The sequence below is a fragment of the Acanthisitta chloris genome, unplaced genomic scaffold (assembly GCF_000695815.1).
Source record: "Acanthisitta chloris isolate BGI_N310 unplaced genomic scaffold, ASM69581v1 scaffold17269, whole genome shotgun sequence".
NCBI classification, from domain to species: domain Eukaryota; kingdom Metazoa; phylum Chordata; class Aves; order Passeriformes; family Acanthisittidae; genus Acanthisitta; species Acanthisitta chloris.
The window spans coordinates 90,721-161,834 of NW_008692140.1; the positions used below are offsets into that span (position 1 = coordinate 90,721).

Consider the following 71,114-nt stretch of genomic DNA (forward strand, 5'->3'; position numbering starts at 1 on the left):
TCCTCTCTCCTCCTTGTGTGTACTCCATTAATGTATAGAGGTTTATAGAATAAATAGCAACACAGATGCAAAATTCATAGAGAGCAGTTGAAAGTCTTTTCAATGGTTCCATACCACTTACACTTTACATTCTCAGTACATTTGTGTGTTTTCCTTTCCCCTATCACGTCACCTTACGACAGTCTCCATTTAAGATGAAGGAAAGTGAAAGCAGCATTTTTATATTCTACTCTTTCCTGGTTTGCATTGTACCTTCCATTCTTTTCTTCTCTCCACCCACCCAAAAATGAATAGGTTAGAGTATCCTGAAAGACAGATGAAAGTTTAATGTAGCTTTGAAAATCAACATTTCTCTTTACAAGAGAAAATGTTTAGCTCTCAGAAGAATTTTACCCCTTAATCCCGTGAATTACTAGTATCTCCAATTCAGAATAGTATTTTCAATTAACAGAAGCTTAACATTCATTCAACCCCTTGCAAGAAGCCAGGCACAAAACAAGTAAGTGACAATGAGGACTAGATTTCAACTTCTGAAGCTTAACTAAATGTATTATGTTTTCTATTTATATTCATTAGAGCAAAGATCTAATGGCACTACCTTTGCCAATACTCTCCTTTGAAGGGTCAGAAGACAAAAGAAATCTTTCACTTCAAAGTGAAAAAAGACAAAATAACAGAATTTTGCACTTGAAAGTTTCATCGCTCTACATGGAAATTTATGTGGACACTTAGCTATGTATTTATTTTATACATAAGTACATGTATGTATATATACCTATATGTATACACAATACATACACATCATCTGAAGTTGAGCTTGAAGTAGACAGTGCCAATTTTCTTTCAAGGAGGCTTTTGGAGTTGTTTTGTGGTTTCTTTTCCTGTCTCATTACTGTGGAGTTTGCTGTGCTAGGCAGTGGCTATTTCATTTAGACAGAGCCTGGCTGAGCTGCTCAGGGTTGGGTCCTGTTGGATATGGCTCTCAAATTGTACAAAGCACAGTCAGAAGCAGCCTAGGCAGAGTGATCAAAAACTAAGCTGGAGTGCACTGGGAAGCCTCAGCTGGGGCTGCTTTATCTGGCTGCTGAAATAGAAGAGAACAAAGTTCTACCAGTTCATTAAAAGCAGCTTTGTAAGATCTGCAGTTTTTCAAGTATTTCCAAAGCAGCCAAGACGAAGATACCACATAAGATGGAGAGCTGCGTAAGAAAGGTTCAAGAAGCAAACTTCTTCCCAGTTGTGAGGAAGACATTACTGCTCTGTGCTGTCATTGAAAAAAAAATGTAAAATAAGAGAAATAAAATCCACCAGACCACCTCTTTATATTAAAGACAGGTAAATGATTAAAAAAAAGAATATATGTAATCATAAATTTTTACACTATGAGACTGTACTTCGTGTCTTCATACACAACAGACATTTTCTATGTATTCCTACAATCCAATTCTACAATGTTGTGAAAAGAAAGTGCAAACAAAGATTCAGTAATTAAGGTTTTAGTTGCACTTCCAGCAGGACTTATGAAGAATTTTTTAGTTTAGTCCTGTTAGTTCAGGTGTCCATACCAGTAAGCTACAAAAACCAAGGAAGCTTCCAACTATAGATTCACAATCCAAAAGTATTTTCCTGAAAAGTAATACCAGTGTGATCTTTGAATTCCTGACATTTCTACTATTCTCTCCCCCCCAAATTCTTCATTGCTCCAATTATACCCTACAGTAGAATATTGATCAAAGCAGGCATCCCTTCATGCCACAATCCCCTCTTTTCTTATATAGAAAAGCATCTACTGATAGGACACACAGATTTCCCCAAGTCTACAGTAGGCAAATTATGAATGTGCTATATCATGAGCACAGCACTAAAACAGACATTCACAGTGCAAGACCCTGAAAAAAAAAAAAAAAGAGGAAACAGCTAATGTTTCAGCAGAGTTCAGGCTACATTTCAAGTGAGGGAACTATTTGTTTAATTTCCAAGCCCTTCTGTTCAAATGAACATTTGACTTCTCCCAGACAGGGAATACAGTAAGAAGTAAAAGACTTTTTTTTCATAAACAGCTAAGAAACTGAGCTGCCTGCCTAGTTTATATTATTCTTTGCAGAAAAGTCATCCTCTAATGTGCATACTAATTTTCCCTTGTGAAAAGGAGCAGCAATAATAACCAACAAGTTGAACGTTAGCATATTTGCGACCTAACTGTCAAATCAAAATGTGTGAATTACAGTGCTGCTTTCTCCATTGATGTTCAAAATTTAACATATGCCAGCTTACACAGTGCTTGGAGATGGAGAACATCTTTCAAGATATGGAAAACATACGCCCCCTTCTCCCTCTGGAACAAAAGAAGAAAATTAATGTTTGGTTGTAATGCAACAAAAAAAATAAAATCAATCACAGCTCTTTGATAATAGGTTTGTTTGAGCTCCCCTGGAAAATAGGACACTTGAGAATTCTTAACTACAGTAGCTAGAAATCCAAAATAGCCTTTGCAGTTGCAGCACATTAGTGCTAAGAAAGGCTGATTTATTTCCATACAAATCTGGTTCCACAGGAATACTGAAAGGTCTGGCAGGAGCCAAAAATAAAAGATGATTATCAGAACCAAAAGACATCACCCTTACCTACAGATGTGTATGCAAGGTAAGCAGCATGGGGAAAATATTCTTCCTGATTTTGGCAAAGGAAGAATCTAGAGAAAGGACTGAATGAGTATGTGCTATTGAGGACCTCAGACTTGATTTCAATAGCTCTAGATAAAACATGGGAACCATGAGCAGCAAATTCTCTGCTATACACTCTAGAACAAGGCATGGGAAAGTATATGGTCTTTATCAGTGATTAGAGAAAATGCCAGCTGGAGTTTGTGCTTTTGTGCAGCTCTCCTTCACAGACCTCCTGCTGGACCTTTATTTTAAAATTACAGAATCTCAAGATAATTCTCAAATTATTACCATTCAGTGTTACTAATGAGCCTGTGAACAGCAGGAGTCTCTTCAGACACGTGGAGGAACCACATTTGTTTATTTCTTTAGCTTGTTCTAATGCTGAAATCAATCTCAACTAGATTGATTCAAGAAGAGCAAAGTTCGCGCTTAGAAGATAAATAAGTATCAAAGCAGCTAATGATTACTTTGCACAACTGGCCACACTGTAAATGTCTTTATCACTGTATTTTCTACACACTCAATTCCAGTCCCAACCCTGTGCATGTTCAATTAGCAGCTCAACACCAAATAATTCTTAGAATTCAGACAAAACCTGTCCTTCAGAACTTAACTATTTCACTTCCTCTGTGAAACGCTGGGGGAAGAGGTGATAATTCTGAGTACACAAGTGGAGAGTAAGGATTGAAACAGAAAAGTAGTGCAGCATTCAGTTGAGAGGAAATTCAGCTAAAATTCACTTCTAATACAGATAAATTCAGTGAATAAAGAAGTATTTTCCACTGCATTTGGGGATACTTAGCACATCCTTACAAGGCACTCAAAATAACAGGGAGTATAAGAGACCTTTATGAAACTGCTCCAGAACCAATTTAACCAAGAACACTCTAAGCCTAGGAACAGCTAAATGCCCAAAGGACCATATAAGACATTATCTGTCCCATTTCAACCCTATTCCACATTCTCCATCTCACTGAGGGCAAGGAAGATGCTATAGAATTTCACAAGTGATGCCATTACGCAGTGGAATTGGAAAAACTATCAGTTTAAAAGCCTAGTTTTGGCAGGGTAAGGTGATGGACTTCGATTCAATAGTAATGAAAAGCAGTTCATCTAGGAAAAAAATACAACCAAAACAAACCCTGACTTCAGTGACTGCATACCAGCTTGCTAAAGCTGTTAATTAACCAAAGCTCAGTAATATCCTATGGGATTAGAATGCTCTGTGTTCCACTTGCTTGGGTGCCAAGTCTTGCAGTAAAATAAGACATTTCTTATAAGCTATGCTATAACAGCTCAATCAAAATTTGCAGGAGAATTTAACAGCAGATCCCCAACAGAATGGTATTTAGCTCTCTGCAGATGAAGAGCTGATTTAGGCTTTGCCAGCCTATATGCTTTTCTCATTGATAAACATTTGACACTGTTTAATCAAGAACATTAAGGACAAATTGAAGTGAAAACAGTGACCAACTCACACACGCTAAGTTATTGCTTCTGGAGTTGGCTGTATTAAAAATATGCTATTTTTATCCAGGAAAAAAATAATTTTTCTTTTATTCTAAGTTCTCTAAACATGATTCACATTGATCCCATGGTCCACACCTGTACTGTCACTCATTTACCTCACTGCAATCTTGTCACCTCCATATAGGTGGGATTTTTGGTTACAAGAGAAGCTACTTTTAAAAGCTCTGCTTGATGTACAGCCAGTGCTTCTTCTTTCTCAGAGCTGTTAAAAAGGAATATTAAATAACAACAAGGATGTTTGGTTTTTTGGTAGAGCACATGTTCTCAAACTAATCCTCATGCTCAAAATCACGAGGCTACACATTACTCCAGCAGTCACTTGGAAAGGCTTTTCAGCTTGTTCAAAAAGAAAAAAACAACAAACAACCAACCAACCAACCAACCAGGAAAACCCCCACAAAGCCAAAATCCCAAATCTTCAAAATTATAAGCAACTTAAACTCAGAAAGGCTCTTTCAAGCAAAAGCAATCAGACTTGGGATTTCCACACCTAACTGTAGCACCCTAGTTGCCAAACTAAACTGTCTCCACCATTCCCTTCTCAGGAATATTGCTGTCAAGCCTTAATAATAGTATGAAGAAAAGAGATGTTGGCCGGATCCTAAACAGAACTAAGAAAATTAATCTTAAGATAAAATAATAATAATTAAAAAGTAATCAAATTCTGTATATGTCAGGAACAAGTCTAAGATCAATTAATATTACATAACATTTTCACTAACACATTTTTACTTTTCAAAATGGAAGTCAGATTTATTCAACATTAAGTGTAACAACACATCAGAAATCAATAAAATCAATTTCCACTTATAAAATAAAGCAAAGTAACATGAATAAACACAGGAAAGTACTGTCTGAGACTCTCCAAGCAGGACATTTCTCATAAGACTCACAGAAAAGAAGGAAAAAAAATATTTTTTTTAATATGCAAACAGACTCAATTCCCAAAAACTCAGTTTTTTTCCAGTTGTAAAGCAATATATAGCTAATGGGAGGTAAACTAGAAAAGGGAATGAAATGCATCATGCTGTACAACACCAAAGAAATACTCCAAATGCATTTGTGTACAGCATTAACAACATGCAGCAGATGAGGTTAAAGCAAGTACAGTGTATATATCAGAGACAGAAACTAGTCAGTCTGAGGGCTTTGTTTCTTATTTTAGTTCAACTAATGAAAACAAACAGAAGCCAAGAGCAAACAGAGGAAGAGCAGAATCTGCATGGAGAACATCTCTTCCCAGAACAGTAAAGCATCTTCAGATTCAAACTGTGCACATATTTACTTGTCTTGGTCCTCTTCTTGCTATGTCATTGAAACATACCTAGGTCCAATGACAAACTTTATGCAAAGATTTACATTTTTTATAAAGCAGTAATTAAACAAAACAATGCACATCATTCAGATTCGGCTAATCTTTTAAGTCAGGCATTAATATGCTGAACACTCAACTACAACTCGATGTTATTTAAAATTAAAAACAAAACCAGGGCAAGACATCTCCCAAATAGCCTTGCTGAAGTCTAGGGTATTATGTTTGTTGCTTGGAGGAGAGCAATGTGAAAATACATGTGCTACCCAATTCATTTCATTAAGAATTATTTAAACAATACTTTTAGACAAACAGCTGGGATCTTTGCTGGTTCTATTCAGTTCACAGCCTGACAGATTTCTCTTGCCAGTCTCTCTTTTATAGCAATTTTTTCAAACAAACCCCCAAGATCTCCTACAGCTTTTGTCAGCTATTGAAAAGCGAGCAAGCATAGCGTACATGCAAGTTATTAGAATTAGAAAGCCAAATATAATTAACTACAAAGTTCCAAGCAGTAAGTACATCTACATTCCCCTGGGGAGACTCTGTCTTATTGGGAGATGGATTTGAAAGCTGATAAAGGCTACCTGGTTCACTTCAGAAGTTCTCTGCCTTCCACCTGAAGACTTACAGGAACCCATTCTACCACCTGACAAGCTAACAAGCTAGTACAAATATTCAAGATTTTAATTCATTTCTATAAGAATGGAGCGATGGCTGACAACTGAAGATTGAATTTTATCGAGTTGGACATACTGACCTTCACTTGAAATTAATTCAAGCCTGAAAATAATTGTGCAGTATCAACTTAAGATACAAATAAACAATGAAAGTATAATTTAAGAAGGATAACTTTACCACTCATACACAAAGTGCACCAGCCAATGCTCTACCTAGTTCAGCTGACATACAGCAGCTTTTACAATATGCAGCCATGATCTAGTCTTTGAAAAGTGACTACTTCCCATTTATCTATTAGTAATTTCCAACTGTAAAAAAATTAATTCTAATACTCTAAACCTCAACTATCAGTACCTGTTTATTTTTTTAAACAGTAGAGGGATCATAAAGAACTGAGTTGAATTAAAAGAAAAGGAATGTGAAGGAGAAAGTTTTACTTTGGATGTCTCTAGCACATGTTAAACCAAAATTGCCTTTAAGACATGTCATTGAAACAGTTATCTGAAACTGCTTTGAGGCCTGGCAATCACCTAAGTTAGTGCTATAACTACCAAATTTAATGCTGGGTCAAAAATAGAAGAGAAATATGAAGGTAATGCCCTGCAGAGTACATTTAAAGAAGAAAGGTTTTTTTCTCTTGAGTAAAGAGTTACTGAACTGAAAGCTTTGAGACTGAATGTACCTCTTATCTCCAGCAATCTAAGTTGTGAACATTCCTTAGTCTTCTAACTTAGGAGCAGATGAAATACCTCTGAACTCTTTTTCATCCTCTACAACAAGCAAGAAGAATTTCTGTCACCCTGCTCAAATGTGCTTTCCTTAATATCTAAACAGAGAACAACCTTCTCACTTTCATTTCAGTGAAGGATTAAGTACACTGAACACACACACATAATTGGGTAAACTTGAGATTCAAAGTCGCAGAGGAAAAAAAAAAGTAACACAAATCTACTTGATTTCTGAATGCCTGAAGTGGACTGATAAGTACTGCCATCTTGTTGGAGTAATGTCAGGTGCGAGAGCACCTGGGAATAATAATTTAAAGCTGAATATTGTTACCATTTATATGAATTGGTGCATTCTGTTTGTGCAACAGAGGATTAAGTGGAGTTTCAGATTAACATCAGTACTGAGCTGGAAGGGAAAGCTATCTGTTGAACATGTGGATGACACCTTTGAACTGGTACTGAAGCCTCAAAGAATGGTTACCTAAACATTTACATACTGTCAGGCAGTCCAACTGTACTGGCAAAAACCTTTTTTGGTTATTGGTTGAACCAACATCTGTGTTTAAGTCACTAGTAGAAAATTTTAGCAGCCCTTAGAATCAAACAACTGTAGTAGGCTTAACCATTAATCAATGAAGAGACAACTACCAGGATTAAAATGCCTACAAGCAGTTTGGAGCAGGCAGTGTTTGAAACATGAGATAGTAACACACCCCTTTAGTGACAGCAACTGGAACAGATTAGAAAAATGAGTTCACCCTACTTAACACAAGGTACAAGAAGATAAGCAAATAGACAAGAGGTTCAAGAACTAGTAATTCCTCTACTTGGCTTTAAAAAAAAATAAAACCAAGCCCAACAACGTGTATTTTATCTATATTCTTCTCCCCTGCTTGTAAGTCAAGGAAAATAAATGTTCCTTTGCACACACTATGAAAGTAAGGTAGCAATCCCTCTCCAGCAATGTATCTTGGAAATGGAATGACACTATTGTGAAGCTCCAAAAGCTGGTGGAAAGAGAAAGACTAATTAGCTCCTTTCTCTTCTGTGCAGGCCGTGTTCCCATATATTGGGAAGCAAAAGGGCAAAATCTTGAAATCCTTAACTTATCAATTTTAACTTTTTAGGCTTTCAATCGTAAATTCATGCCTAATTCTAGTTGGCATCCATAAATATCATCAGAAAACTCAGGTCAAGTATTCTTGGCTTCACCATCTTCAAAGCTTCCAAACAAGGAACTGTATTCTTACTATAACATTACTATGATGGAGAACTTTCCCTCTTCCAGCAAACTGCCCATCAGGAAGTGAGGGTAATCTGATACCTAGGTACTGGGGGTGGGGGAAAGAAAAGTTCACATGTGCCTGGAACTGTCAAACTGAACAATTTTCAATTCCATTACTGAGCAGTGGAAAAAAAAATTTCCCCCAAAACAAAAGAAAAACCAACTCTTTTAATATCAAAGTCCACTGTAAGTTGGTCAAAAGCATTCCCCATGACAACCAGAAATTCCTTTCCTTAATTTTTTTTAATGTTTTTAGTAAACAAGTATCATATAGCATATAGTAACAATTGTGGAAAGGTTTGGGTTTGTCCAGTTTTGGAAGAACTGGGGTTCTTCTTCTTGTTTATATAGAACCACAACCTGACATGTCTCTGTTTTACAGGTGAAAGACTTAAATGGCAACCTCTTCAGGGAGAAGGCTTGTAAGCAATTTCCACAAAGGGGCTGACAATGTCCTGACAAAAACCTCTAACAAAATATTTATAAAGCAAAGTTCCTCATCTTCTAATACTGGAGAATTTAAAACAGGACATGGATTTTAGCTATAAAAGCTAAAAAAAATAATCACCAAAAATACCAGCCTCTAATGACACTAGATGATTGCCTTGAATGACTGATGTGTCTTACAAAAACCCTAGTGGTTGGAATGCTGGCTGGACTCACTGACTGTCAGAGAGTTCAGTTACACTGTTAAGCAAACAGAGTCAGAACAGAGGACCTTTTGAAGACCATTGTCTCACTTTTGAGATATTGGCATATACCAGGTACTTCAACATTAAGATTGGATTTGATGTTTGCCAGTGAAGATCTACCTTGGAGTCACTGTTCTCCACATACCTTAATAACAGGACACTAACCATCTGAAGACAGGAATTTCTGCAGTAACCACAGTAGAAGCAATGGAAGCCACTTTTATAGACTGTAGACAAATTTAGGCAGCAAGATATGCAACTGGTCTATTAAAACAATAAAAAAAAAACCTAACTGTATCAACTTAAAATTACAGTTTGTGCTCCAACATACAATACTCACCACTTCTGACTGTATTAATTTAAGCTTTTAGTTCTCTAATACTTATTAGGCAGCAGCTATAAAGTTACAGGACAGCTGGTGATAAACTGAGTGTTGAGAGCAGTCTATGCTCCAAAGGTTTGCCATTTTGTAGCCAAAAATCTATCACTATGATAGTCTCATCTGATGTGTTTGTACAACGCCATAAAATATTTTTTCCCCAAAAGATAGTTAAATTATTTAATTTTAAAAATATATTTAACACAAACTCACAGCCAAGAGTTCAACACCTCCTCTATTTCATGACTACAGAAAACTGAATTAGTCTGTTTTGGCTTCTCAGTATTTGAGTTTGCCTGACTTTGACGTCAGGATTAAGAAGTGCTGCCCTCCCACTCCTCAGTACCAGATACATGTAAATATTTACTCTCCAGTATCAAAGGGCCACTTTATCTTTTTTGGTAATGACAGAGTTACTCAAACCTTACACTTCAAGATCTACTATCCAGCCCCAGATCTTAATTTAAATTCAGTTATTGCTATAGCCTTCTCAAGTGCATCAAAAGCAACATTTTTCTGGTAGTAGTCTTCTCCATGCTGTTTGAGAGGCACAATAAAAGTTCCCTACTTTTATAAAAGCAATTTTTCCCTTTGTAGATGTTCAAGTACTTCATCAGGCTTATAACTACAATTTGGAAGCTCAGCATTGAAGTGGTTCTCTGGCACAAGTTTTTTTGCATCACTGCTTTTTTTGTCTGCCATGTATAGAGTGTAACAATCTTTGTTCAAAGAGACCATTGTCACCTTGTGATGATGTTTTGGGGTTTCTTTGCAGCTACAACTGTTGAACCTGATCATTCAGAGATTAATGGAACAATATTATGCTCTTGTCATTTTCTATTCCACCAATTTTCTCTTCTCCAAACTTGACCAAATGTTTGATTCCTCTTATGCTCTTCTGTACAGATGGCATGCAATCACTGTTAGACAGTAAAACTCTGCTTTCCTTCTGATTCCTTCTGTTCTCTTAAGGAATTAACTAACGTACCAGGACTTTTAAAGGACTTGCACATATAAGGCCTCCATTCCATTTTCTAACCCTTCTCTCTCTTCTAATCATTTCACTGACCACAGTAAATGCTTCTGCTAAAATCACCACCACTTCTTGAGGACAGAACTAACACATCAGTTATGTACAGCAGAACCTAAATAGAAAATGATAGAAAAGATATGTATCACTTGATTTGAACTAGCTACAGGTTTTGAAGGCTCTTTACTAGAAAATAATTTAGGCAATCAGTGAATTAATTCTTTCATACAGTACATCACGTACGTATTGGCAAGAAGTGAGCCCCAAATCACAGGTCCCTGGCAGTGGCACCTGCTACTGAGGCAACTACAACACCCTATGAAAGAGCTGAAACTGTTTAGTCATCACTGGGTAAATCGCTTGTGTTGACTACAGCAGGAAATATTTCTTTGGAATGTACCTCAAAAGAAATTCCTGCTCAGTATTAACATTTTCAAAGAAACTGAATAAAAGGCACTGTTGCTCAAGCAGTACATTTCTTGTCTCCAACTGTTTAAAAAAAAATTATGTTTTTGAACAACTAGCTACTGCTACCCTAAGAAGGCTTCCTTGTTGCCTCACAGTAATTTCAACTCTCCCTACAAAAGCATAACATAAAAATTGCTTTTATCTGAAGCATGTCGAGTCTCACCTTTATATCTGTCTTTATATCTAAAATTATGAGTTAGTATAACAGTATGCATTATAAAATTATACCATTTACTTCAGACATGTCTGAACAGCTAAATATTCAAACTATACAAAAATAAAGTGTATGAAATCTTACAAAAGGAGGACATTAAGACAATAATAGCTAATTCAAAAAATATAATAATAACTTATACACAGCAGTAAGCATAAGCAATGTAGCCTACAACAGCTTTCAATTAACAGGACTTCTGAAACATGTCTGAAACAAGCATCAGCTGAAATTGGAACATTCCCAAGCACAATAATGTTTCCAATTTATTATCTTTACCACAGTACAACTTTCACAAACCAAATGTCCATTGTCTGTCAGTCTGTAAACAAAAGCTACTATTCCCCCTCCTCATTTTAAGAGGGTGAATATTTCAGTCCTCAGTCAAGTTTCACAACCATCACTTGCATAAGGAATCAAGAGCCTCTTCTCTTGGTAAATTATTTTTCTTTTTTCTTTTTTCTTTTTTTTTTTGTCATACAGCCTGCGGTGAAGGAAAATCACAGTGAAAGTCCTGGGAAAAAAATGATCTTTACAGCAGGACGTGAACCATTCTAATAATAAATGCATCTAACAAAGCTTCCCATAATAAAAGCATGACATTTCCATTTCCAGAAATCAAGTCAATTAGAAATGCTAAATTCTACTTAAAAACCCCAAAAGATCTAAAAGTGAAAAGATTCATCTTCTCAGTCAAATACAAGTCTTTCAGTGTCACTTGCAGAGACTGTTCCAGTCTGTAAAACAGTAGTGCAATTCATTTAGTTCTACTTCTTTTATTTTTGTTAAAGTCCGGTAGATAAATGTCCTAGTTCTACGGAAAGATAGGAAGATGCTCCAGTAAACAAGAAACTTTGGCAAGCCCATTAGGCTTACTAGTCCATTAAAGCTTAGAAGTCCAAAGTGGCTGAAAAATGGTTTATGAATAAACAAAACAAAAAAAACCCCACACTGAAAAAGACAATAAAAATGGTGTATGAATAAACAAAACAAAAAAAAACCCCACACTGAAAAAGACAAACTAAAAAAAAAAAAAATTAAAGGAAAAAAAGAAATAAATAGGCAGAAATTAATGTAAACTGTCTGAACTATTTAATGATTTCTCATTGACAGCTGGCACGACCGTTGACAGTACAGTCAGTTAAATATAGGTGACCTACAGAGCATTCCATTAGGGCATCCAGTCTGGAATGCTCAAATGGAATTACATTCCTAAAGATTTTTTAAAAAAAACAACCCCAGAGTTCTTATAACATTACTACAGGTTTTCTTGTGCCCACCTCACTTACACTTCTTCTTAAAGAGGCTTTTTATTTTTGATGGCTTTTTGTTTTTTTCACCATTTTGATACAGGTCCTGTGGGATGCTACTTATCCTAGGGACAGAAGCAACTTCATGGCTGGGTTTACTATCACTGCCTGTTGAAGAACATGAGGTGTGCCGAGGCTTTGGGACTGGGATCCCAGCTGAAAGCTGGTTCATGCTGCAGGACTTCTCCAGGATTCCATTATAAACTTTGCTTGCAGGACTAAAGATCATGCTCTTAGTTTCTGCCATGCCTACACAGTCAGGAGAGCCCCTAGAAATATCTGCAGTTTGAGAAGAGGAGTCTCCTGTAGATGATTCCTCCAGTGAGAATTCTTCTGGGGATACTTTCTGAGGAGGAATTGTCTGGTACATCTCAAGACTTGCTGGAGGAGACTGCTTTCTTCCAATGGATGAATTTAAGGAGTCACATTCCGAACCTGTTTCCTGTACTTCCCTGAGTCAGAGCAAAGAGAAGAGAAAACATAATGAAACTATTTCCTTCATCCAGTTAAAAAGGAAATTAATTTGGAATCAATAACAGTAGGCTAAAAGCACCACCCACACTTTTCCTTAGTAGTTAATTAATGAAAAAAAACCCAGTAAGTTAGACATTTTAAATTACAACTTGCATTACATCATTTTATTATCTAAACTTAAGGTAATTAATTTGTGCAATCTTGCCTTTGTAGGCAGCAGCATCTGCCCAGAATCAGTTATTTGCATCTCACTTCAAAGAACAAAAACTAATCTTTCTGGCACGTGAAGTCAGGAAAGTGATGAAATGAAAGAAGGAGATTTAAGCCTATCATACACAAAAAGGTTCTTCAGGACAAGTGTCCCTACCTTTCAACAAGCTCATTTGCTCCTTCCAAAAGGAATTTAACCTTTTCCTATGAGGCCATGTAACAAGAGTAGGTACACGCTCAACATGCTGTAAGAATTGTGTTACCATCCATCTTCTCTTCGCCCAGTAGCTGACATTGCTTTTGATCCTAGTTTCAGATGTAAAAGCCAGTAACATATTGTAATGGAGAATCAGGGTTAGTTCAGCGCACCCTGGATTGTAACATTACTTAACTGTACATGACATGCTAGCTATTTACATACACATACCAGACACGAATTCTGTTGCATGTAGACTATATTAATTTATATTATCCTATAGGTTACTTTAACTTTTGGCTTGGTTTAACCTCTAATTCTTAACTGTTAGTCTCAAATAATCCTATCAGAGTTTCGAGTTCTGTTCGCTAAACTCCGTACCATTGTTTATCAGCAGAGAAGTAAATGGCTTCCTCCTCCTCTTCAGTTCGATAAATAGCTGGGCAGCTCGACACAGAGAGGATGTCAGGGTCAGGGGAGTGCAAAGCATGCTGAGACTGTGGAGATGATGGCACAACATTGCGTCTTGATCGACACAAACTACTGCTTCTTGCCAGTGTGCTGGGAGGTTTTACAATGGACCCTGAGGCAGAGAGAAAGCAAACCAAAACCCTCCAAGTGACATTGATGTTAACAATATCTACTCTGAAGACTAAATAGCAGGTATCTGCTTCAGTGAGAGTGAGTCTTAAACAACTGCAACATTGTTTGACTGTTTTGGGGCAAGAAAAAGACTGGGACACCTTATACATTCTACAGTTAGATGAAGCAGCTAATCAAGATGCAACTGCAGAGATTTTGTGTCTGCCAAATACTACCCTGACCACGTGCACCAAAGCTCTGGCTCACTATGCTCTCTTGAGAACAAAGAGAAGGATTCTACTGAAACTCCCAACCCTTTCTAAACTAAAAATAGCAGTGCTGAAATTAGTGTGTTACACAATGTCCTGTATTTTACTTGCGTGGTGATTTGGAGCTTAAAAGAACATGTAAAAGTTTTCCAATGTAGGTATGCCTAACCAAACAGCCAACTGAAACACAGAGCATTAGCTGAAAGGTAGGTTAGACATGGAAGACCAATTTCATTTGTGTAACATGATAGAAGATATATAATTAAACCACATTTTAAGCTCAAGAATTTCCTATTAGATACCACCTTCTTTTGCCAGGCTAACTTTCCGGAATTTCCGGAAACTAAAATACTAAGAAAGGGTGGAGACAGCAACACAAGACAAACTTGACCAGGAAAGTACTGGGAAGGAAATGACAAACTCAAATGTTCCTAATCTAATTTCTCCTTCAAAAGAAAGTAGAAAATAGAAATAAATCTACAGACCTGTTCTCAGGCTAGCTGTTCTAAGTCTCAAGATTTTTCATACCCCTCCTCAAAGTGCCCCACAGAAAGCATCACTGCTTAGGTAAGACACACCAGACCTTACAGACATTCAAAATCTTGAACAAACACTACACACTAAAAAAACCTTAATTATTTTTATAGACAAGGATGGCTAGCCTGACAAAATGTCTCTCATTTTTTGCAATGCCACTTTAGCATCAGGTACATGACAATTTCCCTTCCTGGAATGACAGAAAAAAGGTTAATTTGTCATCCTGTTTTAGTACATGAAATCATACTTTCATAAAACAGCAAGAAACTGCACCTCTGCAAACACACATACTTTGTTTCCATTCCTGAGCAGGAAAGAAGTCCCAACATGACAGTTGGCATCTAACTCAAACTTTTGACTCTACATTTGAAGAGCTCCCTACAGACCTGAAAAGCAGATGTTGGGAGCTCAAAAATATGCTATCATTGTAAAAGTTTTCCTAAAAGAGCAAATGTGAACTGGGATAAGAGAAGAAGAATTCCTTTAGGAAATTTCTGCTACATGTCCAGGTAAATCAGATACCATTCCAATTGCTGGTATAAAAAAACCTCCCCAGATTGCATCATCAACAAATTTTAAGAGAAGCTACAAGAACTTTGATTCCTTGTAGGAATGTATACACAGGAATATGAAGGATTCAGCTATGACACTTTAACATCTAGAATTTTATGGTGCAAATGAAACTAACTAAATCAAGAGATTCCTAATCAATCAATGGAAAAGTATAAGTTCTACTATAACCCTCCTGTAAGGACTTTGTTCCAGTGCTGTGCTTCTGGATTTTTATCCCCTTTTGCTCTTCAGCTCAAGATCAGTCAAACAGAACTATTACTTGACACCACTTTAGCCTATCGACCCAACTGCTCTGGCACAAAGAGCCTCTCTGACAGACTTCAAATTTTGTCAATCTTATGAGATCAAAGGATGCTGGGGAAAGGCAACAGCCCAGTTCAGCTCAGGTCCAGAGACTGAAATTGTCTCACCCTTAACTGACATTCTGTACACTGCATTTTGCCTGAAGCCTCATGAGCAGGACAAGCCATTTTGCTTCTGTTCTTCCTCACATGCATTTGTTACTTTTGTCTAAAGGATGGAAGCAATTTAAAAATTACTGAACTAACCTACAGACTCCTGAACTAGTTTCAACAACAGATCACTTAGCACATTCTCCCTTCTTCTTCCCCACTCCCAAGTATGTCCAGGTCCTCTTTACTGAGCAGAAATTTTAAAGGCTAGTAAGTTAATGACAAGCTACTTCCTTCAGGTGATCAGTTCAACAAAATGAGGCTCTCATGCCTTACCAAAATTCAGAAGAAAAAAATTAATGCTTTTGCAGCATTATTAAGATTCAGATAACTTTCATTACTGAGATAGAAATACTTCCAAATGAACTGAACTTTAACCAAAAAAAAAAAATAAATAAATAAACCAGAATTGCAAAAGCATACCATAAAGTTTCAGCTAAGTATGCTCTTACAAATTGTACAGTCCCTCTCTAATCATAGTTCCTCTGAACCAACTATGCTCTCTTCTTTGGCCTCACTTATTAAGCAAGAGCTGAATGAGAAGAGTGACTAAAAAAACCCCACACAACTCTGAAGTCTTGTATACATATCCCAACTGGTGTCATTTTAGACCATCTGGAAAGTCGTGATAACAAATGGAGCTCTTCATTTTGAAATCAGACCACAGGTTTCTCCATGCAGACTTCAGAGTTTAACTCTAGACATCCATATTTTATTGGGCCATCCAATAAATTTGTTGCTAGGGTTTACATCAAAGCCTTCATAGTGAAGACCACTCGAGAAACAGTTTTCCTTAAAAGTGATCAGAACGTGCAGGAGATAGTGCTGCAAGGGGATTAATGAACTTTTCAATGTGGTCTGTAGAAAAAAGGTTGATAAATTTTGAAGATAAACCTGTGCCCAAGGCACACTAAATGAACTCAGCAAGGTGGCAACCATTCTCCTTACGCTATTTTAAAATACAGTTTCAATTTCTTCTGAGAACCCCAGCCCTGGAAGAAAAATGTCTGCGTATGACAGCTTTCCTCCCTACTCATTCCTTAGCTTGATATTGCTTGTTTGAACAGCTACATGGGAGCTCATCCTTTTCATTTGTCTCTAGAGCCCAGTTAATCACAACTTCCATGAAACAGGCTCTTCTACTGACGCAACGGCTCGAGATACGAGGGTGGTCTGAATCCCCAGTGTATATTTTCTGATCATAGTTTAACCAAAGCTGGATTTCCCTCCCTCCAGAACTTGGCGTCTCTGCCTTGCACTCAAACAACCCACGGTATCCAAACACAAACAGTCTGCCTGAAAGCTTCCCATGAACAACAACAGGATTTTGTTCAAACCACTAAAGAATGTTTGCAAAGCTATGTAGCATGCAGCCTTTCAAAGGGTGTGATCTTCCTAGCAGCTCAAGGGACCCTAGACTAACTCCATCCCTTCCATTTGAAAGAATAAGTGTGCTGACAGAAATTCAGCATTATTCATTACAAATTTTTGTTTAAGTAGCAATCCAAGCTTGACAAGGACTTTCAAAACCTTAGCTGGATTTGCCCTACACCCTCACTGAAACAGAATAAAGGTTTTGTCTTCACGTTACCTTTATCGCAAAAGCCAATTTTCAGCTTATGTAAGTCCCACAAGACCTAGCATCTGAAATGCTAGAATTTCTCTTTTTGACTTTGATCCAACCCTGTTTGATTTCAGCACTCTTCTCTCACCTGACTTAAAAATCACATGCCCCCACAGTTTACCCCTTTCTTTTTACTGAGCTCACCACTTACCATGAAACTGTGAAACTATTGGAGGAGTATCTTCATCGAGGTCATCAACTCCCCCTGCAATTGGGTAAGGAGGAATGGAAACTCGAGGCATAACTACCCAGCTGTGATCAGAGTAGAGAGAAGAGGTCAAGCTTGGTAGCCCAGAATTGTGCGCGATTTGAAAACCACAGATCTTCTCTATCTGTTGCCATCGATACAGACGCTCTCGCAAACATGTCGTCAGCTCAGAGAGTGCTTTCCTGAAGTAAAGCACACATTAAAATTATACACATTGTGTTCAAAACAACACAAGTACATTCATTCCAGCCTACCAGAAGATCCATGCAGACTGTTCAAATAGGCACATTTTAATATTTTTTAACTGTTTTGTTGGGGGTTTTTTTAAGCACAAAACCACTAAGACACTCAATTCCGTAACTGTTCAAAAATGCCATTGTTCCAGGAACAAACAGAATATGCATCACCAGAAAAGAATATGCATCTTGTACTGGTAATCTTACTTTGCTTCAAGAATTTTATGGTCCACTTCATCCAAGGAGGAGCTATGTGCAACATGTAATGTTCCAAATACAGTACTTCTCTTCTTTTTTATCTTTTCTGCCTAAAAAAGCAAGATAAAATGAAATGCATTAAACTAGGAGTAATATAGTTAACAGGTGACAAAACATAATATTAACCAGGTAGAAAACAACAACTCAGAGATGACAAAAATAACTATATGCTTATCTGCTTTGTGTTTGCTGTTTCATATATCCAGTGATGGACCAGGAAAGTCTTTAAGTAGCTGAAGAATAAGTTCTTACCTCATCTTTGGCGATTGCTAGTTGCATTTCTGCATGCTGCCTTTTGATGTTGTAATACTGCACTTCAACTTCGTGTGTTAACTGAAGCCACTTCTGTAAAGCTTCAGGAACAGACCAATTACTTCTCAACTCAAACTCCTTCTCAGCCTTTTTTAAAGCCATGCGAACCTAGCAATCAAGAGAAGTGAGTGTCACCAAGAGTATCATTAGAACTGACAGCAGAAAAAAGTGAAGTATAAGCACCTTTATACCCCACAGCAACATACCAAGTCTTTACAGAGTTTTGGTGTGTGCCAATTGCTGTCAGGAAGGTAGATCTGGCATTTCTGAAATACAGAATATGACTTTCCATATACTGTACTATACTCAGATTTTTTTTCCAATGAAATATAGCTCCTAATTTGAAGTTTAAATATTTTTGTTAAGACAGCATTGTTATTTAGTACAATAAATCCAAATTTATTGCTATTCAGAAGGTGAGTCAAGGGTATTATCTCTCTTCTGATAAAAGATTAAAAACAGCTTTTGTAAATATTTTTGCTTAGAATCCAACAACATTATGATAAGCTACTATACAAAGTGCATGGCTCTTTATAGTTTCAGGATTATTTTACTAGATAAAGGCATGGTTGACAATCATTAAGCACTCTTAGAATTTTTCCATTCAAATCTAGCATTTGAGAAATGCTGCTTCAAACACTCCTAAAGATCTAATAAAACTCAGACCAATTTAAAGTCAACATTAAAATTATAAACAGTTTGCAGTACCTGTACTAACTCTTCTTCTGCATATTTGAGCCTGCTGAGCTCACATTCAGCTCCTTCCCTCAACTCCCTTAGGCGATGAGCTTCCCGTTTTGCATCATTGATCTCATCCATCATTTTGCGCTCCAGATTTTGCTTTTCCACAGCAACATTTCTATTCTCTTCTTGTGCCTTCTCAAGCCTTCACAATTGAACAAAAAATATGAGAAAATACACAGCATATTTGTTAAAAGTTGCAGTCCTCAGGAGAAGAAAATGAGTCCAGCAACAGGGCAAGAGGCATTGGGCACAAACCAAAATACATGAAGTTCCGTCGGAACATCAGGAAACATTTTTTCACCATGAGACTGACTGAGCAATGGCACAGGTTACCCAGAGAGGTGGTAGAGTCTCCATGCTTGGACATATTCAGAAGCCACCTGGACATGGTCCTAGGCAACCTGTTCTAGATGATCCTGCTTGAGCAGGAGGGGCCGGACAAGATGACCTCCAGAAGTCTCTTCCAACCTCAACCACTCTGTGATAATAAAGACTCTGCAAGCTTGATGAATCAGCAGCAATTACATCACACAATGTGATATCCACGTCAGGCAAAATATGCAAAATTTTAACTGAATCATCATTAAAAGGTATAATATCAAAATACAAGTCTTTATAGACAACTGAGCCACAGGTGTACCAGAGAATACTATCAACTCTCACACTGCTAAATGAGCACGAGAAAGTATTCAGACCAGGACTGTTTCAATTTTAAGAGCTTCAAAACAGGAGAAATGTTCTCATTCCCATGTATGTAAATGGTCCAAATTAAACTGCAATTATATGAAAATAACAATACACACTTGTAAATCTGTAAGCAAAAAAGATTGAACTACTATTCTCTACCTTCATCCAGAAGTTCAAATTGCCTGCTAAAACATCCAAGAGCAATTTCTACCCAAAAAACCAGCACCACTGAAATCACAATTTACATGCAAAGGGAAGATGAACAAAATCCAAAGGCAGCTTAATGCAAGTAATTTATGACAGTAAAGGATCCATATTTGCATTTAACCTCAAAACAAAAAGACAACTAGGCATTAACTTTTTTCTTTTTTTTTTTTTTTTTTAGGTTTTATACCTTTCCTGCAAGTCAAGAAGACTTTGCTCTGCTGTTTGGAGACTTTCTAAGTCCTTCATCATTTTTGTGATATGTTCTCTTGAGGTCCTGTTCTGTGTATATGCAAACCAGCAGCCTCCAAAACCAATAACTATAGAAACTGTTAATATAAAATCCTTCATCCAGTTGTGAGGGGGACCTGTGCAGAGAACAACACAATCATTAACTAGTTAATTGATACACACAATAGGGGCCTTTCCCCCCTCTTCTTGACCTCAAACATGACAGAATCTGATGCTAAACAGATGCAAACAACTACCTTTCAAATGTATTCCAGAGCACTTTCCATGCAACATAAGCAACTCTGCTCTGAGACAATTTAATCTATACTAAAACATATATTATATTGAGAAAAGCTTACTAAACCTTTACAGAACATAGTCTGTAACTTTACTTAAATGAGCTAGAATTCCCCAATTACACTTTTATCACTCCAGTAGGAGCTTTAATTATGTTTGAGCCAGATCTCCCCAGTTTGCATCCTCTGGAACACCCTATGCTGAGTTCAAAAATGCACTTGTAAAAAATAAAGTACATTTTTAAATGGTAACTAACAGCAGCATTTTTTAAAAGCAAAACTTGGGATTCTCAAATTATCATATGCAAGATTCACATACACATCTTTGTTAGTACAAATTTTATAGTTACTAGAACCTTTGTAAAACAAACTTTTAAGAGACAGTTTCTCCTAGCATTAAAAGTGTAACACAAATGCAAAATGCACCTTTTTTCCCCTAAAAATACCCAGCTCAGATCTGGCCTGACTAGTAGACATGCAGAGTAGCACAGCATGCAGAGCACTGGTGATATGGTATGGCAATGTCTGTGTGTGGTAAAATGGGTCAGATGTGGAACTGCTGCATTAAATTTAACTGCACTTAAACTCCAGTCTGCACAAAAGACACAGGTGTTGGATTTGCACCACCATCTCCTTTTTTTTTCTTCTTGGGGAAGGTCATCCCCTCTCATTTCAGCATCCCAGCTGCACTGTCCAAGCTAATTGGGAAGTGAATGTAACATTAGCTCTAAGTGTAATGTAACAGTCAAAAACATTTTAGAGGACACGTCTCAAGACACAAAAGCCAACATCCATCTGTCAAGTGGGGTTATACTAAAATTTCTACAGGATCTTACACACAGAAGTGAACCTTTGTCCTGGTCACAGCATCTCAATAACCTTTTTTAGTTCATTGCAGAGTTCCACAACACATGCCAAGCTATCCATCAGTACATCCACAAAACAGATAAGCTGTCCTAGCTACAGTATCAAGTGTCACTGAAAAAAATTCTCTGTTGAATTCTTACAAATAAGAGATAAGAAAAGACTCCAAAAAGTTACTAACGGGTGAGAGGTCCAAACAAAACAACATCCAAGGCTTTAAGCTGAAGCTTCTGTCTATGGCTCCGGTCAATTATTTTCAAGTGAGAGATCATGAAAGCATGTTCATTTACTGCTATCCTGTTAATGATAAGACAAAAAGTTATCTATTCCATAAATTATGTTCAAAATCAGTCTATTAAAAAAAAATCAATAGCATTTCCCAGTTATATAGATTACAGCTATGCAGTTAGGAGTGAGGAATATAATATGACAGTAGTGCTAGTATAAAAGCATATCAGCACGTGGCAAAAGAAGAACACAAAATCATTTACTTATTCTTTTCTGTCTGGAAAAATCATTAAATAAATCCATTTAGCACAGTTAGGTAAAGATATATTTGCAGATTTGTGACACCAACTCTGAAATACATGCAATACTCAGATGTGGTACTTGTCCTCCAGGAAACAGGTTCTACAAGACTTTTTTACATATATCCATACAATAGATTGGAAGATGGTCAAAACAAAGTTTGCTGCCAGACAGAACTACATGACCCTCAATAAAAGCTTCCACAGCAAGAAATAAAGCTTTTATGAAAGCTGTATTTTGAAATACTTTGGAAAAAAAATAATAAATGCAGCCCCCTCTTCAAAACTGCAAGGACACTTCTCTTTTCTTGCATTCAACCATATCTTGTTAGACTTTAGGTCTGTGTAATTGTTCCCACAGAGAGACTAAAGCAGCAACCCATAAGCAATTATTTGCAACGAATCCAGAAGAAACATTCACCTGGGAAGTGTTGTTCCATTGACATTGCTGTCTCTAAAATTCTTTTCATATTGGGGCAGTTCAACAAATTCTGACAGCCACTGAAGAGTGTCCTCCTGAGTCCAGTTATGAACTGAAAGAAAAATACAGTTTAATTACCTTAAGTGTTTGTAAAAATCAACAGCAAGACGTAGAAGACAAACAGCAGAAAACCAGGTTACAGTGATCAAGAGTTTAGCTAAATATAATGGCAGAAAAATTAACACTAACATTCACCAAGGTGTTTCTGGCATTTTGCCTTCTTCATTATATGCTTTTCAGAGAAACCTTAGGCAAACTATAAACAAACAAGCATGGAACCAATAGAAACAATTCTTTATTAAAAATTCCACAGAATAATTTAGTCTTTAGTTTAAATCAGGACAGCATCTTGTGATCTCTTGTGACTTTCATCTACTTAAACTGATCTCAGCCACAATCCCTTTGTCCTTGCTACCCTTGCAGAACTAAACACACATCAGCTGGTGCTGCAGCCATTTGAGGCAATGTACCAAGACCTTTCCCAGGACAATGGCTTAAGAACTTGTTTTCACAAGAATTTTCTTAGAGACTCATGCCTACTAACCACCAAATGGGAGCCAACAAGAGAGGAGATGGAAAGAAAACACCAAAAGGGAGAAGAAATTTTACAGGAAAACAATCAAATCTCTCTCAAATATACACAAAAAAAGCTGAATTCCATGCAAAACTATTCCCACTAAGAACAATTATTTCAATATGTAGCGAATAAGTAACAGTTCCTCTCTAACAGCAACAGTCTACATAAACCTTCATAGCCACAGATGCTCCTAAGAAAATACCACCCACATGTCTTTAAAAAAATAAAAAGACATTTCTGGCCCTTACAGACCAGCTACTAGAGCTTACAGCTTCACACTGACAAAGTTGAATGGAAATAGTTCACTCCATTTATGAAGTCTGCAAAAGTTTGTCTGCACATGAAAAAAACAGTGACAGCCTCCTCCTGGACAGACATATCTTCACATGAACAATTCTTATAATTTTTTCTTAAACATTTCTCTATCGAGAAATAGTGACAATGATGGGCAGAGATTTCTGTGGAAACCTTACCATAAAGACACTCTCAGTGCTGAATTTTGACAATGATCCCTTAGAAAGAGCTGCTGAAAGCTTAACAGGTAAAGCTGCAGGCAATGGAAATTTTTATGAGTTCAAATTCATATCTCAGTTTACACTGAAATTGAAATAAGGACTTCTAGTTCTCTTGTCTACACTAGCACAGCTAAAAAATAAGCTGAAACTTTTCAGATTTTCATCATTCCAGATAACCAGAGTTCACAGACTTACGGCTGTAAAAAAACAAACCAGCCACACAAACCACTTGTTTTCTACCCATATGAATGGCTACACAACCTTCCCAGTGTGCTGTCCTATTTCTTTCCCTCCTTTTGAGACACAATCAGGTATTGATTTGAAGAGACTAAGTTTTGTCATATTACTCTAAAATTTAATGCAAAATGCCTGGGCTGTATTTGAAAACAGGTGGTTTTCACATTGTGAAGGTTCTTATGTGTTTTGGGCATAATATAAGTGATCATTCTGATCAGATTTACAAGTCATTCAAGACTGGTCATTACAGGGCTCAAGAGGGTGGTAAGATCATCCAGAATATTAGCACAGTAACCACATTCTGGAAATATATTCATAGACTGATCCAAAGCAAATGTTGAGGAATACATCTGGCGCAGGTAGCTCAGTTTGCAAGCTGCAGATTGAGCTGCAGATTGAGCACTGGGTAGGAGCCCAAGACAAGTGACTGTGAACTGCCAACCCTTTGGTTAGCAAAGTGCACAAAGCCTGTTGGCGCCAGCCAGGTGAATGGACACTGGGAGACACAGCAGGAGCAAAGGACTCAGGAAGAAGAGAGACTTGCAGGCAGCTTGGACAGTGAGTGTATAAAAGCCCAGGAGTTCCTTTGTTTGGGCACCCTCCTTGGAGGCACCAGCTCAGGCTGTTTGTGTTACTGTGCCATGAATAAACTGCTTTGTGGAACAGTTATCTGAGACTCTGCTAAGGGGAACCTGGGGTCAAATCAGTAAGGAAAGCTGGTCTAGCTGTGTGAGGGGGGTGTAGGAGTAAATCAGGACACCCGTTGGCTCACTGGAGCCGCTGCTGTGAAGGGACTTTGGTCCCAGCAAAGTCTCTGGTGCAGAGAGTCTCGTGAATGGTCAGACTGGGAAGGTTCCTTAACACCAAAGCATTGCTCTGATGTGACAGGTGAAAAAAAAAAGCACCTGAAACACCCACTGCACACTACAGACTATCACTGACAGCACAGAACATGCAATATCAGAAGCCACATAATTCACTGAGTTTATAAACTGGGCAGGGGAAATACCACCGAGAAATTTCACTTCCACTGCTGAAAGTGCTTTGTACTCAACTCTTGTCAAGTTTTACATAAATTTGTAGTTTACCACAGAGCCAATTACATCTCTTCTACTGCTTAGAGTAGTATGATGTTTCCTTCATAGAATATCAAGGAAATTTTCCCAAGCAAATCAATTACATTTAAGAAAAATCACTTTATTATTAATTATCTATCATAGTGTCAGATGCCTCCATTAGTACAGAAACTGCAAAAAGAAGCAAAGTCTATCCCAAACTAGAATTGGAACTTGTACTTTCTGTATTCTTACACTGTTACTTGTATACATGGAAGTTAATATCAATTACTTTTTGGTCTATATTGTGTCATTTTAAATGGCCACTCACCATTTAAGCTATCAATATGCACAGTTACCTCTTACTCTGGGATTTCACGATCTGAATCTCTGCTCATGCACATATTTCACAAGAAATTTATGAGTTTTATGTAAACTAATTCTTGACTTGCAGAAATCCTGTGTCAGTGCCCACAAATCCCCAAATTTTACAGGTGGACTCAGACCCTAAACTACACTGTTCTCCCTTTCCTACTCTATTAATGAAAACATTAAGGCTGTTTCTTTTTGTTGGTATCTTCTATATGCTATATATTGGTAAGAAGTATTGCTTGACTTGTCTCCAGTAAGACCTTATGACCTACATACATGTTTAGCCTACAACAGCATACAGTACTGAAAAGCCAACTGGGCTTTCTTCAGTAGCAGTTATAGCCCACTGAAACTTGACACAAGGCAAGTGTGATATATACCAGGTGTACTGAAGGGCAAGCAGGCCAGCTGAAATTCATCTTCATCAGCACTGCCAATTAGAACATGCCAACTCCCACTAATTAGCTAAGGTTGTAACTTTTTCCTAGTTTAATCACTGAAAAGGAATACAGTGCTTCAGACAGTGGAGTAGCAAGTCATGATTACTGTAAGTTAAATGCATATAACATTACAGAGCAATTAGAATATCCTTCCCTCTCACACCTCTTCTCACTAACAGATATCTTGAGAGAGAGGATGTCAGCAACATGCCTTGGGCAGGCAGACGTAGAAACCACAGTGTTTACACCCCAGTGCAGCACTCAGTCTCCAGACTTGCATCAGCTGTTCTATTTCAGATCACGAGCTTGGGTTTGGGGTTTTTTTTCTCACTTTTTTTTTTAAAACTGCTCGACCACATGCCTGAAGGTGAAAACAGCAAAAGTAGCTTTAAAGTGGCCCTATATGAAAGTTGTCCTTGCCAATCCACATTAATGGCCAATTAGAAGATCAGGCTATATATCATTTTTTCATGTTAGATTTATCATCTAGCACAGTGCTTCAGGGCAGGGAGGCATGAAGTAAAACAACATTGCAGTGTCAGCCTCAGTGCTCTTATGAGCCTCCTACTCCTATCATAAATCAAATTACATTTGATAAGAGTATTTCACAGCAAGGAGTGAATGACAGCCATATACTAAGCTTAAAGTTGAGAACAGGCTGACCAGGCACACAAGATAGTTCTCTAGCAAGCACACACAAGGATTCAAAACTTAGTTTTTTGTTTTAGCAAGGCCTTCAACAATAACACCAACAGCATGCAGCATTATGTAACCTATCCTTAGCCAAGCTCTGCTTGCATGCATTTCCAACCTCAGGATATTTAAAACCTGAGCCAGCAAAAGATTAAAATGCAAGGCAACCATAATATCTTTGTGGTATGTGGTTTACTCCCGGTCGCTGCAAGAATATTTGTGCAACAGAATACAACATGTGATCACACATGCAAACATAAAGCCATTTTCTTATCTTTTTCTCTAATTAGTAAAGCTTCAGATCATATTCTGCTTTCCACAGAGAAGGAAAGAGTTAAAGCAAAAAAAAAAAGCCAACACCAAGGTAGGTATGCATACAAGGCAACGTAGAAGTTTTATTTTCTACTATAGGGCAGTCTACAGAACTTTATGGGAATGAATGGGCAATTCTATTCAGCATAAACTATACAGCAAGAGATCAAGAAGATGTCCTGCATACATTGTCAGGAGCACTAATTAGAGCTGTAATTCCCACAGGTATCTCAGACTACTTAAAAGTTTCAACTTACTGATACTGTCATTCACACTACCTTCCATCTTCTTGTTAATGTTGCCAAATTGCACTAAACTGGCACTATAAACTAGCAGCAAGTAAGAAACAAATAAATCAAAATTCCTAAAACATCTAGAAAGGAAAAACAGTATTTTCCATGTTACACAAAAATCAAATGAAACTATTTCATTTTCTGAGGGGCTTCATGCTTTCTAACAGTCACCAGACCACTGTTAAGACTGCTTGGGAGTCTCATTCTCCCTCCCCGTGGTACAACTTTACTTCCCTCAACAGTGTAAAGAGTAAAGCCACTATAAGCAGACACAAGACCAGACATTCCTTTCAGAGTGTTTTGATTCTTATTCACACTGCTCAGTACATTCAAGAAACCTGGAATAAAGATATACACAACAGAGAAACTAAATACTTCTGATGTCACCATAGCCTACATTTTTGAAGAGTTGCTCATGAGTTAGACCAGCAATTGTGAGGAGATAATTTAGCTGCAATACTATTATTGAATTAGATCTTCAGCAAATAAGTATTTACAGAATATTTGAAGAGATGAGGCTAAAAATCACTGGTCAAATCTGTTTAAAACAGGTATTTACTACATAACGAGCAATACATTATCTCAGACTGCACTTCAATGACTTCCTACATTAGCAGAATGAACCGAAGTTTCCTAGTGTCATTCCTCTTTTGTTCCTACTTTTAGCTGTTTGATGAATACCAACTTCTAGATCTCTCTCTGCTCACCATTAGCACACCACCTTCTGAATGGTGTGGGGTAAAAAAAAAAAGCTCTGTATTTTTCTCCTAACAATTGTAGCATTCAGATGTTTGAAAATTTCTTTTTTAATCACAATATCCTGGAACATATTTGGCAAGGAATAGTGTACTACTCATTAAATACTGTCTTTTGATACTTGCAATATTTGGCTCAACTTACCTATTTCATTCAAATCAGAGGGAGGGAGGGCTGGTGGTGTTGGGTTGTCAGTCCATTTAACTGTATCCCAAGTTTAAAAATATTTTCAAAACTTGTTTGTACTAAGAATTCTAGCTCTTTGTAGCCTGAATAAAATTGATTAGCAAATTGAATTTTACAACTTCATACAGCATACAATAAATGTTTAAAAAAATTCCTTGGAAGCAACCCTTAGGGTTTATTAAATTAAAAACAGGCTAATCTGAAATTCAGCACTTGCATCAGTCACCTTGATAAATTAGAACCTCGTACAGATGACTGTTTACACTAGCTTAGTTAGCTTACAATACACTGAGCACATCAAGAGGAAATTAAAGATAGCTGGACTAAATGAGTTCTTAGTCAGGCTTATGTGAGCCTATAAATAACAGTAACAAAACAGATTAATGAAGATGCTTTAAGAGGTCATTAATTTCCTACTCTACACTTGGTGGAAAACTTGTTGAATTATGCCTACGTCAATAACCACCATCATTTTTAGCTCAACTTCTTTACCTACCTTCAGATGTTTTCCAGCGTTTCCACAGATCCTCAATGGTGATATGCTTGTCTTCTCTATGCAGGTGGCTATGTTTATTAGAGGCATCCTTGTATTGCATATCTTCCCTCAGAAACTGAAGAAATCAGAAAAACATCATCTTAAATACCAAAATAACTGTTTCTGAGGAGAAACTACAAGGAAATTGGGTAGAGAGTCTTTGCTATCTCTCCCCATGCAAGCAGCACAGAATTCATCTAAGTTGTCCATATCAAAAGACTCAGAAAGCAAGTTAAACACTCTAAAAAGATTTGTTTTTCACGATGATTAAATCCTAGAAAAACTGAAGGAGCAGTTGCTATATACAAGGTTTAACAACATTATTAGCATGCCTTAGATTTACAGTGATGGCAATTTCACCTACATGAAAATCAGACCATGTAAGATCTGAAAGTGTGCCAGTCCTTCATGGATGAGTAAAACCTGAATCCTGCTATGCCAGTTAAATGCAACTGCTTGAGGGATGAGAGCAAGAGATTGACTATGTATTGCTAAAGTCTTTTGATCAGACAACAAAAATTTGACTTCTATTTCATCAAATTAAAGAACAGAAGTCATCTGAGGGCAAATTTTCTTCTTGCTAATCACTCCTCAGTGGTTACACTCCAAGCACAGAAACATTATAAAAAGTTGCTTCATTCTCAGTAATTAATAGAAAGCCTTTTAGCAAACACGATAAAAAGGAAAATCATGAAATCACATACTTCAGGTCAGTTTTGTTTGTACAAACTTGCTTCTACCTTTAATGCTAGTTGTCAGGAAAGGCTAAAAATACCGAAGGATGAGAATGTTTGTGTAGTTGCAGGTGCTGTCAAGGAGAACCTGATCTGCTGTTAACAGTACTACACACACGGTTAGGAGAAGGAAAATCCCAGAAGATCGACGGAAAAGCTTCAAGGTGCTCCACCTTACCCAAAGCACCAGAAGGGAGTGTCAGAAAGCACAGGGAGTGACAAACGGGAGGGACAGGGCTGAAGTGGCAGCACCGCCTGTCGTTCCGCCCCGGCGCCCGCAGAGGGCGCAGCAGCACCCGCGAGCCACGGGAGACAGATCCCAACTCCCAGCGCAGGATTTCCAGAAGAAAATAGTGAAAAATACCTGGTTTATACCGAGAGATCGATTAGAATATTTGACTGTGTCCCTTTTTTTAAAAGGGACTGTGAGCACAGAAATTTGTAAGCGGCTTGGACTTAGTAACAAGTGCACAGTTACTGCTCGTGGGGGAGAGATTATACATCTATGAGAACTTCTTCAAAGTCTCTCTTCTTTTCTATCCTACTCTGATTTCTCCTAGATCCTCCGAGAATAACCACAATGACTTCCTCAATCATGTTCTGACCCCACATAGTACTAAAGTTACAGTGCACATAGCTAGAAAGAGGCCACTGTGTTTCGAAGAACGAATGCATTTACTAACAAAGAGGTGTATAACAACACCAAACACTTTATTTTGTTTGAATGGCCTTTGTTTTAAAACTGGCCTAATATGGAAATGCTTCTCTAAGAAAAAGAACTGTGTCCTAAATTGAAGAAAGCCATAAAAACAGAACAACTCTGGTAAAAAGAGGATTTTTCTGTTCCTTGTCATGGCAGCTAATCTCTCTTCTGTTGCCCTGGTCATTAAGTATACAAAAAAAAAAGAAAGGTTAGAAAAATAACTCTAAATAGGGAGGTTAAAAGAATAAGCTCTAACAAAAACACGTCTAAGGATTATCTTAGCCAACATAATTACTCAGGAAGGAGAAGGCCTTTTAAGACTACAAAGTTGAAACCAAGAAAGCAGCAGATAAACTAACCTAAAAACTCTGAGGGAAACAACAAAAAAAATCATTTGTCAAATTAGTTATTTCAAAAACAACTAGAGTAAAAAAAACACCACACCTAGACTTGAAACTGGAGTTCTGATCCCAAAACTACCATAACAACAGTACCTCTACAAATATTAACATCCAAAAGTCCAAGATTTGGCAGTGTAACAGCTCAAGAGGAATCTTTCTCCTGCCTGGAGGGGCCAGAAGCTGTGGAGCCCTGGAGAAGTTCCAGGGTCAGGTATACTACCACCTTCCTTCCTTTTCAGAAAGCCTCCAGTGCTGTAACTTTCACCAAAATCCAGTCAACTCATAACCAAAGGACCAACCTGAAGCAAGAATCACCAAGACAAGAAAAACCCAAAAAATTCCTGTTGATCCAAAAGAAGAAAAAAGACACCCTAAAATGCATTACCAGTTCAGTTGGTATTGGAAACAGCATTTGCAAACTAAATTGAAATACAACAATACAAAAAGTTAAAACATAGAAGTTGCATCAGACACTTGCTCCTTGAAAAGCAAATGAGCAGTTGCATACTTTTGCTAATGCCAGTGGAGAGGTAAAATTAACCACACTAACTGCAGCAGGAAGTATTCATCTGCTGTTTATATTTTGTTCTGGGTGAAAGCTCAAGTTTATGATTTTCAGTTTCATTGACTTAAAATAGACCCTCTAACTGACAAGTTTACTTTGAGAGCAATTAGTAACTTCTCCTGGCTAAGTACTACTCTCTTCCTTGAGCATGTATTCCTCGTGCAGTGTTATTTCCTTCAGTTTTATTCCTTCAAAGGGAAACCTACAAAAGTTACAATTTCACTTTTCCTATAACCCTTTAGATTTTCTGAAGACCTCCAGATACAGCTGGTCACTATTAAACAGCTTTTAGTAATACATTTTCTTTCATCTATTGCTACCAGACTTGTCACAGGTATTGCCATTTCACATGTACTGATTAAATTATGATGGCAAATGTGCTTTTAAAAGGCAACATATTCTATGATTCAGGTATGACAGCTTTTGCAACTGCCTACCCGACAGAAATGGCTTCTAAAGATGTTACACAGTAAAATAAGAAAATTTATTTAAGCATAATAAAATATTACATTAAAAAATTACATTACTTACAAAAATTTAGGCCATAGAAAGGGAAGTATTACCCTGTGTATCTTAAGTAATCTACACATTCTAGTGGGGGGCGGTTTTAGGAAATTATTGCAGCTCAAACCAAAACTGTAGCTATTCTACTACAAAGCAAACTTTGCAATCCCTTCAAAGCCAAGTTAGCATTTCCAAGGGGACATTTCATTGTAGCAGGACTAAATGCCTGCAGTGCCACATAAAGAGGTGCAGACAGCTACATATTAGCTTAAGTACCTCCAAGGAGGCAAAGCGTGAGGTAGGTCAGATCCAAATCAGGCTGGAACAGGTTTCCATGCCACTGTACCAAGATAACACATGCTGCCTCTCTACAGGACCTCTCTGCACAGGCACAGCTGGCAACTACCACGGTCATAATGTTTTCAGACAAGTCCTGGCTCCTATTCTGCTCCAAAAAACCAGACTGTGTAGGCATTCAGAGTTGCTTACAAAACTTCAGGAGACTAAAAACTTCACGAGACCAAAAGACATTGTGCCTGGGGACAAATACATGAGCAGCTGAATGAAAAAATAATTCATGCAAAAAAAGACCTCTATTAAGAAATCCATGACAAATTAAGGGAACAAAGTAACCCAATAGCTTTGGGGCAAAAGGTTTGCTGGTTAGGAAGCTCAGAATATTTGTTTGAACGATGTTTGCAACAGAATGTTTTTCCATGGCGAGATGTAAAACACTCAGAAGCCACCTCAGTATCATGCAAAAACAGTTGTTTTCAGTTTCTGAACCACAGCAGCAGGTATTTCTCCACCTGCACAATTTTACCTAAACAGCTGGCACTGAAGTATAAAGCAGTTTACATAAATACAAAACCACTAGTTTAAGGATCTTTATTTTATAAACTACAAGGACGAAACCAAAACACTAAGAGGTATTTTAAAGGACATTTTGCTGAGCATACAATGAAGCAGGAGTTTGATCTATAGCAGAACCTCTCCCAGCTGAAATTATAACACCTGAGTTAGGCTCCTGAAGTTTAACAAGGTCCCAAGATGCACTAAAGAAAGGGAGATCAAGCATTTGAACTATATCATGTTATTTTTTAACATCTGTTCCACACATCACGGTACTTCCCCCTCCCCTTCAAAAGCTTCTGCTAAATCTTTACTCCCTCCAAGATGTAATGATCAAAATGAAGGAAATTTTGCATGTGAATTTGCTTTTGTTCAATAATACAGAATGGCAATTCACTTAGAGTCATTCTGAATTTAATGCTAAACTCTCAAAGTGCTTTTTTTAACCTCACACTTTATGTTCTGAATATCCAGAATAAACATACTTAAAATGGGAGCACCACAGCATCTTGGCATCTAGTCCTTCAGGATTTCCTGTCATGGAACTTCTTGCATTTTGTCCTAAGTATTTAATGCTCACTACTGTCCAGAGTATATTATTCAAAGGAATGGGTCTCTGGTCCAAACCAGTAAATCATGTTTAATTCATTTTTTATATCTGTTAAGGAATAAAAGAACTAAGATATTCACAGACTTCTTTCATCAGTTCATCATTACACAAATTGAATAGGCAACTCCAATTCAGTAGTAATTCAGAAAATAATCTCACATTGAAAAGTGTTAAATTTTATTCCTCTGCATTGTGCTGAAATAGCATTGCTAATGCAAAATAATTTAACTTAGCAAGCTTGTAAAACAGATTGTGATGCACAGATGCATGTACCATTTTAGTTGCAAAAACAAAGGATGCATAAACAACCAAGAATATGACTAGAAAATTAATTACATTATAAAAAATAAGTATTAAGAGAATGGACTGATTTTTCCTTTACTAGAAAACTTTTTATCACAAATTGCTGTTTACTGAGTTTGACTTTACTTTCTTTTTTTTTTTTCTTTTAGACTTGTCTCTCAAAAAACACGGCGTACTCTCTCAAGACACTATGTTTGTTCCACCTCTGATTATTTGCATCTTGGATGCAAATGACTTTCAGTCCTGCAACAATAGCTTCACAGAGCCCTTCTATTCAGAAATGGTCAATTCAAAGCAAGATCTTGAGCTGTCAAATATTCTGCCCCTGTCAAACTTACTATAGCCAAAGTGCTATGTTACTATTACTACTCCAGATCAGATCATATTAGCTACTTTTCCTGCTTTACTTGCTGTATAGAAGACCTCCCTGGCTTAGGCCACTAAAGCTAGATTCTATTTGATTCTTGCCAACAGACAGCATTTTCAAGTCAGGCATTTCTGCATATCAACTCTGAGGTTCCAACTTCTTCACCATACTGTTAAAAGCTATTTTCTGATCATTTCATGCTCTCAGTACTGCAGTCTCTTCCTCTCCACACTGTACTCTTTTTCTTTGCCTTTTTTTTTAGTTTCCTGGTGGTTTTCTGTGGGGCTTGTTTAGTTTGGGGTTTTTTTTTGTTAAGTTCACTCGTTAAAAAAACCCCAAATAACATATGAGGAAATTAAGTGATCCAATGATCCCACGCAAAGCTGGAAATTCGTGCCATTAGCTCCGTGTGACTTTAGGCACACAGTAAGATACTAATATTTAAAAAAAACATCAACTTATCCTAGTACAGTGAAGAGATTCCTTGACGAAATTGCTTAATGTAGGACCTACATGGAGAGGTCCTTCGGAAACAGGAAAAACCTATGTCAATAATGAACATATGATAAGTCTGTCTCACTGCTTGTGCCTTCTCATCATTAAAACAAATCACATACACATGGTGCAACAGATGCTTCCTGAGGCAGATAGCCTCCCACAACACATGACTAAAACCTCAGTTAGTAATACAGTCTCCCTTTCAGTTCCCTGTTTACAGCCTACTTCTTGAAATCAGTTTAAACAACTGCAATCTTTTATACATTTATAATAAAGTCATAATAGTAGCAGGAGCTAGATCTGATACAAAAATTCATGACAGCCTGCCCTAACAGCAAGTATAATTTGTTTTTTTCCAAATTCTTCCTTTTCCCTTTTCCCTGCCATACCATACTGAAGAAAAAAAACTAAATCTCACTAGTCCATGCTCAAACCAGAGCCCCTTTAACCTCCTCAGAAGACTTCAATAAATCCCTCCCTCCATGCTCAAACCAGAGCCCCTTTAAACTCCTCAGAAGACTTCAATAAATCCCTCATGTGTTTCAATGACTTAAATCCCATGCTAAAAACTTAGATCAAGTTTCCCCTACATCAATTTCATCAAGGTCAAACACAAGCTTCTTTCCTGTCCACATAAAGTAGGTCCAAAGGGCTTCAAGTATGAGAAAAGTCTTGAGGGAAATAAGAAATTTCTTATAACAGTGCAAATGTTCTTATATCGTAGAGAAACTTCTTCTCCACAGAATGATTTTATGTGAGCCTTCATTTTACAGAGGAACAACAAACTACAACATAAAACAGGGCCTGAAAACTTTAGCAAAAATAAACTACGTGCAGACTCTGGAATCACTGTTGGGAGTTAACTGGATTAGCAAATTTAAATAGTTCAAATAAATAGTTTAACATCTTTAGCTCTTTTTACCTTCCCCTCTCAAAATAACTTATTTACAAGAACTTCCTTCCTTGGTGTAAATATATACTTGTACCACTGTTGTAGTGCTAGTAAAACAGCAGAAAGTTATTCTAATTTGTCACGTTCTTCCTGCCAAATGAAAAGTTGATGAATATCTAATCAACACACTCAATATATCACTCTTCCAGGACTCATGTAAGTAAAAGTCATCCAGTATGAAACAGAAAATCCATTCCCTGTTGTTAAGTAAAAATCACTGTATTTCATATAGGCTTTATTTCTAATAAAGTTTTTTTTTTAATTATCAGTTCTCTTTCATATCTTCATCAATGATACAGACAGAAAGATCGAGTGCACCCTCAGCAAGTTTGCAGGTGACATCAGCTGCAGTCCAGAAAGAAGAAATGTCATCCAGAGAGATGTGGACAAACTGCTGCAGTCCAGAAAGAAGGGATGTCATCCAGAGAGATGTGGACAAACTTGGAAAGTGGGCCCCCAAAATCCTCATGAAGTTCAACAAGTCCAAGTGCAAGGTGCTGCACCTTGGTTGTGGCAATCCCAGACACAAGTAAAGAAGAAGCCATTGGGCTGCACCTTGGTTGTGCCAATTCCAGACACAAGTAAAGAAGAAGCCATTGAGAGCAGCCCTGTGGAGAAGGACTTGGGGTTCTCGTGGATGAAAAGCTGGACATGACCCAACAGTATGCACTTGCAGCCCAGAAAGTCAACTGCATCCTGGGCTGTGTGAAAAGAGGAGTGGCCAACAGGTCAAGGGAGGTGATTCTCCCACCTCTATTCTCTCTTGTGAGACCCCACCCGGAGTACCTCTTCCAGGTCTGGGGTCCTCAGCACAAGAAAGACGTTGACATGTTGGAGCAAGTCCAGAGGAGAGGGCCATCAAGATTATCAGAGGGCTAGAGCACCCCTCCTATGAAGACAGGCTGAGAGAGTTGGGATTGTTCAACATAGACAAGGGAGATCTTACTGCAACCTTCAGTACTTACAAAGGAGGTTACAAAAAAAAGAGGGAGAGTAATTTCTTACACAGGCAGATAGTGACAGGACAAGGAGAATGGTTTGGTTTAAAGCTAAATTAGGAGAAAGTTAGATTAGACATCAGAAAGAAATTCTTTACTCAGAGGGTAGTAAGGCACTGGAATAGGATGCCCAGAGAAGCAACCAGGAAGTGTTCAGGGTCAGGTTAGATGGGGCCTGTTGATGCTGTTTGCATATAGGCACACAGAGAACTAAGCAGCATCACATTAAACTTGACAATGATAATTCACAACTTAACTCATCCAGGGAGAACAATCCTCCCTTAGATATCCTTAAAATGGATGAGAAAGCAGGGACAGATTCTTCTCCCAATTCATCTCCAGTGAGAATGTATGACAGAATCACTATCTAGTAATTGAGAATCCTCATGGTCCTTTCCAGGACCACCACGAGTCTGCCTACCAAACTCATTCAAGCGCAGACACAAAAGTTTTAGGTAGGTCTAAATAACCTTCCTTAGTTCATAGGACTTAATCTACCATTAACCTGCAACAGTAGGTGCTTATTACCAGCCCACAAAATCTAAGCAAAACCACATGAGAAAGCTTTCTAGACTGTAGCCTGTAACAGGTATTGTTTTGCACCACAAAGTGACTGCAACAGACCTAAGGCAAACAGGAAAGCCCAGCAATGCCTTAAGCAAGAAAACTTTGAGCAAAGAAACTAAAATACTGGATGATAGGGATCACAGCAGCTCTTAGTCACCTCACTGCAAGCTAAACCAACACCGTTTGCTTGCCTCTAAACCAATCACAAAAATAACAGCTTTTATACACAGTCCTTTAAAACTTTTCTTTAGGCTAGAACAATGGATAGTAATATCCCATTTCAGATCATTATAGAAATTAGGTTTCCCTTCCATATTTGGCTGAAGGAAGGGCTGAATTAAGAAAAACATCAACAACTACACAGGTGCTGAAAAGACAGAGCAGCTATATAAAACAAGGGGAAAAAGAAAAAAAAAGACCTCATGTATGCACAGGTGAAGTTTTTTTTTTACTCATACCTCATCACTTTCATCTACTTCAATGCCACCATCTTTGTCATCATCCATTTGCTTATGGATCATGCGGAGAGCTTCTAGGCTGAATCGATCCTCCTCGGTAAAGCACGGTGGGTTGAGTGAACTGCAGGGATCTGAAGTGGGAGAGAGGGAGAAAGGAACAGAAATATTAGTTACTGTCACCCATAAAGCTCCTAAGCAAAAGAAAGGGCTTACATTACTGTGTAGTGAAGCACATATACACAGAGTCACCAGGTATGTCAAACTGTAAAATAATTATTCTTATCAAAAAAGTGAGATAAGTGTGTGTAAATCAACTCTCTTCTTTTTATGCAGAAAGGAACCCCAAAAAATTAGGCTGGAACAGTTTTGACTCTAACTTTATTTTTTTCCACCCTAGTAACTACTATCTCCACCTCTTCTACCTATCATCCACCCTTAGTAATGTCACTTCAATAGCAAATAAAGTCGCTGCATTTCCCTCCTTTATGTAAGTCTGGGCTAACCAGAGAGTGGTGGAGGAAAAGAAGATGAACTGTCATGCCACACAATCATAGCTTCATAAACATAACAAATGGATGGTGATCCCATTGCAGATCAAATTCTAAGTAGGTAGCACCCCTGAATGCAAAATACTCAAGAAGACTGCAAGAGAAAAACACACACTGCTGAGAAAATTCAGGTGATAGTAATGCATCATGCATCAGTCCTGTATGCCCTGATCACAAACAGCAGTCGCTGTGGAACAGGATTCCAAGGCAAAAATAGTACATTTTCATTTGCATTCATTACTGAAGGTTCATGATTCATGCACATCTGATGGCTCAGCTTGCACAGCATCAGACTGTTCAATCTCTGTTCTTTCCCTTCTACAAGGCATATGCCAAATTCTACATTGCATGGTGATCAACCACCGGTACATGGTCTTTCACAGACCTTGGCATTAACTAATAGCTAATTAGAACAGAAGGTGGAGAAGGACATAAAAATCATTTTTTGAAAATTCATCTTTCATAAGATAGTGAATTCCCACTGTAACAGCCACTATATGACTAGTCCCATAAACTGGTATACTACACTTTAATCCTATCAATGCAAATACAGATTGGAGCAGCATATGAGTAATTTTTGCTTCTTCTAGTCTATCAAAGGATTAAGCTTTCATGTTACTACAGAATTAATTAAAAGACTAATTGACATATGTAACAGAAACATGTATAGAAACAGAGACTATCAAGAGTTTCCACAGAAAAATGTATGTATTGTTTTATTATTTCATACCAGTTGGAACAACTTGATTCTGCTTTTCTATTACAAATTTTAAAATAATCAAAAGTCAAAAGTAATGGAATGCATAAGGCTACAAAGCAGAAGCACCAAGACAGAGACCACAACATATGTGCAATCTCAGACACATAATTAACAGGACTGATTCCTACAGCTAGATATGAGTCACTGCATTCTTACCTTATACTCAAGTTTTATTATACAGCAGTTAACAGCAACTTGTTTTCTGTGTCCATGCATCAATTAAAAAAGAAATTTAAAAAATCACCACAAAAAAAAAACCTCAAACACCTCCCTGGGACAGTCCCAGAACAGAGAGATGCTGTTTGCTGTTTTTAGAACTACATCACATAATTCAGAAAGACGAAGTTCTAAATTTCTTCGTAAATTACTAAATAGTAATATATATTTAATTGCTAAATATTTTTTATTACTAATTACCAAGTATTTAAACCAGGCTAACCACAAACAATACAATTTTCAGCTCTGGAAGGCAACAAAAATTTATGAAGTGAAACTGAGTAATTTTTTTCTCATTTAAAAAAATAATTTATTTGTCCATCTTCGCTTTATTATAAGAAGTTAAATTTGCACAATACTCAACTGCTATCACTGGGGGGGGTGGGGGGGGGGGGGGTGGGGGGAGGGTTTAAAGCACTTATCTCTGCAATACAGGGTGCTTGGTATAGAAAGAATTCCCTTGCAATGGTAACAAATAACCTCAAAGTTCAGCCAATAATTAAATGGAATGGCAGTGAACAAAATGTCTTTACTTAAACACAACAATACATCAGAAGAACCATCTTGTACTACAAGTTTAGAGATAGGCTGTATTTTAGGTTAGAAGAATGCATTAATGACAAAACAGATAAACAGGCCCCTCAAACATACCCAACTTGTTTAATTCATACTTAGTTCTATTCTTACACAGGAAGAAAATGCCAGATAAATAGTGCCCACAGTTTGCAAGCACCCGCTCAGATCTTTTTCCACTTTGTTCAGCTCAAAGCTCAGCTTTTCACATCAGAAGGGTTTTCTCAGAGTACTTTTTCTCAAAACTGAGGTTGATCAGTTTCTTAATCGGAGTACTTATCTTAAATATGCCTTTTTAGGCTATTTAAGCATGAAGGCACTTTAAAGAGCTATGGTTCTTCTTGAGAGAAGTAAACAGGCTGCTTGTGCTTCAAATGTCCCATGTGCTGGCTCCAAGAACATTTGATCTCTCTCTCAGGAGATGACATAGTGCCAATTGCTCCTTTTGGGACTGAGAAACAGAGTAGGACCACATGTGGACTGTAATAAAAATTAACCCACTCTGAACAGAATCCAGGTTTACTTTCAAGCTTTTTTTCATCAGGTAAAATTAAACACTCCCAGACTGACAACACTGGTCACTCCTTTCTTCAGAGAACAATCTCAAAACAAAAACAAATTACAAAGTCACAACCTAAAGAATAACTGAAAAGCATTCCACAAGCATACCTATGGAGCCCTACCAAATCCAAAAAACAACTGACAGAAATTTAATCATCTGCAGCTCTGCAGAATACTCCAACATGCAGTATTTTGCCTCACTTGCATGGCAAAAGCACTTCAAATTAATACTAGATAAAGTATGGTTAGTTAACTGGATGTTTGGGAAGCTTCTAAGATAAAAGCCAAGGGGAAAAGTCTCAGGATACAGCAAACACTAAAATAGCCCTGAGGTTCCACAACAAATCATAAGTCTAGTTGATAATTCATTTTTCACTTTGAATCCACTTTATTGAAGGAGTTCTGGGATTCCAAACCTCTACTGTAGAATAAGGACAAACTTATTTCATGTCTGGACCAATTTCTCTATCCTAATCTAGCACATTGCCATACACTTAGCCCAAAATCTTCATCACAGGAAAGAGCAGAGATTATAAATTCCTTCACTCAGGGAGTGAACCCATAGCTTGAAATTTGAGCCTTCCTTTAACAAAAAAAAAGGCAGAATTACCAAAGCAAACAAAAGAAGAGAAGGTGAACAAGCACAGCAAGTATCACTCCAGGCAGGAATTTTTTTACAGCCCAGTTTTTAATGTTGTTCAGATGTGAGAAAGCTTCAGAACTAGTGGTCATAATAAGGAGGGAATTTGTTACTAAAAATCTAATGTCAAACTCATGGCTCAACAAACATGGCAGAGGATTTTGAAACTTTTCTCCTGCCTTAAGACAGTAACTGCCTCCAGCTCTTAAGGCAAGGGGAGAAAGTCTTCACCAGTGCATAGGAGTCTCCCATAGGAGACAGTCCACTGAGCACAGTTATCCAACCCAAGATATGGGAAACTTTGTATTTACATAAAAGGGGAAAATAACACTTCACACCCTTTCCCCCACACTCCTTCCCTCCCCCTGCTCTTTTTCAATGAGGCTAAAACAAGGTGAGAAAAATTTATCTTTGAAATTTATCCTCCACTTTAGATTCACAGTCCTTTATTCCCTTTGCTGAAGACAACAAGAGTTAAACAGTCTGGCCCCAAAGCACCTGAGCCCTTAAGTCCTTTCAATGCCTGAAAGAGCCTTTTCAAGAATACAGGGGCACATAAAACCTTCACGACTTTTCAGACATACCTGGAATAAGGTACACATATCCAAACATAAACTTTAAATGCCTTTGATTTTTCCTATTAGTTCACTCAGAGCAAGTTAGCAGTTGGGAGTTATCTGAAGAGCAGGACTACAACACATCATTTTGTTCTGTGAGGATGTTCCACGTTCCACAAGAAGGAAGAGCACGTTTTTTACACTAGCATATAGCAGTCCTATGGAAGCCTGCAGTGTTTCCATGACTGCCTTTTACTGATGAATTCAGGAGTGTACCACGTTCTACTAGATTTATGATTCCTAAAAAGCCATCTGGGATAAAGGGAAGCCTCACAGAAAAGGCAAGCACTATAAAGTGTCAGCTTCCTAAGTACATACTCTCAGCTTAAAATAACTATGTTTCAGCATGCCTTGATGACAGAAGTGGATTTCTTTGCATTTTCCAGAGTCAAAGCAGGTATCCACACAACCCCAATTCCATGTCAGATGCATCTTCAACTAGCATTTCTCTACATTGTACTTTACGTACATTTCTCTACGTTGTACTTTAGTTTTACATGTAGACTAATACATTACAGTTTCTTCATCAATTCAATATATCTCCTTTCAAGGAAAAAAAACATAAGAGAACAACAATTTTTGAAGACCTGAGTACAAATCTGAGTGTCAGATGCAAAGAAATTACTGAAAAGTAAATGTTTTCAAGATTTTTAGCTGATGCTTAAGACAGCCATTCACACTAAAGGCCACAAAGATTATTTTATCTTAAATCCTTACATAAGGTGTCACTAAAATCTTCAAATGCTGGAGACACAGCCTCAGAATGAGCTTCTTTTAATCTTTCAATTAAAAGCTCCCAAAGCAAATCACTCCTACTCTTAATAATTAAACTCCTCCATATGGCAAGTAGGCTGAGCAGGATCTAACGGTTAACTTGACAAAGTAATTTGTGACATTATTTTTCATTCTTATCATTTAAATAAAAGTTCATCATTGCAGCACATCTTTTCACTAAAAACATTTCACAAAAAAAAAAGAAAGACAAAATTTTGACAAAAAGTGTAGAATACCTTATTTTCTAATCACAACACTGAGGTTACTTAAATGAGCTTCCTGAAAAGGAAAATGCAATAATACTAATGACAGCAGGGCAAGGGGAAAAGGGTGCAACAGGAAAGGAGATTCAGAACATTGTTGTCTCCAAAGACTTGGAAAATTAGGAGTTTCCCATTAGGCTCTTCTGCTGCAACATATTAGAAATTTAAGCAGCTTTTGAAATTGTCCTTATGAACTTGTGCAATAACAGCAGGTTAGACTCACAGATGAAACTCCTGGCTGCAAAATCTGTAAACATGCATAATGCTTAGTGACTGGTAACACCTGAGTTTAACAAAAACAAACTAACAAAACTAAACAAACAAAAACTGACAACTATTTGCAGTCAAGCTCCATGAAAGCTGCCATGATTCTTTTAAAAATCTACTAAACATCCTCCAGTAAGAAAAAAAAAAAAAAAAAAAGACATTTCAAATAACCTTAAAATAAACCATTACAACTTCAGTATGTATACAAATGATCTTTGCATGACAGACCCAAACCTAGTTGTGTCACTATTGAAAAGTGTCCATTTATTCTGCTGTTTCTTCTGCTGTGTCTTTTAATATATACAAATCAATTATATTCATTCCCCCACATGGAAATTTGATGAGGCAAGCAAGGCTTTGATTTTTTTTTTCTTAAATCACCACTAGCTCATCTCTGCTTTCTCCACTCCCACAAAAAAGCTGTCTAATTCTGAACTTCAACTTCATTTTCTATACACAGAGGGGGAAAAAAAAATCAGCTTATTTAAAACAGAAATTCAGTCAAATAATGTCATTAGCAAAATCAAGTGCTAAGACAGGTTTAGATTAAAGCTTTTCCAATCTTTTCTAGACAGAAAGCTTCAAAACAAACTGCAGAATGGCAGACACTGCTAACCTTCTGATCACCTGTTAAGACATTCAAAGCATCATACACTCTCTTAAAAAGCCATTTAAGAACTTTGTAGCCAGAAAAATGTTTACTCAAAAGAAAAGGTATGACAGGAATTCCCTACAGAATTAGATTTGATGGCAAATCTAATTTTGCTCTAATTTAACTGCATTAGAAGCAACTACTGCAAATCAGCACTGCTTGTTTATAAAGGAAGTTGCAAGAAGGGGTTTGAATACATTAATCATGCCAAGGATTATTCTCACAAGACAAAAATATCAGTATAAATACTTTATTTAGACTGATAGGAAATTAATTATTAAATTACAGTGCTGCTCTGTCTGGCTAAATAAAAAAATCAACAAGATGAATTCATGGCTTTTCCATGTCCTTCCCACACCCTCCCTGAGCAATAACACAGTTTGAAGGGAAGAGGAAGTTGGATAATTATTGTATACAATGGTCAAAGTAGACTGATTTAGAAGAGGAACTCCTGCCAACCCTAACAAAGCAGGATGAGAGGAAACCAGGAGATGCATCTTACGCAAGCTCTCTAAAGTTCTGGGTTTTTCCTCCTTCCAGCCTTGCTTGTACTTTTTGATACTTACTATGCAAACCTACAAACACATATGAATATTCAGTGTAAAAAAAGATGCCAGATGTCTGATACTCTCAACAACAGAAATGTGTTTCAATTTACTTAAGTTTATTAGTACAAGACCAAGAAGGGAAACGTTTAATGTAGTTTAAACCTAAGCTTTCATGACTTGGTAGTGAAAGTTATTTAAAGCATTTTTAAAATTGTATGATGTACCTGTACTCTTTGTACGTTATGGCAATTATTAACAGCTAAAATTATAATAGCTCCAAGAAAAAAATTACAGAGGTTCAAGTATGACATAAATTCCTAACTTTACATGGAATAAACACACATCCTTAATTCAGACAAAATTAGAATGGACAGTCTGTGTTTTTACCTCATATACCTGCTTAGAAGTTACAGGTATTGGAGAAATAGGACTGTGAATTTTGAGTTCATTTGTCAACAGAACATTCGTTAAGGTGATGAAATAAGTTACAGATGTGTATTCATATATACTTCGTGGTAAAGCATAACATACATCTAAGCACATGTAAAACACGCCCCAGCTTTTGCTATATTTTAGGTCTGATTAGTTCTTACTTGCTGTTCTAACAACTTTCCCCTTTTTCTAACATCAGGAAGCTGGAAAAGATGCAGTATATCCCTGATCATATACTTTAATCTGCCCAAGAATTTGTCAGCTCTTAAGAAAGAACATCAGCATAGCATTTAAGCCACTTTCTTAATTTGGTCAGGAAACCACAAAAGTGATATACAGGTGACCTTCAAATGTCTGACAATATGTCCATATGATTTTCAAAGCAAACTTGCTAGTAACTGTCTTCTAAATAAAAGCCTCATTTTCTTGCTTAGAATTTCACCCCTGTTCACACACTAACTGGAAGCCTGATCTTCAGCCTCCTGGTGGAAGTGTACAGTCAATATTCAGTGTATAAATTTCTATTCAGATATGGCTCAAGAGCTAAACAGAGCATGAGCCACTCAATCCCTTTCTGGAAGACAGTGATCTGCAGAATACAACCACCATATTAGCATGGCTGATAATTTAAAATTGTATAAATTTCTTTCATACTGAAAAGGTAGTTCACAATTTCTAAGACTGAAAGAGGGTAAGGGGAGGGGGGGAAACACTGGAAAATTTTACAGATTTTACAGAATTTTTTCAAAAGTTTGGTAAAAGGAATGCAAAGTTTTAAAGATGTGTTTTTAAGATTTCTAAAACATCTTATACTTTCAGGCAAATAAACTGAAACTTGATGAAATTAGAGGATTATAGTAAAGTCCAATTAGTTATTTTCATATAAAATTAAACATAATTATATAAATCTTTAGAGTTTCAATCACATCAGTGTTTCCTCTGATATATTTGTTTTCACATGTGATTCATAATCATATCCTATATCCATGAATCAGGCATGTAAGCATGACATTGCTGGCATTACTGAATTACTTCTCTCTTCTACACCATCTGATCTCGTACGCATATTATTAACTGTTCCAACCAAGGAATCAAATTTAATCCTCTGTGAGCACCATCTGTAGCATCGTCAGTTCCCTCACAGTTCCTGTAACACGTTGTCAGGATGTATTTATACTTTAAGAGATCATATCAGAATTATACAACTGCAACCTAAGTTAAAAAGACATAGCAGAGCACTTACACTAAATGAAGATTAAAATAAAACATTGGGGCACTTTCAAATGCACAAACTGTTAGGATTCTAGTGTTTGAGTACTGAATTTGTCAGCCTATGTTTGTACTTTGAGAAATGCAAAGGCACCATAGAGTCATTTTATTTAATCAATAACACAGTAATGAAACACCTCCTTTTAGCACCATTCAACATATCAGTAATTTTAAGTATGTATAAATATCAGTTTCTTTAAATAGTCCTATTAGCTTATGTGAAAATTTAGTAGTACAGATTGCTGGCTAGTTAAGGACTCTCCTACTTCCAGAAGCTTATGTGAACTGCTCTGCCGTTAGCACTCCAACTCCAGATTGCATAACTGGCAGTTTTGCTCCTACTAATATGCTGCTAAATATTTTTCTCATGATGAATTTCACCAAGTGATAAACCAGGCTGACAAATCTGCTTATGGTGTCTCAGTTCACCTTGGCTTATTTGATGCAAATTAGATATAAAGAGATATAGATATAAAGACCCAAAAAAACCCAAAACCAAAAAACAACAACCTTTTAAGGAAGAAAAAAATCAAAAACTCAAGAGTCACACATCTTTGGAAATAGCATATCATCATTATGCCCTTGCTCAAACTTAGCACAGATAGGGAGACTTACAATTATCAGAATGTTAGAATAAACCATAGCTACACATATCTTAAATACATCTTGGTTGATAGTGTTCTGGCTAAAGTATTTCTGGACCCCTAAAAACAGTTGCTAATGTTGTAGTTTTCCACTATGTATTCTGTAGCTGTGCAGAGTAAAATAGAAGGCAGTTCTTACACAATGAGCACACATTGAACACATCTCTGTGCACAAAGTTTTGCAATGGAATCACTCAGAATAGAAAAAGAAGAGACTCAGTTCAATTAAATGAGAGCCCCAAAACTTAGAATAAGCCCTGTCATGGTAGAGAGATTTACCTCAGACTGATTCTGTTTAAAAAGAGTTCATACTACAAACACATGGCTCTTCATATCAAAAAGAGCTAGATTGAATTTGCACACAAGTTTGAAGTAGTAGTATTCCACCTCTAGACAAATCTCAAATCATTGCATACAGAGGAAAACCAAAAGGTTCCCGAAAACTCTACACTTGCTTGAACAACACATTGCCAAATACTACTTGTACAGGGTGAGCATATTCAGGATGCAAGGATGAGCCAAGGCAATAATTTCACATATGCTTTAGGACAGAATAAGTCAAAGACTCATGCTAAAAGGATTCCTAATTGTTCATGCCCCCGCTGTTCCTGTCCCTGTACTACCTCCTTCCTTGTACCAACACAAGCACATTTGTGCAATTACGCTGCAGGAAGGATCAGCAAACTGATTCTGCCTGAATTTGTTCTCTTACACATCTGCACAAACACTTGGGAGGCAGCAAAGGTGCAGGGGAGGAGGAAGAAACCCATGCAGAAGCAGAGAGAACTGTACTCTACAGCCAGTGCTGCTGTTAAACCCTGGTCCTGCCGTGCCCCTGTTACAACTGATCTCAGCCAGCAACACGGGAGGTGAGCAATAAACTGCAAAAATGGAATGAATGCAATGGAACAGCGTCTATGCTGCTTGAGTGGAAAACTCCATCTCATTTTTTAGACCCTGGCTTTTGCTACTAGGAGGCACAGGACAAGGCTGTGTCCTAGACAACTTGTTGCAACTACCAACTATCAAATGTTTGTCCAAGTTTTTTTTTTTTCAAGTGGATTTTCTGGCCTATAAAACCTAAAACAGACTTTTGTAACGCTATAGCAGGAGATGAAGTAAGAGCAAACACAAAAAAAACAGCATTTGACAAAAGTTTCTACCACCACTGCCAGCAAGCTCAGAATTTGTCCTTTCTCCAAGACTCTCCCCACGTGCCGAGCGCAGTCACAAGCTCCAGACACTGCCCACTTTGGCAGCAGTCAGCCCACATCATAAACAGCAGGTCTTGAGAGACACCACATCTCTACAAACTTAAACCAGCAAGCTCAAGGTGTCTGCTAAGTGCACGTCTGCCCCAAATACTGCCAGAATTTATGTTGTGACTTCACTCAAGCTCCATTTTTTGAACATATTCCAACACCTTGGCGCCAGAACATGTATTAAGAATTAAATACACAGGACTATAAAAAAAGCAGCATAATAGAATCTGACAAACTATGACACTTGGCTACACAAAGCAAAGTCAGTTTGGGTTTGGGGTTTTTTTATGCTCTCGTTGGGGGCTTTTTAAAATTGTTAATACTGGTAGCATAACACAACAGCTTTCTGGAGAGAACATTCAGAAAGATACTTAGGGAAAGCTCGAAGGAAACAAGAAGAAAGTATAAATATCTTTTATATAATTTAAGACTGTGATAATTAATGTTACAACCAACTGCTGAAGTATATTGGTATAAGATATATTTAAAGGTAACCAACAACATTAAGTGATATATAATCTACTCTTAAGTCCTTGTTTAAGTCCCAGTGTATGGGCATTAAGTGATATATAATCTACTCTAAGTCCTTGTTTAAGTCCCAGTGTATGTTCCTGACATACACTAGGAAAAGTCAAGATGAAATGAAGGGCAGAATGCTTTTTCCAGACCATGACTACTTTTACTTAAGAGAGTCATCACAGGTACTTTGACATACAGACATCTAATTTATTTAGAAGTGAAATTTCAGTGTATATTTTCTTTACATAAGAATTTAAACACGAATATTGACTGCTTCTGTTGCTATTTGCTTTCTGCAACAGACAGAAGTAGGAAAACAGGCACAGAGTCAAACTGCAATAGACAAGTGGTTTCTACTACATTACCTCATCTGAATATATCAAATATCAACACATACAGGCAGTCCATCATTTTAATATCAAAAAGGAAGCGACTTCTCAAAGTTAAAAGAGCCATTTGCCTGTCATTAAACATAAACAAAAATAAACCAGAACCATGAAAGATTAATTCTACTTCAATATATTCAATCAGCACAACTGTTCTAATATTTTCTATACTAATGCAGTATAAGTTAACACATGGAAAAGTTTCTAAAACAAATACAAAAACGCTTTTAACAATGAAAATATTTGTTGAAATTCTCTTTGTAAAATTTCAAGTTCATTTTTACTACCAATGCCAACACAAAACCAGGTGACATTGCCTCTAAAATATTTTTAAACAGTTGACATCATCAAAAAAAGAATTCAAAATGTTTCACACTAGTAGGATATGCTCAGAAAAAAAATTCACTCCTATTCAGAATTTCTCTCTGGAAAAAACATGCCAGAGACAGATCAAAGAACAGCAATATCTGCATGTGTGACAAAGGGGCTATTACTAGGTAAGAACAGAACCCAACTTTGAAAATCATGGTTTTAATAAGTTACTTCAAAGTGGTAGGATGACAAGTTGAAAGCTTAGTACACTATATAGTAAGCAGACAGCTATCTCACAAATATTTCCTCACTTCCTTTACCTGTGACATTACACACAGCCTACACTACTGACCCACTTCCCTACTAGCTTAGCAATTACCAATTAAGTTCTCAATTTGTCCTTCCTTTCCTCTGCTTTCTTCAACTATAATGACTGTGTGTTGTCATTGTCACCCCATCACCACTCCAGCACTGAGAGCTCCAATTCACAAAAACAAATCAAAATGTAATAGCAGTAGTCATCCTTCCTAATGAAATCTTAATTGCATCCTCACCCTATGTTCCCAGGGTGCTCCCAGGAATCACTCTGGTGTGAAGAAGTTGCTGATCCAGCACATTTACATCCCAAACTATTAAGTAAATATCTAATGATAACAGACAGAACAAGGCAAGGCTGAAGAAACCCTTGGAAAATCCTGATCCAGTCCCAAATAGGATCATACAGCTTTTGACACCTGTGCACAGGTTTTACTTCCTTTCCACACCTATATATATTCCTCATGTCAATAGTAAAGAATGTGTGTATTCATACAAATTAACTTCACCTAGGCAATGCCTTTCCAAAATCTGTAAGTTTTTACCATCACATCAATTATAACCAATATGCTGCATATAATGAAGAGAGAAAAATTTCAGCAGAGCTTAAGTATGCTAAGAGAACAGAGTGTCAAGAATTGGTATGTATGCCTGCAGGAGCCCAGAGCTTGAAAATGGGGTAATAACCATGCAGAAGAAAAAATTCATCTCAACTAGAATAGGCATGTTTGTTCAAGAATGAAGTTTTTTTTTAAAGCTATGCTATGTTGTATAAAACTGATTTGCATCTTGTAGTTCTGTAAGAAATAGACAACATTTTGTACACACAACCTTTTAAAGGCAAAAAGATAAAAATCTACTTTGCATGGCCATGTCTAACCCCAAATAAATGATAACCCACATTTTTAAGTGAGATCTATTGCAAAAGTCTATATATTTGTGCCATGGCTAGAGCAAAGAAACTTTCTGACACTGTTAGTTTTCCACAGCTCCAGTATGATTCCACACTTATTTGGTAAAAACACTCACATTCTCTTTCAGTGACTTAAAAATTGAAACATTTGAAATTCTCTAGGGATTAATATATTTTAGAAGTTTTTTACGGCTTTACGACATTTACAAACTTTAAGCCTAAATATTTGGAGATGGATTAGCAATTTATGTATGCAGGAGGAGAAAGAAGAAAAGACAGAGCTGTTTCTAAATGCTTTCAGCATTTTCATAAGCTGAAAAAGTAATTAATGAAAGAAGCGTTACGTAAGTTACTGCACTACAACTGCAATCTTGATCAAAAATAAGATTCAAGATGCTGTTAGCCAAGTTGCAGTCAAGAGCAGGGGGAAGGAGAAGAGAAGGGTGTGGAAATGCTAGAAAAAGAGAAAACAGTTTTATTGATCTACTTATATCAAAGTACCTCACAAAAAAAAACAATATTTTTTTAAAAACCTGATTATTTTCAATCTTAGATAACCTCAAGCTCTACAATTATTTTGACTGGAAAGCTGTAGAAATGATTGCATATATGAAATGCATTAATAAAGAGAAGCAATCAAAACCAAATGAATTGAAGTGAAATTAAGAAGATATGCAAAAATTATGTAACCAACACCCTGAAAGGTACATTCCTATAAGTTCAGTTCTTAAACTGAAGAAAGTTATACCTCAACATGAAAAATATTGTGTGCAGAGCTTTTTTGTGTGTAACTACCCACAGCAGAAGGTGCACAGAAGGTGCAAACCCTGAAGCAAATTCAAGGCTTAAGCAGAACACTAACAAGAACTCATTCCAACCTTTTGTGAACAGCATCAGCTGTTCCCTGGAACTGCACACTGAACTTGGGCAGTATTTAAAGGTAGGTTTTAAGGCAATCAATTAAAACCTTTTCTCAACCCTTGCCAGGAATAGCTTGCCAAGTAAGCAGAATAAAGCTATTAACATTTTCAAGTAACAGTAGTTACTCATGCTCAAGCAGCAAACTAACACGTAGAAATCAATGCAGCAAACACTACTTAAGTTTACTAAATTCACTGGTGTAAACAATTGCAAGTTTCATTGGGCTTTTCAATCTACAGTTTTTGAGAATATAGAAGTCAGTATGTAATGCAAATTACTGGTAATAAAACTTAATCTCTGCACTGAGATAGTCTTTGTTTCCCCCCCCCCCCCAAGAAGTGTAATTATTTCAACACGAGTTTCACCAAACAAACTTAAACACCGGGGCTCTTTAAATTCCATTATTTCACACAAGCTCACATGGTCATTGATTCACTGATCCCTTACAAAGGATTATCTGCTGTAGTAAAACCTGATTAGTAGAATTCTTTTAGCTTGGCAATTAAAATAAATATTACACCACTATTTTTAAGCCATAGACAGGACTGCAAGTGCACTAGAATGAGGTAAAAACTGAGTATATACTATTACAAGTACAGAATACCAAAAACTTACAGAAACTGTCAAGTGGGAAAAAAAAGAAAGAAACCTAACCAAAACCAACAACATAAACACCAACTTTAATAACTGGAAAGTTGAGAGCCAAGTACAAATTTACAAATTACAAGATACCTGCAGAGAAAGTAAAAAAACTCTACTAAAAATGCAATCCTACATTGCTACCAAAGCACTGCCTTGAAAAGAGTCATTCCTTCCACCAACATTTAGATGTGCCTTTCCACAATGTACAGATCAGTGAGGTGACAAATGAAATAACCAGCTCCAGAACATGGATTTTCACACCCTTTTACAGTAAAAGTATTTCCTTTATTCTAAAAACAAGTCATTCCTGTCTACTCCCTATCAAATGCAACATCACAGATACACTAAAACAACCCTGGGCAACAGTTTCATGTTGCGTTTTTCCTTCAAAAAAAGGCTCCAAACCTAAGAGTGCCACCCCAGCTCTGCCTGCACACCGTACATTAGCTGGGTGAATCTGTTTCCGCAGAGCTGCGAATTAGCCTCCCACATGAAGATGTGGCTGATAAAAGCCACACCTCAGAGAAGCTTCAAGCAGAAACAAGGAAATCAGGCCAAATGTATAGCCACATCTGCTGCATCCTGTCTTCCTGTCACCCCTGAGACTGCAAACTTACTCAAAAACCTCTCTCTTCTCCTTAGCATCTTCTCTACTCTGATCAAATCTCCACTTCCCAGCCACCCCCAGGTCCCTTGACCAAGCACCAGACAGCACCAGCTGAAGCTGCAGCCTCTGGAGTGTCATTAACTAATCAGGAAGATAACAAAAAGATGATTTCCAAAGTCAGTCTTGAGATTTTCTGTATGGCTGCAAATATCTAACTCACACATGCCTCAGGCAGGACTTGAAAAGTGAACATAATCACTTTTAGCACATCACTGAGCACCACCAGCCTTGTGGTTTTGCAAGCTCAATTCACAGCCTGGAAAACAGCATGATTTGAGCAAGCTACAGAAAATTTTAATACTTTAACGTCTCACTACTTGTTTATCCCACCTAGAACTTTCCTCCATTGAACCAGATCACTGTATAACAAAATAAAAAAACAACCAGAAAAAAAAAAAAATCAATACTGTAAGCATTTCACTTTCCCTATTTGTTCTTGTTTTCCCAAAAAGCAACAGTGGAATTTGGTTTCTCCATGAAGAAAACGTTTATACATGATTGGTTTGGGGCTTTTTTGGTTGTTTGGGGTTTTGGTTCTATTGTTTGTTGTTTTTTTAAGATACTTTTCTTTCTGTTAGGGAACAAGACAGACAAGAAATGTGTTGGAAAAAAAAGGGAATAAAGAAAATAGTATGCCAATAATTAAATATTCAATTGGAGACAATGTAACTCACTAGAATCTAAGGGACATTACCAAAGGTTTGTGCATAAATATGAACAATATGTAAATAATGTTGCTTCTTAATAGAAGTCACTCCAAAAAAAAGTGGTATCACTCCTCACTTAGTAGGTAACACAAATCAATGTTGCTTCTTACTGGAAGTTAGTCCAAAAAAAGGTGGTATCGCTCCTCACTTAGTAGGTAACACAAATCAAGGCAATTTTGCCTTGTTCGTTTCAGTTTGGATCCACAGGAATGATTGGTCACACAGAACCAAGAGATTCCAGATACAATGCCCTCGTTTCTTTGCTATTTAACATACAGTGTTTACCAAACATGGGAAAATTACACCTCCCTTTAATGCCTTTTTTTGCTCAGTCTACCAGAGTGCTTTGACTTTTCCCTTACCAATACAATAAATATTGCATAAATATGTTCTAGGATTAAAACAGCTACATTCAATTCTGTCTCAAAGATGACGACTTTGTTTCTTGAAGGTAATCTAGTGTTTTACCTGAAGATAAATTCAACAGCCAGTAAATCATACAAAATCCTTTCCTTAAGCTGTTGCACTCAATAGAAGAGATTTTACAAGGTGCAAAGCCAAAGATGACTTTTCAGAGACAGGATACAAACGCAGCAGAGAAATACTGAACACAATGTATGGAGCACATCTTTTGTTCTCAGAGGCTTAGAACCAGGAAGTTTATACCCAAAACAAACACTGAGACTTCCTTTTTTCCTGTCAATGCTGGAGAGCTGCAAGTTCAACTGCAGAAATGACACCGAGCATAACAATCTTCGTCCTTCCTACTGAAATCTGCTGTTGACAAAGGAAAGCATGTGAACAGCAAAGGCCATTCATGACAACCTGCAGAGAAATCCAAGCCTGAGCTGTGGAAAGGGAGACACGGAGGGGCAGAACATCTGACCATTGCTGATCTGCATACTAAGTCACCTGAGGTAATTATACATATTGGAATGCTTTAGAGGGGAATTCCTCACCAGAAAGATTGCTAATTGGTGTTAACTCCATTAAGTTATTTGCTTAATAAGCGGCTATTTAACGTTGCTAAACAGAGAACTGCAGAGGTAATTACACCTTCCTTGATGAAGTACTACTGTGTGCTGTTCTGCTCAGCTCTAAACAGAATGAGCATAATTGAAAAGAAGATCTTCAAATGCAAAAATCATACAATAGAAAACAAAGTAGAGGAAAATATACCAAATAGTGAGAGGTTTTTTTCCCAACTGATAGTATTTTGAAAAGTTCCTAGCTAAGAAACTAAAAAAACTACAAGCTGCCTTTACATGGCATAACACACAGTTGTAACAATGAGTTCTACTGATCATCATGTCCAAGACACCAAATGTTTTTCCAAGTGAGATCTGCATGATGGAACACAAACCCATGTTTATATTAGGGAAGATAAAAATCAAGCAGCCCAGAACAAGTCTTCACACTTCAGGACACAAAGCAACTAGTAAATGTTTTTTTGTTAGGAAAAGTTATAGAGAACTGCTGTGCTGCAACTATGTATTATACTCCTTGCAATTTCCTTTCTCAAGCCCCAGACAGATGGTTATTTCAAAATATTAGATAAGCTATTTATTTCTCTGGTTTTGTAAGGTAATGATGAGGTTCTTAAACAAGTTTTTAACCAGTTACTTCTGGACCAACATGAGGGAGAAGCACACAATAATGTATTTGTGAACAGGATCACTTGTTGTCTGAAAGAGCCATCTCTGGAAAAAACTACAATTCCCTAAAGAATCTCCATGGATTTCTACATGACACCATCACGGATAATGCATATGGCTTCACTCTCTAAAAGCAGAGACCAATGTTTTAGGAAAAGTTGATCCCACAGGAAATAAATGCTCTCCTATTAGGAAGTGAAATTTTAGCAATATGGTTGTAAATCACAGACAACAGTGACAGTTGCATTTCTACAGAGCATCTAAGTTCCCTCTTTTATAAAGCAGTAAAAATATTGCCCAAGACCACTTCGCTCTGAATACAGTACTTTGATAGCCTGTGTAGATCTCTGGCCACATCCAAAATTTTATTCCATTAATTCTTTTCTTAAAATGAGGTAACAGAAGAATGATACATGCATATGATCCTCCTTATCTGTTACCTAACCCTTTGGAAGTAAGGAAGTAGTCATAAGTCAGGCTAAATTACATGCAGAAAAGTGAAAAAAGCCTTTAGGGTTTCTCACGGTATAATTTCAGTACTACTCATTTTTGGACAATCTGTTCTCGTGCATACACTAACAAAACTCTGTCAAACCAAGTTTTTTAAAAAAGTAAACCTACCCTTAAAACAAAGGTGCTTTGTCAGTGAATTAGCTAAGAACTTCCAGTCATGTACAAAAGTATGCAAGAAAGTATGCCATGAGTGGAATAAAGCATACACACTGTAACCTGCCAGGCACCCTCAGAGTGGAAAATTCCAGAATCACCACATTTCTCATATAAAAATAAACCACATAATTAAAGACCTTTCTTAATTTAGCATTTCTGTTTTGCTTTATAATTGTTCCTTATACACTTATAAAATTTATACAGCTAAAAGAAACGTTATTTACTTACATGAACAAACACAGCAAAAGAGTGAGACACAAAGAATAATCTTAAGCAACATTTCCCAGCCTCCCAACTTGTTTACTGCTGGAAACTGTATAAAGCCTACACAAAACAAATATGTCACCACTGCTATCCTAAACACTTGTATGTTTAAATGCTGTTAATGCCAAGGGATTTTTTCCTAGACAAATGCAGCATTTTTACAATGGATTGTGCAGCATGGACAATCCAGGCTAACCTCCGTTCACAGACCCTTCCCCAACCCATCCCTCATTCCACTGGCAACTTTTACTTAGTTTCTCCATCTGTGTTCAGTGAGTATCCATCTTCCATTGAACATCCATAAGGCCAAACTGGCAACCTCTCCTTAGTTACTCTCTTCTTTCTACTATCTGGTTGGGCAACAGTGACTGCTGGTTGGGACATTAAACATTACATCAAGCAGGTACATGAACAGAATAAAAGAGCTAACTCTGACATAAATTTTGCTGAAAGTTGACTATGCTACTTTTAATTATGCAATATTTCATATTCATGTAATAGTCAGTTATTTACTAGCATCACCATACACAAATAAGGTCCCAGTTCTGAGAAGATATTAACACTAAGATATATAAAGGTCTTTTTGCATATATAAAGTGTGTTAAGAGTGAACACAAAAATAATTTCCAACATTAAGTGTTGGGTCAATCATGAACTCTGACTGCAACAATACAGGGATCATTAATTGGGCAGAAAACACAAAATGTCAAAATAAATTCAGACAGTAATAAGGCCTTAATTAATCTAAATGGCTTTGCATCATATTTATTAAGAACAAACTCCAGACTTCTCAAGTACTCACCCTCACATCATTTACCCCCTATCTGAGCTGAACCATACAAAAGCAAAAGCTGCACAGTTATCTACTTCTGCATTTTTTTTAACATTGCTTAGCAAGTTTCACTGCACATTCGACTGAGGAGGTCAAATAACAGGTGTGACCAAAAGTGAAGGTAAAATTGGACAGGTATCCAAAGCCAGAGTTTTGCCCAAGGAAAAAGACATCAATTAAAAAAATTACATGACAATTATAATTATAGACTAGAAAAATCAGTACTCTTAAATACATTATTTAGTTATTAAAAGATTTGCATACAAAGAATTACCCTGCAGTTTTATAGAAGCCTTAATTACATGAAACACAGTCAGCTCACTCAGACATACAGTGGATAACTTAAGCATAAATGTTCATTTATTACAATTTGCATTAGTCAGAGATAACAGGGAAGAGTTCTCTGCAGATTCCAATGTTAGTCCAAAAAGGGAACAAACACTCAGGAGAATCCTATCAGATATTCCCAACAAGTACTAAAAGATCCTCAAACACAGGACAACTGTAGCCTCCTAACAAACTGCAGATTATGTGTCACCAAAAATTCTAAAAGATTCTGAGTTCTGTCTCCCTGATATCTTCCAAAGACAAGTCTATGCCATCAGAAAAAAAAAGACATTGCCTACAACTCCTGGGATATGGTAGCTTAAAAGGCAGAGTAGGCAGCCCAGTATTCTGCTTGTGACTAAACCAATCACAGTTGCATGATACTGAACAATTGTGGGCGAGGATATCACCATTTCTAATTTAACACAACATTCTGCTATGAAGTACAAAGTGTTACTTGAAGTTCCCAGATGCAATTAATGCAGAGGTGGAATTGTTCTTTCCTTTTTTCCATAGCTGTGCTTCAGCCTTATCTACAGATCTAAAATATTTCTGTCAAGAGTTTTCAGAACCACATTAGCTGATGGCAGACTACTCCTTATGAACAGAGGCAGAAAGGTCTAAAAACAGCTGAGCATCTTATAGCCATAGACAAAACAAAACAAAAAAAAAAAACCAAAAAAAAAAATCAGCAGAGCAGGGAAATGCCTTCGGGGAACTACATGGCATTTTCAGTTATGTACTGTTGCATCCAGCATTTTACAAGACCCACACAGTTCCTGCATCAAAAGTTTAGCAATAGAGAAAGGCTGTATTTAGCTTTGCAGTATTCCTCTTCCACGCTTAAACTGGAGCAAAAAACAAGTGGTAAAGCAAATGAGGTGAAAAGGCCTGTTAAGGAGGGTTGGAGTACACAATCAGGACATACAAAACATGCACAGAATTTGCTGGAGTGAAGGAGGCGACACAAAACAAATGCAACAGAAGACATTTTAAAGAAATTTTACCAAATACATTAGGAAACATTACATCCTAATAAGGTTTCTTACAGTACAACCCAACCATTCAGATGAAGCCTGTAATACAGTTCAAAAGCTGAAGTGAATTCAAGGATCAATCATCATCTCTAGTAAATAAAACCATCTACTCAGAAGTCTTAAACCTCCTGAAAGCAATAAATCATTGCTAACCAGCCTATCAAAGAGGGGGAGAAGGAGTTAACACCACCTCCCTTTCCCTGAGTAACATTAATTATAGCTTCCCAGGTAGTGTTACTGATTGGCTGAAACCTAATCCTGCAACATTTTAAAGCTAAATCACAAAGAAAACAAAACTTGAGTGCACTTAAGAAGAACTGAACTGTCGATAACGAATTAATATCCAACCTGAGCAGTAATTATTCACTCTGCAGCATTCAAAAAAACTTATAGACCTTAAAGAAATATGGCAAAAATACCTGATTCAAAAAGTGTTGAAGTTTACATGTAAACTTCAACAGGTCAGAGGATCTTTCAACAGCATAAGGCACTGCTTCAAGAAGAGTTCTCATACAAAGACAGCAGAGCAGCATTTTTTACCCTGTATGTGAAATAAGTGTCTTCTTCACACTCAACAGAAATCTAACTGACACAGTGAGCAGAATTAGTGGCAAGAACCACATGTCCAAACAGGGCTTTCTACCTCATGGCAAAACAAGTTGACTGTTCTAGAAGGGAGCCCAGATGCTGACACTTCAAGAGATGTGAAATGAATCCCACCCTTGAAGCTTCTGATCAAGTAACACCACGGGTATGCACTTCAACACCTCTGGGCTCTAGGAACACAACAATGATAAACAACAAATTAAAGCAAGATGAATAGGTGAAGCAGGAAACTGCATAGCAATTGCTACCCAAGTATGCTTTTCCAACCACATCTTGAAGTTTGCATAGGTTGAAACACCAGCTGCCAAATGATGCTGCTGTCTCAAAGTCCAGCATAACAACAACAGCCTTGCCACGAGCAACAGCCACCCAGAAAAACCAAGGAGAAGGAAACAGGCTCACTGTGAATATATCCAGTGTGGGCAGCAACAGCTGCTGTGGGGGCTGCTTGCTTCCCTCTGCTCCAGGCCCTGTACCCCACCAGGAACCACCACACATGCTGCACCCAGCACTGAGGCCAACAGCAAAGCTTTCTGCCTGCCAAATGCAAACCATTATTTCCCTATTTCCTCTGAAACTGAAATTGTTGCAAACAACAACAGGACAAGTGGATGATGCCATGTTAAAAAAAATAAAATATCATTTCTGAGAGTAGAATTATTTAACACATATCTTCATATATCTAAGTACACTCGTCTTTAAAAAGTTTTAGGTTAGGAATTAAATAATTGAAGTTGCTTTCATTACAATTACTAAACAGAAAATTACAATCAGTAAAATCAAGGGATGTTGCCTATTTCACAAACCAACTAACTCTAACTTGCACTTTGAAGTATTCTCTGGGTAACAGCAGTTCGGGATAGAAATATTTTGAAACTTGCTTTGTCTTTGGCCTAAGTGAGAAATCTGAGACTATCAGGTGAGGCTATTTCATAAAACACGTGAACATGTCAGAGCCAACAGCTCATTATTTGTGCAAATATTACAGGTCACTTAGAACACTTGGACAAGATGCACAGGAAAAGTACACCACTTACAACTGCAATACTCTGAGAATTACATTCCTAGTGTTGCCACCTGCACTTGATACCAGTATGAACATCATAATTCACCCTTTACCACATCTCTAACTTAGGCTTACTTCACATACTAACACTTAGAAAATATTCAAGAGCTATGCTCCTCACTAGGTATCCAACAACTCCAGGGTAAAACACTTCAGAGAAATGCCTTATGTGCTTTACCTCCACACAATACAGAATGGTCTATAGCTGAGTTTAGGATCTTAAATTCACTACCTATCAAACGAAAGGAGCTCTTTGAAATACCCAAACAGTTGCCACAAATGGCAACCTCTATGTGGATCCCAGCACAAGAGCTGTTGTTTTCCATAGCAGTTTACAGCTGATGTTTTCAATTCTTATCTGTGTGCAGAAAGCACCAAAGAGCTTCATATTTAAGTCCATCTTCTTCAAAATTCTGAATGCAAAGCTTGCCAAGTGAAGCATAATGGTTGCTCTGTCTCGACAAGGAAACACATGCCCCTTCCCAGGTTCTAACCAGCCTCTTACTATACTCCCAATAAACATACTAGAATTAAGCTTGCCCTGTATGATCATTGAAAACACAGCGCAGATCTGGAAAAGCAAACTCAATTTTCACTCTTTCGACACCATACTTCTCTTAATTTTAATGTGCAACACGTCCTTGTTACCCGCAGAGTCTTTCACTTCCACTTTCGTTTTAATTGTGTACACCAAATAAATTTTGAAAAAGGCAAACTGAACTAGCTAGACACATTCATGAAACATCCCTGCAACTGGTTTTCAGAGCAGAATCCAAGGCAAGACCACATAGTTTCAGTTCAAGTATTCATAATCACATGAAAAGCAGTGAAACAATTATTTTCATTCCAATAAGCCTCAGAAACCTTTTTAGGGAGTGTGGGGGAGAGGGGGAAAGAGAAAAGAGATACAAGAGGCCACAAAGTCTGAAATGTTACTTATTTTTCTCACCATCCTGCAAATAAGAGTGGCCTGGTAGGAACTACAGAGTAAGTGTCCAATTTCCAAAGCAATTTGGATTGAAAGATCTTCAAAAATATGTTGGTCAGTCTTCAAAACTGTCACACTACTACCTAAAACACTACAGCTGCCTAAGATCTCCTCTTCTCCCACAGGAAGATCTGAAGGTAAAAGACCAGACCTGTGTCCTCATCACAGATTGCAAGGCACCACATTTAGTCTTTCAGCTTGTTAACACTATTACAGTGTTCTGAAAACTCAGTATATTCAGTTGGGATGCTTAAGTCCTCTGGCTAAAGCCTTCCCAAATGCTTCACAGACCCCAAAAATACAGCATCAAAACAAGGAGTGACCAGAATTAAAGAAGCACTTATTAAAACATTTGTACTAAAATGCAAAAAAATTCCATTTGAATGAATATTCAACTATCATATTCATATTTAAAGAATATATGCAATAATTTGGGTAACGAGACAATGGCTGTCTTGTTCTTTGGCTTCTGTAAGTATGTTAATCTGCTGCTGACAACAATTCGGGCATAGGAAACGAAGTGTGATTTTAAAAAAAAAAAAGCCCAAAAAAGTAATTGTAATTTTACTAACTGCTGGCACAAAAGGAATTTCAGTCGTAAGAGACTGCAAACTAATACAAACCAGCAAAAACACAGTTCAATAAAAACAATTTTCAAAGTGAGTCAGTGCCAGCAAAAATTTTGCCAGTCCTCAAACTGCAAACACCCACTTAGTTACACCTCAAAAAAAACTTACCACATAAATTATGATGCATTTTACCACAACATTATGACATTCTCCTTTAAGCATTTTACTTATTTCTACTTTAGCAGTCACTTCAAACATTAGCACAAAACCAAAAATGAAATGCTCATGGCGACAGCAAGTATTTTGTCAAACTATCTTGTCTCAAACAACACAACCATACCTTGCAGTTTCACAGAAGACTAGCAAAAACATATGAATTGGCCACACTGACTCAAAGCTGTTCATCTAGTTCAACCTTGCACAGCAACAGCAGCAAATGGTGATGGCAAAAACATTTTTCCCCAAAAGGACATATTTTTCTTTTGCAAAACAGTCCACCACTCTAGCTCAATTCTGCCTGCTCACACAGGTCTCCCCCTTCTCCAGGAAAATGGAAATCTGGGGGTGGGACAATATGCTTATTTTTAAACATTCTCCTGATTTTCAGGTAAAAACTCCAGGCCTCATTGCATGAAAATAAGTACCACTCTTCCTACAGCTGCTGCCTTCATAAATACTCATGATCTCAAAGAGTAAGAAAATTATTACATCCTCTCTATCACCTCCTAAGACCCAAAACCCATCTGGCTGCCACTGTGCTTTTCCATCCCTCCCTCTCCTTGCTTCCAGCCCAGTGTTCATTCAACCTTTGCTTAGCTCATTTCAGCATATTATTCCATCAGAAAATGAACCCAACAACTAAACTGAAATAGCTCAGCACAGCATGAGGAAGAGGACAAGCTGGCAGCCTAAACCACAGTTGCCAAGATATATTAGCTTTAGCTTCTGGAAAACTATGGCCACAGGGCAGGTCTTTTAACACCAAGAAGCCTTACTTTCCTTTTTTACACAAAAACATATAGATAAAAGCACTGGCAAGCTTTATTCAAACATTTTCTAGTTTTACATATCCTTTCAAGTGACAATTACTAGGATTCTGTCTCCCTGTCTTCAGAACTTGTAGCATTTCTTCCTGACCACCAACCAGGCTTTTTCCTGAACGATCCATTATTACTCCCAAAAATATCTCAAGTATAACAGCTAATCAGAGATCCAATTAATCAGGTAAATCCAGTCTGAGTATATACTTAATGGTATGGAAATACTGATTAACATAAGCTCCTTCCTCTTTTTGCTCCCTGCCTCACTTTTTTTTTTTTGCACTTCAACACTACCATCTCATCACCCTGTTACATGAAATACCAGAAATACCTCTCCAAGCTACAGCAGTTTTCCTTGAGTTCCCTTCATCATCAAACTTCCACTCCCTTCTAATGCTCCATTTGTAACTGTACTGTGAAGATGTAACCTTTCTCTTCCCATCATACCTGTGACTGCTCATCGCTCTTTTGTAAGGAAACAATTCTGGGAACCTGATCACAGCCCAGAGCTTCCATTTTGTTGGAATAAGGAAGTCTTACCACTCATAAACATCGAGAGAAATTAGGGCCTTGACTACTGTTCGTAGGATGCTATAAACAGACATGAGGCAACATAAAACAAGTTTCCGAGTGCTTTTGATACAAAAGGGGAACAAACCACAGATGCCTGGTTTCTTAGGAATCCTGTTTACTTCACAGAGGAAACAAACCAGTTTTACTTGGATTCTTTTATAACAGTGTTTAAAAGTCATCAGTCATCAATTTAGAGTTCAGATAGGTGGTTTTATTCTTTCAGAAATCTACAGCTGAATCAGAATGGGACATGCCCTTATTATCCTGCGTTAATTAAAACACACTTAATCAGTTTTACTTTTTAGAAACGGTTATGCCAGACAAGCAATTTTAGTTTTGAGACATGAACTCTTACAATAAATCAACAGGCAGAAAACCAAATTAATGCCCAAAACAAAGGTTTCATTCCAAATGGTGGATTTCTCTATAAACCGAAGTTACTATCATCTGCAACACTTGATTTCTTTAAAAAGCCCTACTAAAATCTTGGCTCTACTGCCAATCTGAAAGACTGTCCCTGTAAATGTTACAGAGAGTTGAAGTATTTCCTTATCTATTTTGGATGTCATTTTTCAGCAATACGGTTGGTAACATCTGTGTAAAATGTTGCTTTTGGTCTGTACCAAAGTCTCTCTTGCCTTTCTCAGTCACTCACTCTTCACTTGGCATGTGTGGGCTTCCACTAAAATGGCTAATAATACCTTCCTCCAACACTCCTATCTTCTCACAGGTGCCATTGTGCTGTTGTGCACTGAACCGAAGCAAGGACCTGATCCCGATGACAACCAAAATTAGGAGCAACTTTCAGCTCAATCAACTACCTCAGACTAGTCCAGCTCTAGCCATAAGTGAGCAGCCAGAACACAGAATAGGCAGAGAGGGACAGAAAGCAAGAAGCACAAAGGAGTAGCACCCCTTTCTGCAGGAACAGCCTACTCCAAAGTCAGGTTAAATCAGCAACAAAGCAACATCCTTGAAAGGCTGCAGAGCTACAGGTCTCATACCACTGCCTGCAACACAATGAGAGTAAGACCAATTATCAGGAGTGAAGTTTCACAAGACCAAAACCAAAATGTTACTTTATTTAGAATGAAACCCCAGTGAACACAATATATAGGTTCATACACTGAAGTCAATGGAACCCGTTTCATTGGTTCTTATTTGTACTTTAGACTGACATATTACTTCACTGTTTCCAAAGTAACTACAATACTCTCCATGGCACTGATAGTTTCAGTAAATATATTCAGAGAACATGAACCAGGTATGAAAAAGAGATTGAAGCAGCCATGTTCCAAAAAAGTACTGGCAAAGTTAAGCCTTTAAAATAAAAAGTAAAAATATACCCCGAGAAAGACAGAGCTGTCTTGATGCATTTCATTTGCAATTGAAAACCACAAGTAGGAAAGGATGTATTTTCCCTTCTTGACACATGATATAAATTTTGAAACTACATGATATAATACAGTCTAATTTTCATATTTAGTAAAACAGTATACAGTACTTGGCAGTATAAAAAACAATTTTCTTTTAAATTCAAAACAACTTTTAATAGCTTAGGAAATACTTTAGGAAAATAACTGAAGCCAACGGTATTTTTCACATAGGGATACAATGCTATGGCAAGAAGTTACCTTGCAACACTCTATATATAGCAATCTAGAATTAAAACTACAGTAGAAGGAAGTCTCCTGCTCAGAATAACTACCTTTCATATTTGTTTCAAAACCATCACGGAACACATCATTCGGGTGGGGTTTTATTTGTTAACAGTGTAAGAGTTCTTGTTTGTTGTTCTTCAAATAAAAACACTGTGTAGCAGTTCAAAAATAAGAAAAACCAATCAGGCTTGTCATTTCCAGACTACTAGAGGGGAACAACACAAGATATTTGCACTAGATGTAGCCATATAAACAGAAAATCCACCTGCTTATGGCATCTAGTGAGGGTAGGAAAGAGGAATGTATTTCAAATAAAAGGCTGTGGTTGAGACAAAAAAAAAATTCAGCAGATTGACAAAAGTTATTAGTCAAAGTTGATAACTTCTTAACAAAGCTCACTGAACATATTTCTACAGGTAAACAGAGAAAATCTCAAAAAAAAAAAAAGGGCACTTATTGAGCTATTCACTCATTCATCAAATGCTACACATGGGGGGAAAAACAACAAACAAACAAGAAACATTCAGGAGTTGTTGTTGACCAATCTCCATAGGAGCCAAGAGGATTTATTTACTATTAGGGATTTTCGCATTTGTGTGAAAAATTCCTTTCTAAATAACATGCTTAACTTTCAGAAAACTGAATTCTAAGTAATTCAGTTCACAGAGTCACTGGTTGGAACTGAGAAACACTGTTCCTTTATCTGTGTAACATTCCTACACATGCTTAGGAATTGCATAAAATTAACCCCTTCCTTTTTTTCTAAACAACAAAGTAAGAAAGAGCACTCATACCACACCTTCATGTATAGGAAGTTTCCTCTTTTAAGGTGAAACGACAGAGCCTAGAAAGCCAAAATACCTTCACCAAATTTTTATTCAACAAAACCTTGCTTAAAGTAATACAACAAGGCTTGTTTGCTTTTAAACACAGCTTTAAATAGGTTCAGAGAAACTACTGTTTATTTCTTGCCTCAGTTTAGAAGCTGAGCACACAACAATTTCTTACAAATGAACAATAACCACAGAAACACTGCACACACAAAAAAATCAGGCATTAAAATTTTAACAGGAGCCAGTACCAGAGGGCTGGGCTGCTGACAGTTTTTAAATGCTCCATGATGCAGAAGAAAAGGTAGGAAACAAAGTGCTGCCTAGAGGAAAAGGTTCAAAGCTATCTTTGCATCCCTATAAATTCTGAGGTACTGCAAAAGTTAGAGCTTCACACAATCCAAGGAGCCTCAACAACCATTCCAATTTACTCAAGCTTCTGTGGTGCTGCTTGTGGTTTGCAACACAAGCTGCAGTAAGTCAGTCACGGGTTCCCTTCCCACCTCTGCCCCCAGGAATCCCTGGAGAAGCAAGATTCACCTGCAGCAGCATAACACTGTCTGCACAGAGAGGACATTTTCTCCTGACATACTTAAAAAACTTTGCAAGAGACCACGGGAGTGAGATTTAAAAGGTCAGTGGTTCTTACCTATTAATTCAAACTCGGTTGACCCTAATGAGTCAACAGTTCTGTTCTGAGTGTTGTGAGCTCAAATTCTTAACTGTGCTGACAAGCACATTATCCTCAATTTTCAAGAGAGATTTTAGTTAAAACTCTACGGTACTTCTATTATGAAGACTTAAAGATTCCTCTACCAGGTCTCTGAAAAATGCCATGCTTTTTGGATTTGAAGGAAAAAGGGCCAAGATCCAGAAGAAAAGGGCAGGGGGAAGAAAGCTATCATAAATAAACTCTCTTCAGTTAAGTTTTTAGTGCTCAGAGAAGTCAAGCAAACAAATGCAAATTTTACAGTACCCAGACAATAACCACATTCTGTTTATGCTGATTCTAAGTTTTAACAACGCATTATCATTTTATTCACCCTTCCCCTTTCAGATATGCAAAGACAGTTTCCATAGTAACAGGAGAGACTTAGTAGTAACCAAAGGCAGAATAACTCTAACTTATGTAATAACTTGAAGCTCACCTTGGTTTGTAAAATGTCTATGTGCTTGTTTTAGGATAACAAATGTAGTGGTTATTTATTCTTAACATATACCCTATGTGGTCAAGATAAACATCTCAAGTTCCTGTATTTTAAAAAGGTAATTTCATAGACAGGATGTAACAGACTAATCCCAAATGAAGTCTCCTCATACATCAGGATTTTTGTACTAAATTACACAACTCTTATGTAAAAGAAAACACTTTTTTACTTCTGAGGAACCTTTGACAATGCTTCAAATTAAAAAAAAAAAACAGTAATTTTCCTAGTTTTCCCACATCACAGCTCTTTGCTATATGTTCCTCTCCCTCAATGCCAATTGAAAACAGATATTAAATACATGTTGCAGAACATAAGCTAAAAACGTTACTTCATAAAAACTTTAAAAAAACCCAACAGTTTCAGGTGTTTTTCACAGTGATAGTATCATCATGGGAAATCTTATCAAGATCAACTGCTCCTGTCACTGAGTACAGTCCTCCCTTGACAAATATATGGCAGCTCAACCTAGTTATGATAGATCAGCATCCCTGAAGTTAGGTAGAAGAAAATGAGTCACGCCAAGTTGCGTAGGATCAGCTAGCCAGAATCTGGTAGGAGGTCCTCAGAGAAGCAGAGCTGCCTTCAAAAAGCTTATAGCTGAAAGGGCAGCACAAAAACCTGCTGGAGGAGGGATGACAGATTCAAAACATTTTAGGGAGAGACACTGAGAGGCTTTAAGGCAGGGTCTGCTACAGACTACCACTGTAAGACAACACAATATCAGCAAAATAACCTGGCTAAATCACAACACTAAGACCAGGGAATTCTTAAGAAGAGGTGAAGTTGATGGTCAAGGTAAAAAGCTCATCGGACACCAGAAGGTGCTGAACGCACTAGCAGAAGCACTGAAGTGTTACAACCAAAACACTTGAAGGCTGTAAGGGAAAAGCACTCAGCTACGGGCAAGGAAGTTACAAGTGCCCCATATCTTATCTCTGAGTGGGAGTGCAATGCCACTCAGCTACATAAAGGCCAAGATTTTTCCTGGTTAATTCGGTTTTAATATTTGTTTCAAAAACCTCTACAAATCCATCCATCCACAGCTTTTTCAGCTACATCTCAGTTATGACACCTCAGCTGCTGAGTGATCTATCAAAACCCAGATCTCTCCTGAATTTCTTCTGTTCTTTATCACTAAAAATAAAGACCATGCTAAGAAATTAAAAACTTAATTAAAATGAGAAATTAATTAGGTTTCAGAGACAGATGACTACACTGAGGTGCTATCAAAAAGTAAATGATAGCTTGAAGTCAACATCCTTTAAAGGAGACAGGGGTTGAGATTTCTGTCTTCCCAACCCAAATGGAGTTTAACCAGAGATAAACAAATATAAGCAATGGAATAAAAACAAAAGCAAAAACAAAATAAAACAAAATAAAACAAAAAAACCCCAAACAACACCCCAAGCAAAAAAGAAAATAAAACCTGCTATGCTCAGTTTTCATCACTAGAGAAATCTACCAGAGAAATCTACTAGCATGGCTAGTAGATTTTCCCCAGTAAAGCAGTTTACTAGTGCTAGTAAAACACTGATTTTCCCTGGTAAAGCACTTTACCAGAGAAGTCTCATAGCTCACAACCTTTTAGGACCAGTGCATGCCAAAATAAATATGCAAAATCGTTTTGCTACATGACCAAATTCACTGTCCTCTTTGCATTAGTCCACCACACATGAAGTATGACACACAACTACGAACTTCCAAATGCATTATTCAAGCCCCAAAAGGTCTCTGTGGCAGTTTCACAGTCACCTTAGTGACACAATTCTATGGACAGCTCTGTTCAGACCATCACTTGGTGCCATCATAGGAGGGAGATCATCTTTGTTCCCCTCTGTTGACCCCACACGCATTGTCCCATCCTCCCTCTTCTTTGCACTGGTGCTAGTGCTTACAGAAAGTCAGGAAACAGTCTGATAAGAAACCCATTCGGTTTTTTCCTTTTGCCTGTGTTTCTTTTCACATTCCTGCAGGCTAAAGCTACAGACAGTGCTCATCACAAGAGCAAGCAGGGTACAGAGCAGAAAAGGAGCATGAACTCCTTCCCTCCTTGTGAGCTTGAAGTGGTGGGGTAAGAGTGCCTACTCCTACTAGCTCTCTTGTGTTAACAATATTGCTTGCATGGCCAGCTGGGGCCAACTCCAAAGAAAAAAGCCACACTTCACCAGCCACCCACACTAGAACAGCTTAAACCAATTGTGAAGTTGCAGCTAAAAGCGCATTTTAAAGAAACCTTTGCAACTCAAATGCCAAAGTCTGATTAATTTGAAGAGCTCAGGGTGTAAAGTTTGGCTAAGTTCCAAAACAGAAACTCAATTAAAAGAAAAATCTTTGTATTACTTTACGGAAAAGGTTACATTATGTTGGCCATTGTTTCTTCAGTAAATACAACGTAGCACCGTAGCTAAAGTTGGTCTAGCTCAGTATTATAAGACATAATTGGAGAGAAATTTATTAGCCAAATACAGATCAAGGTACTCTGTCTCACCTCAAAGGCAGCCAAATTACTCCATGATCATGGATTAAATTGAAACAAGGAAAGAATCCACAATTATCCAGAATTACAAAGCAACTTAGAAGGCAATGAATAAACTGCATGTGAAAACCCAATGTTGTCTTCAGGCTCCGAACACAAGTTCCCCTAAAACTTTCTACCAAATTAAGTAGTGAACAAGCACAGCCAGAATGAATAGAAAACAGCCTCATGGTGTTCCACCCAGTAGAGACAGTTTTCTTGCTCCAATTTTCATAACCATGACTAAATACCTTCAAGCAGAGTGTCAGATGTTACATATTCAGCTGTCATTTAAAAATACTGTTAAAAAAGCCATATATTCACAGGCAAGACAACAGTAATTGTAATCTACATAAAAATGAAGTAAATCCCTGAGTATCTGATGAAATATGGCAGAAACAGAATCTTAGGCACTTTTCTAGTCCCAAAATTCATCATAAATCCCTTTTCTGTCAATTGTCTAAACTGTCTTTGAGAGTCTCTAACCCAATAAAAACCTCTAATAATGGGAGCCTGTTTAACAATCTACATAATTTGACTGTTATAAGTAAAAACTTTCCAGCCTATATTTAACCTAAATCTCACCCACTAAAATTTACTTCCTCTTAACCTATACCCAAACCACAGAAAAAAAAAATTTAAAAAATTTGCTTCTGTGAACTATTTCTTATATACATTCCTAACTCACAGCCTTTTCCACTTCCCAAACAGAGCAATATTTTGATGACAATAAAAAAAAAAATTAAAATTAGTCATGGGTTCTGAGTGTCTCGATCCACATTGTTATTTTGGACTGTTTAATACTCAAGACTAGACACAAAAGTGCAATCAAGAAGAAAAAGTAAAAGCCTTCTGTAATTTAAACTGGATCTACACACCCAAGGATAATATGCACTTTTGCCAGCTGCATGTTGCTCATTCAGACCAGTTTGTGACTAGGAATCCTGAATTATATCCTACAGTTTTGCTTCCCAAACACCTCTATTTGAGCATCCAACAGCCTCTTCCTATCACAGCATTTTATACTCAACAGCTTTTTATCCTCTGGATTGTACTTCTCAAACCTGTCAAAACGACTGAATTAAAAGTTTATTCTATTTTTCTCCAGACAAGTTTTGGCCTTCCTCCAGACAAGTGTCCCTCCTAACTCGAAGGCACAACTGTGAGTTTTATCTTTTAAGAAAATGACAGATAATATAACTAAAACCACCCCCTTGAACAAGTCATTTGTTTTTCTCCCAACCTTCAAGAATTCTGCCAGTTTTGCAAAAAAGTAACTTAAAACTATTTGGAGGTTAGTTACCAGATAGGCAAACAACTTACATGACCAACTGAAACGCCGTATTTATCAACCAGATGAAGATGGAACTATGTTGAAACCTTCTCAAGTTTAAAACTCATTCTAAAATGGCTTTTAACCACATGTATTTTCCAGACCAAACTGTCACATTTGTAGCACAATAAATCCACTTATAATGTTAGATTTCTCAAATAAACCTATTTCTACACCAGCTTCACTATTGGGAGGCAGAGTGAACAGCTGATAAGCATCTCAGTACTTTTACAGTCCATCAAATCTTTTAAAAAATTACATTTTTCCATACAGACTGACACATCAAAATTGATTAAGCAAGAAATGTAGACAGCATCAGCACTATACATAGTAAGAACCCTTTAATATCACCTACAACCAGAATAATTACAGCCAAAAAAAAAATAAAAAAAGAGAAAAAAAGAGCAAGCTGTTCCGATACAGCATTTTCACAGCACCCTTGGGAGGTGTGACTGCTGCTTCACGGACTGCGGATGTTCCAACTTCCTTAGCTCAAACAGCAAGGCAACAGATGGGACAATTCGGATGTCAGAATGTCATGTCCTCAAACAAGACAGCTAGATCACGTAGCCCTGCACCTCCATCCCATAGTTATTTCAGGAATGCTGCTGAAGTTTCATTAATTATAATTAAAATTCACATTTTGAACGTGTTAGGCTGAGCAGAAACCCATGCATGTGTCATCTGCTGAAGTTCAGTAATTTTAGTTCAGGGCATCAATACTATTCCCAACAAGATCAGAAGTTGGTCTTTTTTCCCCCAGTACTTTGATTCAGAAGGGGTTTAGGTTTTTCTTCTTTCTTCCACCTTCCATGCCTCTCCTTCCAATTAGGAAGCACTTTGAAAAGCACATTATGAGACACGACAAACTTTTAAACGTTTCAAAGAATTCCCATTCTCCTAAGCAAGCAGCCTAAAGACCATAAAGCTTCCTATTGTTCATTACAAGATAGATTCAGAACGCGCATAAACCATTCAGTGCCATCAGAGCCTAACAGAATGAGATTATCTTCAACATTTCAGCGCAACCGCTGGTTTTAATCGCAGGCATTACCGTTTGCCCTAGCAGCATGAACTATTCCCTTTTCTTTAAAAGGCTGGAATGCTTTCCACACTTTCCCGGCGAACTAAACCCCCCCGAGGGCAGGGACGGAACACCTTAGCAGCGCGGAGCTGCCGGGCGGCGGCGCAGCCAGGGATACCGAGGGTATCCCTGTGTTTTCTGTCTATTTATCTCAGCCAGGGATACAGCGGGTTTCCCTGTGTTTTTTACCTATTTATCGCACCCGGGAGTACAGAGAGCATCCCTGTGATACAGATAAAAAACACAGGGGTACACCGAGTATCCCTGTGTTTTTTACCTATTTATCGCAGCCAGGAGTACAGAGGGTACCTCTGTGGTTTTTACCTATTTATCGCAGCCGGGAGTACAGAGCGTATCCCTGTGATACAGATAAAAAACACAGAGGTACAGCAGGTATCCGTGTGGTTTTGATTTGTTTATCGCAGTCAGGGGTACAGTAGGTTTCCCTATGTTTTTACCTATTTATCGCAGCCAGGGGTACAGAGGGTTTCCCTGTGGTTTTCGCCTATTTATCGCAGCCAGCGATGCAGCGGGTTTCCCTGTGGTTTTTGCCTATTTATCGCAGCCAGTGATACCGAGTATATCCCTGTGTTAAACGCAGCCAGGGACACAGGGGCTGTACCCTCTGTACCCACAGGCGGGTTTCCCTGTGGTTTTTATCCGTTTCTCGCAGCCGCGGCGCGATGCGGCGAGCCCCGAGGGGCAGCCG

General features: G+C 37.5%; 1 protein-coding gene across 1 annotated transcript; it reads right to left on the reverse strand.

Moving 5' to 3' along the window:
- Positions 1-12,027: 12,027 nt before the first annotated feature.
- STIM2 (stromal interaction molecule 2) lies at positions 12,028-36,869 on the reverse strand. Its single transcript, XM_009082537.1, has 11 exons — positions 36,741-36,869; positions 28,190-28,304; positions 22,198-22,309; positions 21,431-21,546; positions 20,049-20,226; positions 18,932-19,109; positions 18,164-18,331; positions 17,861-17,961; positions 17,361-17,599; positions 13,554-13,755; positions 12,028-12,744 (listed from the first exon to the last, which is right to left on the reverse strand). The coding sequence occupies exons 1-11, from the start codon at positions 36,801-36,803 to the stop codon at positions 12,264-12,266; spliced, it is 1,953 nt and encodes a 650-aa protein (XP_009080785.1). The 5' UTR covers positions 36,804-36,869; the 3' UTR covers positions 12,028-12,263.
- Positions 36,870-71,114: the final 34,245 nt, after the last annotated feature.

Coding starts and splice junctions, on each gene's coding strand:
- STIM2 (XM_009082537.1), bottom strand. CDS start 36,803: ATGATCCATAAGCAAATGGATGATGACAAAGATGGTGGCATTGAAGTA. Junction 13,756..17,360: donor AATAGTTTCACAGTTTCATG/GTAAGTGGTGAG, acceptor TCTCTGCCTCAG/GGTCCATTGTAAAACCTCCC. Junction 12,745..13,553: donor TTCTCTGCTGATAAACAATG/GTACGGAGTTTA, acceptor GCTCTGACTCAG/GGAAGTACAGGAAACAGGTT.